This window comes from Rana temporaria, chromosome 11 (assembly GCF_905171775.1).
Source record: "Rana temporaria chromosome 11, aRanTem1.1, whole genome shotgun sequence".
NCBI lineage: Eukaryota > Metazoa > Chordata > Amphibia > Anura > Ranidae > Rana > Rana temporaria.
Genome location: NC_053499.1, coordinates 65,867,741 through 65,939,829, shown reverse-complemented (window position 1 = coordinate 65,939,829; position 72,089 = coordinate 65,867,741).

Genomic DNA, 72,089 nt, shown 5'->3' with positions numbered 1-72,089 from the left:
TGCATGACCACTTATAACACATAGAGTATTGTAAATAAGGTAGGAGTGCTCCACTTTCTTACCCTGTCTTCACTGTTAGAGCTCGATCTCAGGGTCCACACATTGCTACAGTACCGTCTTGTAACAGTGAGAAAAGGGTTAATATTACCTATTTGCCGATTTTCTTATTGTGTATATTTTTTTTTCCACCTGGTGCCGAAATGTCCTGGGGTCAGTCCGAGCAAGGAGGGGGGGGGGCGGGCAGCCAACAGGCACGCCACGGATGGAAGCCTCTCTGCTATTCCTCCATGCTTTAGATCACCTGCCGCCGAGGGGGTGCGGGGGGGGCCGGAGGATGCAGGCTCACGGAGAGCGGCGGGGGCTGATGTAGACTGCGGGGTGAACGGGCTAACCGCTCGGCGGACTCCCTCTCTGCAACTCATCCGCCGTCACTGGAGCTCCGCCGGGTCTAGGTCCCTCCATCCCCCGCAGCCGGGTCAGATCCGTAGCGCAGGCTGCTCCTCCCTCCGACGTGCGTGCTTCACGTGCACCACGTCATCTCTGTGCCGCCGAGGAGGAGCATAGGAGCTAGTCAGTGTTCTAATTGTGGGGGGAGCGGGGTGACTGGGGGAGGTGACCGATCTGTGTCCCTATGTACAAGGGACACAGCATCGGTCTCCTCTCCCTGACAGGACGTGGAGCTCTGTGTTTACATACAGAGCCCCACGTCCCTGCTCAGTTACTGGGCAATCGCGGGTGCCCGGCAGCCATCGTGGCCGCCGGGCAGTATCTAATGACAGGACGTCATATGATGTCCTGTCAGAACAACAGAGGATTCCACCCGCCGTCATTTGACGGCGTGCAGTTGTAAGGAGGTTAAAGTCTCATGGAAAAGCTAGTTTTGGGGATTTTGTTGGTCAAAGGAGAAGCAGTATAGAGAAGGGGGCCACCTCAGTGATGCATTTAAAAAAAGAAATTGCCCTCAGCACCCAAGGCTATCAGCTACAAGATTGGCAGTGTCGGCATCACATGGTGGAAGATTATCTGGGGTGAAAGCAGACATGGAGAGCTTTCCAGTAGATGGCACACTGGGTTTCTGGGTCATGATAATAGGCCACTGGCCAGAACCTGCCCAGTATGTAATTGAGCAGCTGGGCTGCCCTGCATCCAGAATGCTTTCAGAATGGGCATTCAGTGCTGCCGGAGGTTTTGTGACAGATAAAAGGGTGTGTCTGTCCACAGACTCCTTTGACTGACTGACAATTGTCAAAATGAATCAGTCCTGCATTGGCAGCAGCTATAAAGCCCCTGATGCCAATGTCACTGATTAAGTGTTATTGGGATCTCAAATCTCTGCAAGACTGTCTAGGCTGCCTAGCTTTGTGGGTGTTGATTTTAACACCCAAGGACCAATTTTTCCTCACCTGTTTGACAGGTGCATCAAATAAATGTTTTTTTGTTTTTTACAGCAAGGCCAATTCTTGCTTTCATCAATAGTACCTTTATAAGGTCACGGTGTGAAGGCACCACCAACACCCAAAGACATTTTTTTCCGCAACTGTTTGACCAGGGCATCAAATTTCAATTTATTACAGCAAGGCTAATTCTTGCTTTCATCAAGAGTACCTCTATAGGGTTACAGTATGAAGGCACCACTAACACCCAAAAAAACTTTTTTCCACAAATGTTTGACCTGTGCATTAAATATATATATTTTTTTACAGCAAGGTCAATTCTTGCTTTCATCAAGAGTACCTCTAGAAGGTTACAGGGTGAAGGCACCTCCAACACCAAAAGACCAATTTTTCCACAATTGTTAGACAGGGACATATTTTTTTTTTTTTACAGCAATGCCAATTCTTGAAGGCACCACCAACACCCGAATGCAGGAGTACATATGATGTCTAGAGGAGAAAAATGTATAGTCTCTCTCGTTGGTTTGTTGACACCTCCAGGCAACATAGCCCTTCTCTTTGTGGAATATGTCCCTCAATGAGGGAGAGCATCTTTTGGTGGGAGAGCTGGAGTCCAGATGTGGGTCCACTGTTGGATTGACATCCCCACACATTAATAGTTGGCCATACCTACACGAAGCGATGGTCTTGAAGACTTTCCTCCTCAGGAACTTGAGTTGATGTGAGTTCAGGGCGTGTATGTTGACCAAAGTGTATGACTTGGAGTTAAGGACCCTCATCCAGAGTTGTTATACTCACTGTCGCTCCATTGTTGGTGATGCGGGCGTGGAAGGAAATCTCCATTTTCTGAGAATTTTGTGGTTACGCAGTGCTTTGGTGATTGTTGCCAAGTTCCTTCACCATTGTAAAGTATAATGTGAGAGGTCAGGGAGCAGTTGAATCACAGAAAAAACTCCCCAGGAGGCTGTCTGCTTGGCACAACTCAGATATAATCATCTCTTTTGCTTGGAAGAAATGCACCTACAGTAGAACATTCCATGGTACATTGTCAGGGAGGAAAGAGGACTTAGGCAATCTATGTATCCTGTCAATAGCTAGATTCAGGTTCATCAGGGATAAGACCAGGGAGGAGAATAGGTTGTGGTCAAACTGCTGCAGTTGGGAGTCAAGCACAGACTCAGGAACCCCTCTGAGCTTAATGTTATTTCTCCTAAACCTGTTTTCAAGGTCTGCTATCTTGTCAACTGCCATCATCTTGCCATCATGCTCCGGCAGGTACCCACGTGGTGGGTGCCTACCCACGTGCACCCACCACGTGGGTACCTACCGGAGCATGATGGGACGGTGATGCCTATATAAATGGGATGCAAGGCGCGCTTCCATCATTGCAGTGACAACAGGCGACGAGGCAACATCGGAAGAGGGGAGAAGAATAGAAGAGAAGACCCTGACATCACAGAAGACCGCGCCGGCTGCCTGTTAGAAATTGAGCTAACACACAAAGATAGCAGGCAGCCAGCGCTGAAGAAGAAGGCACCGGACATCTGCAGAAGAACCGGGGTTCGCCGAGTCAACAGCGGAAGAGGGGAGAAGATGGAAGAAGACCCCCGGAGAGTGGAAGACCCCCGGAGAGTGGAAGAAGAAGCCCCCCTGCTAATAGAGCTAATAAAGAAGACAGGGGGGGCATCCGGAGCAGAATAATAAATTATTTTAAAAAGCCTTGTGTTGTGTGTTTACTAACTTTTACTTTTTGCCTCCAGGTGAATGGATAGGGGTACGATGTACCCCATATCCATTCACTTAGGGTGGGGGGCCGGTATCTGGGGGCCCCCTTATTAAAGGGGACTCCCAGATTCCGATAAGCCCCCTCCCGCAGACCCCGACAACCAACGGCAAGGGTTGTCGGGAAGAGGTCCTGTCCTCATCAACATGGGGACAGGGTGCTCTGGGGTGGGGGGGCCCGCAGTGCGCCCCCCTGCCCCAGAGCACCCAACCCCCCCATGTTGAGGGCATGCGCCTGGCACGGCTCAGGAGGGGGGGGGGCGCTTGCTCGTCCCCACTCCCTTCCTGACCGGCCGGGTAGCGCGCTTTGGATACGGGTCTGGTATGGATTGTAGGGGGACCCCCTACGTCGATTTTTCGGCGTGGGGGGGTCTCCTTACAACCCATACCAGACCTAAGGGCCTGGTATGCTCCTGGGGGGGGAACCCATGCCGGTTTTGAATTTAAAAATTGCCGTGGAGTTCTCCCTCGGGAATGCATACCAAATGCCGTCGCTGGAATGGGCCTTTACAATGTGTGACTAACTTTCCACATTATAAAACCAGCCCTAGTTTTGCGCAGGCAAATTCGGAACTTAGGCAGAAATCACAGTGATGAAATGCTTTGAAAATCTGCTTAAGTCCTCATTTGCATACGCAAAGCTGCATTTCAATGAGAAATGCCCCCAGTGGCGGATGCGGTACTGCATCCTAAAATCTGACCGTGTAAGTGTCTTACACATGTCAGATTTTCTGCCTAACTTTGGAAAAAGCCTTTTGAGAATCGTTTCCAAAGTTAGGCACAGAGATACGCAGGCTGAACAGCAGTTAAGTCTGCGTATCTCTTTTGAGAATCAGGCCCCTGAAGTCTAGACTGTTTACCATTTCCGTAGCATGTCTATGACCAGCTTAAACAAACCAGTGTGCTTTATTTATAGCACCGATAGTCCCTTAACACTTCTTTTCTACAAGATTTTATGACTGTTGACACATTGAAAAACCATAAAGCTGGTTGTACTTTTTTCATAAGGTTTCTCCTTAGCAATAAGCGGTTAAATAAGGTTGACTTTAGTCATCTAGATTTAATCCAGTTTTAAAGAATAATAGCTGCAGTATGAGTCAATTTAGGCTAGATCATTAGAAAAATCCCATTATCACGACTACAAGTTGGACAATTTGTCACCACAGAACAGATGACAAGCTCAGAAATTCTACATTTGTTATTATCAGTTGATAGATGATATTCCATTAAAACAGCAATACATCATCTCTAAGCAGCAAGCAGATATCAAACTGATCAGCACTTGACTTATAATTTAATTTCCAAAGGCTGTCAACTAAAACTTCTCAGGTCAAATCAGAATTGGAATTGCACCATATTCAACTGGCCTAAATGTAACCCTTTATTTACAGATGAATGGGACCCTTGTTCTTGTTTCTTAAGCAGAGTCTAAGTGTTTACTTATTTATTATTTCAGTATGGACAACATAAGCGATCCACTGCCAAAAAATAATCTTCAACTGCTGATTACATCATCTGTCAATTGTCATGTCTGCATTAAAAATTAATTGACAAGTGAAAAAGTGTACCTCACACTTTACTTGCTATGTCCTTTTGTTTCAAATACCAGTGATAAACATAAATACTACATAGAAGTAAATAACTTACAGACACAATAGAGTTAGTAATAAATATATATATATATATATTTTTTCCATTCAAAAGAAATCTTTTAGCAACAAGTAAATAATTAAAGTAAATATAAATTCAAGAACTAAAATCTTATATATAAGCACATGTGCAGATTTAAAGAAATAGATCCTGGTCATCCTGCCATGAAGGTCCTTGTTTAGGCACTTCCTGTTAGGGGGTGACAAGGTCAAGTTATATAAATCAGTTTTTATCCCTTTGCATGTGCCCCCTGGTAGAGATAACAAGTGGTTGTCCCAACTAGGGATGAGCCGAACACCCCCCCGTTCGGTTCGCACCAGTACTTTCGAACGGACCGACCGTTCGCGCAAACATTTAGAACATTTAGAACCCCATTGACGTCTATTGGACTCGAACGTTCGAATTCAAAAGTGCTCATTTTAAAGCCTAGTTATTGTCGTAAAACGTCTTTGAGAACCCGGGTCTTGCCCCAGGCATCTTGCCCCAGGCAACATGTATCAATGGAAAAAAAGTTTTAAAAAGTAGTTTTTTTCTGGAGCAGTGATTTTAACCACTTCAATAACGGCCCATTGTAAAATGACGTCCACAAAGGACCTCTACCGTTCAGAGTGGACGTCATATGACGTCCTGGGCTTTGTGGGGGGATATCTGAATGATTCCTGCAGCTAGAGGCATCATTCAGATATCCTTCTCTTCTGCCGGCGATTCTGCACAACGTAAGAACGATCATAGCGGCGGTTCCACCGCTAGATCGTTCTTACCATCCGGTGCTTCTCCGGGCTCTCCCGTGCCATCGGGGGCCCGGAGAACGAACCGTCCGGCGCTGGCAGGAAGCATAGAGATGATTGGTGACCAGATGGTCACCAGTCATCTCTATAACCGTCGGAGGACCCGGGCGCGATGTGATGACGTCACGCCCGGGTCCCCGTAAGTAAACAAAGCAGCGATTGCGGCTGCTAAGCAACTGTAATCATGAGATCGTGAATTTTTTTTACCAATTTCATGCTTTCAGGCCTGGAGGAGAGATGCGGGGTCTTATTGACCCCGCATCTCTCCATAAAGAGTACCTGTCACACACATTCCTATTACAAGGGATGTTTACATTCCTTGTAATAGGAATAAAAGTGATAATAAAAAAAATTAAAACAAAAAAAAAAGTGTAAAAAAATAAATAAATATGTAAAAAAAAAAAAAGAAATACATTTTTTTTTAACGCCCCTGTCCCCAGTAGCTTGCGCGCAGAAGCTAACGCACACGCAAGTCCCGCCGACATATGTAAACGCCGTTTAAAACACATATGTGAGGTATCGCCGCGTGCGTTAGAGTGCCAGCAACAATTCTAGCACTAGATCTCCTCTGTAAATCTAAACTGGTAACCTGTAAAAAAAATTCAAAGCATTGCCTATGGAGATTTTTAAGTACCAAAGCTTGGCGCCATTCCATGAGTGTGTGCAATTTTAAAGCGTGACATGTTAGGTATCTATTTAACATCATCTTTCATATTTTACAAAAAAATTGGGCTAACTTTACTGTTTTGTTATTTTTTTAATTCATGAAACAACTTTTTTCCCCAAAAAAAGGCGTTTGAAAAATTATTGCGCAAATAACGTGCAAGATAAAACTTTTCAATGACCGTTGTTTTATTCCCTAGGGTGTCTGCTAAAAAAACATATATAATGTTTGGGGGTTCTGCGTAATTTTCCAGGAAAAAAATTATGATTTGTACATGTAGGAGAGAAGTGCCAGAATAGGCCCGGTATGGAGGTGTGTATAAAAGCCCTGTATGGAAGCGGTTAATGATGCTTAAAGTGAAAAAAAAATGAAAAATTCCTTTAAATATCATACCTGCTGGGTGTCTATAGTATGCCTGTGAAGTGGCACGTGTTTAGAACTGTCCCTGCACAAAATGAGATTACTATAAGAAAAAAGTAATTTAAAACTGCTTGCGGTTTTAATGTAACGTCTGGATGAAAATCATTGAGAAAAATAGCACAGACACAGACAGTACACACACCACGTAGCTTTATAGTAGGTGCACACTGCAGAGGACACAGGCAGTACACACCACGTAGCTTTAGGTGCACACTGCAGAGGACACAGGCAGTACACACCACGTAGCTTTAGATGAACACTGCAGAGGACACAGGCAGTACACACACCACGTAGCTTTAGGTGCACACTGCAGAGGACACAGGCAGTACACACCACGTAGCTTTAGGTGCACACTGCAGAGGACACGGGCAGTACACACCACATAGCTTTAGGTGCACACTGCAGAGGACACAGGCAGTACACACCACGTAGCTTTAGATGCACACTGGAGAGGACACAGGCAGTACACACACCATGTAGCTTTAGGTGCACACTGCAGAGGACACAGGCAGTACACACCATGTAGCTTTAGGTGCACACTGTAGAGGACACAGGCAGTACACCACTTGAGAATACTGCAGCTAGCACAATCACCTGCCTGCCAGTAAATTAGGAAGTGCCGATCTAGCGAAACTTTACAGTGTATAAATATATATACAACACCTGGGATGCATATATATCCTTTACACACTGTAACTTTAACTGACTAGCCTGCCTGCCTGCCTGCTCTATCTACCTACTAAAAATGCCACTCTCTCTCTCTGTCTTCTCTCTTTTAACCACCGCAACACACTACACAAGGCCGACCCGCAGGCGGCCTTTTATAGTGTGGGGCGTGTACTAAACCCCCCGAGCCATAATTGCCCAAAGCCATCCTGGCTTTGGCCAATTATGGCTCTCTGTTTTTTACAAGCTGTGATTGGCCAAGCATGCGGGTCATAGTGCATGCTTGGCCAATCATCAGCCAGCAATGCACTGCGATGCCGCAGTGAATTATGGGCCGTGAAACGCCACTCGAATTTGGAGCGAACGGCCCAAAGCGTTCGTAATTCGACGAACGATCGAACATACGATGTTCGAGTCGAACATGAGTTTGACTCGAATACGAAGCGCATCCCTAGTCCCAACACACATTGCACAGGCATGGTCTACTATTGTCAGTATAACTTACAACTGAATGAAGACAGAAATAGCCAGATTCAGAGAGACGGGCGCATCTTTAGTTAGGCGTAGCACATCTCATATGCGCTACGCCGACGTAACATTGAGAGGCAAGTACTGTATTCACAAAGCACTTGCTCCCATATGTACACCGGCGTAATGTAAATGGGCCAGCGAAAGCCCACGTAATTCAAAGTAGCAAGGCAGTGGGCGTATTGTATTCAAATGAATCGTAACCCTATGTGAATGCATGGCCGAACAAACGGCGCATGCGCGCGCATGCTCAGAATCACGTCACAAATACTCCCTACGATACGACGTCACAATGCGTACGACGTGAAACCTCACTTACGCCCAGCCCCATTCATGTGCGACTTACGTAAACAACGTAAATCCGACGGCACTTCCAACGTCCATACCCTAAACGACTTAGACCAGCTTTTTGGTGGGTTAACTTTACGCCGGAAAAACGCCTTATGTAAACGTTGTAGATTACAGCGACGGGTGCAAATACGTTCGTGAATCGGCGTATCTAGCTAATTTACATATTCAATGCGTAAATCAACGGAAGCGCCCCTTGCGGCCAGCGTAAATATGCACCCAAGATACGACGGTGTAGGAGACTTACGTCGGTCATATCGTGGCCAAATTCAGGCGTATCTGGTTTCCAGAATACGCTTAAAGATGCGACGGCGCACATTCGGACTTACGACGGCATATCTACTGATACATCGCCGTAAGTCTCTCTGAATCTGCCTAAAAATATCTATAAGTGGCTGAGATCAGCAGCACCAAATAATAAAAAGATGAAAAAAAGTGGAAACAATATTTTAGAAAATAAAAACAAAACATGGAAAGTGGTTAAGTGGTTGACACTTCCGCCTAGCAACACTAGGGTCATCGATTCAAATCTCAACCATGGCATTGCATGCATGGAGTTTGTATGTTCTCCCTGTGCTTGCATGGTATTCCTCTGGGTACTCCAGTTTCTTCTCATACTCCAAAGACATGCTGATAGGTTAAGTGGCTCCTTTCTAAATTTGCTGCTAGTATGTGTATGTATGGTTGTAAGTTAGGGACCTTAGATTGTAAGCTCCTAAAAGGCAGAGACTGATGTGAATGTACAATATGTATGTACAGTGCTGTGTAAATTGAGGACGCAATATACAGTAAGTGCCTGTAATAAATATAAAGGGCCAGATTCATAAAGGACATACAACGGCGTATCTCCAGATACGCCGTCATATGTCCGAATGAGCGCGGTAGTATCTATGCGCCTGATTCATAGAATCAGTTACGCATAGATTTGGCCTAGATACGAGCGGCGTAAGTCTCCTACACCATCGTATCATAGGGTGCATATTTACACTGGCTGCTAGGGGCGCTTCCGTAGATTTACGCATAGAATATGCAAAATGAGCTAGATACGCCGATTCAGAAACGTACGTCCGCCCGACGCATTGATTTACGTCATTTACATAAGGCTTTTTTCAGCGTAAAGTTACCCCTGTTATATGAGGCGTAGCCAATGTTAAGTATGGACGTTGGGACAGCGAATAGGGCTGTGCGTAAGTTACGTTCACGTCGAAAGCATTGACTGTTTGCGACGTGATTTTGAGCATGCGCACTGGGATACGTTCACGGACGGCGCCGTTCGTTAGGAGCATCAATTACGTGGGGTCAAGGCTCATTATAATACAACACGCCCACTGCCTGGACAATTTGAATTAGGCGGGCTTACGCCGGCCCATATACACTACGCCGCCAAAACTTAGGACGCAAGTTTGTTGTGAATACGGTACCTGCCTCACTAAGTTACGGCGGCGTAGTGTATCTGAGATACGCTACGCCCGCCTAAAGATAGGAAATTCTATCTGAATCTGGCCCAAGGTGTTTGGCAAACTAAATGTCACCCATTTTAGGTTTATTTTTTATTTATTTTTTCCCAAATATTTTTGAATAATGTTTTTTAGAGACAAGAAAGAAAATCATATATGGATTGAGTATAACAACAGTGCGCGTAAGTGCAAAATTGCTCAAACATCATTACAATTTGCGTCAGTAATAGCTATAGTATCCATCATCAATTTAATAGGTTGAAGACAATGCCTGGAGGTTACATAGAGAGAATGTGTGTTTTAGGATTACATTTCTATATGGAATAGTTGTAACATATGTAGACAGTACTCAATAATAAAACATTTAGCTTATATAATAAATAGAAAGAAAGTGTGTATATTCTTAGATTTGTTTTTACGTATTAACTATTTATTTAACCTTTAAGAATCAGTGACAAGCACTGGTTGCATATAAGTATGCATATATAAATAAGAAATTAAGAAGAGTATAACTAAAGAACAATTAATGGAATATAAGGAAATTCAGGTTTCCGCTGCACAGGGTTTAAGGGACTTTATAGTAAGTATGACAGGTTTTAAACTGTTGAGTCTTCCCATCTTTATTTTTATTTTTATTGTTTTCCCTAAAGTTTTATTGAATGAACATAAATACAAACATAGAAGAAAAAACACTGTAACGGTGACTTTGTCTCCTGGACAAACTAATATAACATTGGTATTTCAATAAATTCTCTCTTTTTTTTTAGAACAATATTATTAACATATTGATAAAGTTTTTCATGTAGAACAGTTACATACAGTTAATGCATATGTAGTAGAAGGTATCACAAAATAGTTATGCAGTATGGGGGGGAGGGGGAGAAAAAAATAGAGGATGGGGGGGGTTAATAAAGTGGGAGTACTGAAAAATGCACCAATGAGTCCTTTTTATAAGAATCTCTATGAGAATTTGAGCTATACTACAGGGTGGGCCATTTATATGGATACACCTTAATAAAATGGGAATGGTTGGTGATATTAACTTCCTGTTTGTGACACATTAGTATATGTGAGGAGGAAAATTTTCAAGATGGGTGGTGACCATGGCGGCCTTAAAAATTGCGGTAAAATAGCGGTGTTTTACCGCGATTTTAAGGCTCCGCTATAGGCGTATCCAGTGTGAATGGGGTCTAATGAAGAAACATCAGTGGCTGTCCTAGCTTCATTCAGCAAGAGCCCACAGCGTAGCACTCGCCGCATGTCACTGGAGAGCACATTGAATACATTTTATAAGTGGTCAGAAACTTGTAAATAACTCATGAAAGAATAAAGTTACGTTAAAACCAAGCACACCATTGTTTTTCTTGTGAAATTCCCAATAGGTGTGATGTGTCACATGACCCTCTTCCTATTGAAAAAACAAAGGTTGGATTCAAAATGGCCACCTTCAAAATGGCCGCCATGGTCACCACCCATCTTGAAAAGTTTCCCCCCTCACATATACTAATGTGCTTTAAACAGGAAGTTAATATCACCAACCATTCCCATTTTATTAAGGTGTATCCATATAAATGGCCCACCCTGTATAATAAGTGCTGTATAGGCTGGAGTGTTTTTAAATTCTAACCAGTTGTACCATATCAATGTGAAATGTGTTATTTTTTCCTGAGCTGTGCTAATAATTTCTTCTATTTTTTTCAATTTTGTTTATTCTGCGGAACCATTCCTTTTTTGTTGGAGTAACAGTCGACCGCCAGTGGCAGGGAATGCATTGTCTTACGATTTTAGATATTGCTTTTTAGGGATCAAGTTGTGGTGCAATAAATACTGTGCTGGTTCAAGCTTAAGGTTTTCTGAGGTGATTGAGATAATAGTTTCATGTACCATTTCCCAGAACGTCTGGATCAATGGGCAGGACCACCATATATGTATCATTAAGCCTTCCTCTTGTTTGCATCTCCAGCATTTATTGGATATTTGAGGAGAAAATTTATGAAGCAATTCTGTACCATCTGGTAATGATTTTGAAACCACACTCTTGGGTGGCTACATTTAGAGAACCTTTGTGAGCATGCATTTAGATTTCTCCCAATCTGTAGGTGTGAGGTTAATACCAAGTGCCTTTTCCCATGCTTTACATGCCGTATTGGAGAAATCAGTTTGACCCTCAAATAGTGAGTTGTATAGGGTGGAAATTATGTGTCTTTGAGGAGTCCATTTTAAACATAATTGTTCTAGAGTTGTATGGGGTCTAGACTAAAAGTGGATAGTTTCTCTTCTAGACAGGAAATGTTTGATTTGTATATATTGCCAGCATGAGATTATATTTGGGCTGATTTCCTTATTTAGGTCATCTCTAGAAAGGAGTGATCCTGTTTTAAAGAAATGTTTGGTCAGAATATCTTTGTGAGGCCAGGAAGTATTAAGGAAGTATTGTTCTGTACCTGGTGGGCAGTCTGGGTTGTTCTTAAGTGGGGTAAGCGGACCAAACCAAGGTGAAGGATTATCAGGTTTGAAAGAATATCGAAAGATCACGAGCATGGGACCAATAAGTGGGTGATTTTTAGAGACTGTGGGGTGGTGTTTTGGGTGTATCCATGGAAGGGATCGAACTGGTTGAGAGAGTTGTGCATGTTCCAAGGAAACCCAGTCTTAAACCGTTTGGTGAATGTTCCAGTCCACTATTCTCGCCAAAAGGGCTGCCTGATGATATTTACGAAGATCAGGGAGAGCAATTCCACCTTTATTTTTTGGTAGGTTCAATCTAGAAAATGTAATTCTGGGGGCTTGCCTCTCCAAACAAAGGGTGAGCATGCTTGGTGAAAAGAGGTGAAGAAAGAGAGATGTAAACCAATGGGGAATGTTTGCATGACATAGAGAAAGTGGGGCAGAATAGTCATCTCAATCAGTGAGGCTCTACCAAACCATGATACGTTTAATGAATTCCATCTCTTTAGGTCATCCTTTGACTCTTTTAAAATTGGAGTGTAGTTGAGCTTAAATAGATCATTCAAGTTAGTCGGGATTTCTGTTCCTAAATAAGTTATAGATTTTTCGACCCATGAGAAGGGGAAGTTTTTCTTACAGAGATCAATTGAACATGTGGGTAGTGTAATGTTGAGGGCCTTGGAATTCGAATGGTTAATTTTTAAGTTTGATATTGGTTGAAATTGCTCTAGATCTTGAATAAGATTGGGGATGAAAATATGAGGGTCTAATAGAAAGAGAAGCATGTCATCCGCAAAAGCTGCGACTTTATATGTTTGGTTGTGAATCTGTATTCCCTTGATAACTGGGTTAGATCTGATTCTGTTTAGTAATGGTTCAAGCGTAAGCACAAATAGGATTGGGGATAGGGGGCACCCCTGCCTTGTACCATTGAAGATTGAAGGCGTTCAACAGGTGACCATTGACGCAAACTTTTGCTGTTGGATTTGAGTAAAGCACTTTAATATATGCTCTCATTACAGGTAAAATACCAATATGTTTAAAGACAACATCAATATAATCCCAGGCCACTCTGTCGAACGCCTTTTCGGCATCAAGGGAGAAAAAGAAGCCTTGTTGTATTTTGGATGTAAGCCAGAGATTTTTATTTATTGCTTTGATCGTATTGTCGTGCCCTTCTCTACCTGGGATAAATCCTACTTGATCTAGTGATATAAGAGATGTCAATAGACGGAGAAGTCTATTTGCTAGAATTTTTACATTGACATTGATCAAACAAATTGGCCTATAGTTTGGAACTAAATTGGGATCTTTACCTTCTTTGGGAATGACAGATATGTGAGCTTCAAGTGTTTTTTTTGGAGTATTTTGTTCGTTTTGGAGGGATTGAAAGCATTTCAAAAATCTAGGCTTTAATATGTTAGTGAATGTTTTATAGTATTGTAGGGGTAGGCCATCTGGTCCTGGCGCTTTGCCTATTTTTATGTCCTTGATTGCCTTATCAAACTCAGGGCCCGAAATTGGGGCTTCGAGTTCTTGTGCTGTATGTGTTGCTATATTAGTTGGGCTATATTTCTGAAAGGAATTCTTGAATGTGTTTTGATTTTTTTTCAGTGTTTTGAGGGCAATTAGGATGTGATGGGATTTTGTAAAGAGATTGATAGTAAGTTTCAAACTGCTTTGATATTTCCTCATTAGATGAGTAAATTATCGCCTTTTTTATCTCAGATTTGGTGTATTGTGGAGGCGACTTTTTTATCCTGGACCACATTCGCTAACAGTTTTCTGCTTTTGTTTCCTTGTTCATAGTAAATTTTATGTCGTAAAATGTATTGTCTTCGTTTTTATGCTTAGTTCTTCAGCTAGTGTTGCTCTAGCGTTTGTTAGCTCTTCTAGTGTCACTGCAGCGATAGTATGTTTGTTGGTTGCTTCCAATCTATGTATTTGTTCAACCAAAGATTTTATCTTCAATTGATGTTCCTTCTTCTGTTTGGCCAGTGTGGCAATAAATTCCCCCTAATGACACATGTGTGCACTTCCCACTGTGAGAGTAGTGAGGTTGCATCATTTTCATTTTGTAAAAAATAATTCTTTAGTGTGTCATTAAAATGTTGTACGTGTATGGGGTCTTTCAAAATGGATGTATTGAGTCGCCATGTTTTTGTTTTAGTAATTTTTTCCTGGAAATTTAATGCCATGGAAATTGGATGGTGGTCTGATAAGATCATATTTTCAGTTGTTGATCTCTCCAGAAGTTTGGGGTCAGATTGGGATAAGAAAAAAATGTCTATTCTAGAATAGTATCAAAAATTTCCCATCTTTTTATGCCAGTAAATGTTCAAATTTACCAACCACATTGACCCAGCTAATTACTAATTAATTAATAGATTTGTTCAAAATTGCTGCTCTAGCTGCAAAACGCATGTGCATAACTATTTGACGTTGGGAGATAGGGATTTAAATGGAATTGATACTGAGAATCGCTTGTTCTATATTTGGCTTAACAATGGGACCATGCTTTAACTGGCACTTCAATGGAGGAGAGCTTATGAAGATTGAATATAGATGATAGTCTAGTATAAGAAAATGATTCATTAGTAGGTAGGGAGTATTTTTGGGTCAAGCTTTCAAAGGAAATCAAGCATCCATCACATATGACATCTTCAATGGTATGCAGACCCTTGGCTGTCCATTTAGAAAAGGAGATGTCTGATGTTATAAACTTTATTGAGTTGAGGGGGATAGGAATCCTTGAACTTTTTATGGAGGGTTCATAATGTTTATAAACGTATCTCCAAGCTTGTAGCCCTGCTGCAATGGTGGGTTTTTCTGTTTGTAATAGGTCTATAACCCAATAACAGGGAACTAAGATTTTCTGTTTGAGCCAGTCATGTTCCAAGCATGCTCCAGTGTTTTAAGTGAGCGTGCTGGAACAAAAATTGTATTTGGTCTAACGGGGTTGCCATGTAATAGTCTCTTAAGTAAGGAAGGCCCATTCCCCCCGGTGCTCTATGTTTCATATTTATCTGAACCGAACAACGTTTTGTTTGGGAGCCTTGTCGCACGACCGTGCAATTGTCAGTTAAAGCGACGCAGTGCCGAATCGCAAAAAGGGGCCAGGTCCTTTACCTGCATAATGGTCCAGGTCTTAAAAGGTTAAATTTGGCGCGGAGTTCCCCTTAAAATCCATACCAGACCTGAAGGGTCTGGTATGGATATTTGGGCAGAAGCCCACATCATTTTTTTTTTATTAGGCTCAAGGTCCCCCTTAATATCCATACCAGACCTTAAGGGCATGGTAATTGAATTTGGGCTGACCCCCGCGCATTTTTTTTATCAATGACTTTCAATGACTTTTCTCCGTATTGCCCGGAGCTGACAATTCATTACAGCCGCGAGTACTTTTAAATGACTTTTTTTCCTTCAGAAATGACATTTTGTGCAGGGACAGTTCTAAGCACGGGAAACAGGCACTACTTTACTGGCATTCTATACACACCCCCCAGGTACGAAATTTAAAGGAATATTTCACTTTTATTGTTTCACTTTAAGCCTTATTAAAATCACTGCACTTTTTTTTGCATTGATAAATGTCCACTTGGGAAATAACTTGCATATAAGCCTTTAAAATTAGCACTTTATATTTTTCATGTTCATGTTTAACGGTGTTCGGATGTTCAAACAAATTTATTGCCTGTTCGCATGTTCTGATGCGAACCGAACTGGGGGGTGTTCGGCTCATCCCTAGTGTAGAGTACAGAGCTGAGATTGCTGAATGTTTTTGAGAGACCCATTTTTTTAGGATGCTAGATAGATATCCCCAGTGTATGCGATCAAAGGCCTTCTCCGCATCTAAGGCAAGAAGCAGAGAAGGCTCATTTGATTTTTTCAATAAATGAATGAGGTTTATCATCCGTCTGGTTGCATCAGGGGCTTGGAGCCCTGAGATAAACCCTACTTGGTCCTGCTTTACTAAAGATGGCATGCAACTGGCTAATCTATAAGCAAGAAGTTTGGCATACACTTTCACATCTACATTTATCAATGAAATCGGCCTAAAATTTTGTGGCATATTCGATTTCTTTCCCAGTTTACGAAATGTGATAACAGTAGCGGATAGCTTTTCTGGAGGAAAGGACACTTTGGCAGCAGCAGCATTAAAGACCTGTGTTTAAAATGATGTCAGGATGGATCCATAGACCTGATAGTACTCTGATGAGAAGCCATCAGGTCCTGGTGACTTGTTATGTGGGAGTGCCCTGATGATTTTCTCTATTTCTGGAACAGTAATTGGAGAATTGAGAATCTCCAAATCTTTCTGTATGACTATAGGTAGAGATATTGATTAAAAAAAATAGTAATGAGTTCTGGAGTTGGTTGGGCTGTATCAGGATCTGAGTGCTAATTATATACTGTACTATAATAGGCACTGAAGGTATCTGCTATTTCTTTCGGATTGACTATTTTCCGACCAGTAACAATGTCAATGATATATGTGAAAGTTTTTGTTTAAACATTGTTTTCCTTGACCTGGTTAGCTAGTAATTTACTTGCCTTGTTTCCATACCTGTATGAGTTGGCTTTCAGCATTCTAATATGACAATCATGTTGCTGTAGTAACAGCGATCTTAAATCATGTCTAGCTCAAGATAGTTGTTCTGTAATTTTGGAAGAAGTAGATTTCTTGTTTGCGGTTTCTAATTTTTGAATGGTGGAAAGCAAGTTATTATGCTCTGCGTTTCTTATGCCGCGTGCACACGATCATTTTTTAGCATGAAAAAAATGAAGTTTTTCAAAAACGTCATTTAAAATGATCGTGTGTGGGCTTCACATAATTTTTCAGGTTCTGAAAAACTACAAAAATCGTGTGTGGGCTAAAACGATGTAAAAAACCTGTGCATGCTCAGAAGCAAGTTATGAGACAGAAGCGCTCGTTCTGGTAAAACTACCGTTCATAATGGAGTAAGCACATTCATCAAGCTGTAACAGACAAAAAAAGCGCAAATCGTCTTTTACTAACACGGAATCAGCTAAAGCAGCCCAAAGGCGAATGGAACTTCCCCTTTATAGTGCTGTCGTACGTGTTGTACGTCACCGCGCTTTGCTAGATCATTTTTAAAAAATGATGGTGTGTAGGCAACATCGTTTTAATGATGAAGTTGGGAAAATTTGTTTTTTAGACATTCTGAAAAACAACATTTTTTTTTACTCTGTTTTATAAGAAGGCCTCTGGTAAAGGCATTATGGGTGTGCCATACTGTGAAGGGGTCTTGCACCGACTGGGCATTGATAGCAAAAAATTCTGTAAGTACTTTTGTTATTTCTACCTTATGTTCCTGTTGGGATAGCAAATAAAATAAAAAATTGCCATCTGTTTTCAGCTTGTTTTGGTTCGGACCTCTCCCACAGTAATGGACACAGGAATGTGGCCAGACCCAGTGATCGTATAAATCTCGGATTTAGTCACATTTTGTAATAAGAATTTGTCCACTAGAAAAAGGTCTATCCTTGAATAAGAACGATGAGCTTGGGGAAAAATGGTAAAATCCCTTTCTGAGGCATGCTGGCAATGCCAGGCATCAAACAGATTAGACGTGTTGATGAAGTGATTCAAGATAGCTCTTTAGCTATGGGTTGGGTAGGTGGTGGATATGTCCAAGTCCTTGTCTGGAATTGCGTTTAAATCGCTGCGCAGTATCATATGTCCTTGTCTTACTGAGGCAACTTTTTTCCATACTTTTCTGAGAGAAGAAAGTTATTTTACATTGGGAAGGTACACATTTATCAATGGGTACAATGTATTGCTGATCTCGCAGATTAGGATTAGGGATGAGCAGTGATTTTAATAATGCTTAAAGTAAAACAATAAAGTAGTGCATAACTGTAAAGTAGTGCATATTTTCCATGTTTATATCAGTACCACAGCAAAATGACATTTCTAAAGGAAAACATTTAATCTAAAACTGCTTGTGGCTGTAATCTATTATTGGATGCTGGCAATATAGTTGAAAATCATTGAAAGAACTGTGTGGGTTCCCCCAATTCATTACCAGGCCCCTTGGGTCTGGTATGACTATTAAGGGGAACCCTGTGCCAAAAATACAAAAAAAATATGTTGCTATATACTCTGAACAGCAGTATATATACTATACAGCCTGCCCTATATACTCTGCAGGAAAATTGGGTCTAAGGTGTTGGTGGTGCCAGAACACTGTAGTCCCTCACAGTTTCTCTTGTTGGGCGCAGGAACGCCCCCTGCTGTGAAATATTATAACAAAAATTGTAATTACATGCCCCTGTTAAATAGGGGCAGAAACATTGGGCCTTGGGTGGTGATGGTGGTGCCACAACACTGTAACCCTTCACAGTTACTCTTGTTGGGTGCAGAAACGGGCCCTACTGTGAAATATTACATAAAAAATTGTAATTACATGCCCCTCTTAAACAGGGACAAAAAAATTGGGCCTTTGGTTTTGGTGGTGTCAAACCACTGTAACCCCTCACAGTTACTCTTGTTGGGTGCAAGAACGGGCCCTGCTGTGAAATATTATATAAGTAATTGTAAATACATGCTCCTGTTAAACAGCCAGCATCATCAAGATTGAGGAGGAATAGGACAGTCAGCATAAGCAGTCTTCAAGGGATCCCAGATCCATAGCAAATTCAATCAGTAACATCAGTGTCAGGTGCTTGAAAGCTGCTGATCCAAGACTGATCGGCTGACCACCTTCTCCACCACTCTTCTTCTGACTGGACAAGGCCTGAGAAACACATTGTCCAGCACCAGGAAATGGTAACCTCCCAGGGTCTGGAAATATGTTACACAAACCTTTCTTCAAGGCCTCCTGAAGATGTTTCATCCTCTGCTCCTAGGGTCCTTTCGCAGGCTTTGCAGAATCAGGGAGGCTATGCAGCGTAAGTTTGGAGAGGCATTAAATTCAGAGTTTTCTGCGTCACTAAGGATAACATTATCCGTAACTACCTCCTCCCAGCCATGTACAACTCCTTGGGTTTCTGGGGACTGAAAACCATCCCTTGAAGACTGCTTCTGAGTCTTATGCTCTACATCCATGCTGACACAATCCTCATCCTCCTCCTCCTCTTCTTCCTGTGTGTTTGGCGGGCCACAGGAATGCTATCTGGATAAAGGGGGCCTTGAGAGGAAAGGAAGTCCTCCTCTTCCTCCAGCTGTTCTGCCTCAAGTGCCCTGTCCATGATTCCACAATGCATGTGCTCCAGCAGGAAGACTAGAGGGACAGTGTCACTGATGCATGCATTGTCATTACTTACCATCCTTGTGGTCTCCTCAAATGGTTACAGGACAGTGCATGCATCCTTGATCAGAAGCCACTGGTGTGGCAAAAGGAAGCCAAGCTCCCCTGACCCTGTCCTGGTTCCATACTTGCACAGGTACTCATTAATGGCCCTCTGCTGTGTGTGCACTCGCTGCAGCATTGCCAACGTTGAGTTCCACCGGGTGGGCATGTCACAAATAAGGCAATTGGTGGGCAGGTTGCATTCCCTCTAAATGTGAGCCACCGACTTTTCTGGCCTGCCTCAGGAGATCTTGTAAGCCTGCATACCTACTCAAGAACTGCCGCACCACCAAATTTAGGACATGTACCAAATATGGAACATGGGTCAAGCGTCCCTGTCAGAGGGCGGAGAGAAGGTTGGTGCCATTTTCGCATGCAACCATTCCTGTCTAAAGCTGGCATGGCATCAACTACCTCTGAGCCTGCCCCTGCAGAGCTGACAGAATCTCTGACCCAGTGTGGCTCCTGTCCCCTAGGCAGACCAACTCAAGCACCGCATGGCATCTTTTAGCCTGACTGCTTGCGTAGCCCCTTGAACACTTACGAAGCACTGATGGTTCAGAGGACAAATCTGCAGAAGGGGCCATAAAGAAGAGGAGAACTGTGGCAGAATCACCACTAGCATTTTGGAGGCATGGTGATGGAACAAGCTCCAACAGTCCTGTCCTGCATCCTTCCCAGCTGCCAGCAGAATTACCCAGTGTGCCGTGAAGGAAAGGTAACGTCCCTGCCCATGCCTGTTGGACCATGAGTCAGCGGTTATATGAATCTTACTGCTGACCACCCTGTCCAACAAAGCCAAAACATTGCTGTCATGATTTTCCATGAAAAGAAATGGCATTTTGGAACCTGCCACTGAGGTACAGCACATTTCACAAATTCACTAAAAGGGGCAGAGTCTGAAAAGGCAGCAGTTGCAGTACAAGCAATTTAGCCAAGCTAGCAATTAGATCATGTGGATGGCTGGGAACAAATTCAGTATTTGGGGTAGGGAAATTTGCCTGCTAAAATCAATTGGTGGTGTATTGCTAGCAGACTGGCTGCAAGTACTTGGGACACCTATTGCTATACCTTCATTTCTCTCAGTGCAGGTTTTTGAGAGGACTGGAGGTATAGTAGGGTTGGAGATCCCAGATGAGGAGCAAGGAGAAGTCCGCCTTTTTCTATGATGTGGGTCTTTTAAGTGCTGTTGCCAGCGGACTGCATGGCAGGTCTTCATATGTCTGGTCAAGCATGTGGTGCCCAAGTGGCTGTTGTTCTGGCCACACTTGATCTGCTTCAGACATAGGTTGCAAACAGCAATGGTGACAATCTGCTGCACACAAGTCTAAAAAGGCTACACTGAATGCAGGGTACATATATATATATATATATATATATATATATATATATATATATAATATATATATATATATATATATACACTATATATATATATATATATATATATATATATATATTTATATATATTAATACACTACCTGCACCTTGCCTTTGGCCAATTATGGCTTTCTCAGCAGAGCGTGCTGTGATTGGCCAAAGCATGCAGGTCAGGTACATGCTTTGGCCAATCATCATACAGCAATGCACTGCGATCTTGCAGTGCATTATGGGGCATTCTGCGGCACTCACATTTCCCGCAAACGCCCCATAGTTCAAACCGTGGACTAATCCCTAATTAGGATTATATATCTTCCTAGATCATCGAGCACTACGTCTACTTGTTTAAAGGAAACTGTGTCTTTTACGGCAATGACTATACCATGTTTCTTTTTAGGAGCATTGGAGAAGTATATACATGGAAAGTCACGATGGTGTGTCTCCTGAAGTCAAAGAACATCACAGTGTAGTTGAGAAGTTCTCCTCCATGTCATTTGTCTCTTGGCTGGGCTATTGAGTTCATTTACATTAAATTATGACATTTTAAAAGCCATAGCAGGGGTGTCAGATACACGTGTAATGGTCAGTAAGTCAGCATAGACAGTCAATAATCAATAACCACTAGATAAGGAGTTTGTACCTGTGTTGTAGGAATGAGTGGCAGTCGTCCAAGTATGGTTACCTTTATCTTTTTCCTCAGAGGTCAAAGATTAAAATATAGTATGGTACATATACCGTGTGCAACAGATTCCTGAAACAGAACACAACTGAATTCAAAGTTCAATATGAACTGGTACTATTAATAAATAAGCACTGTGTAGGTTCAAAAATAAAAAATAAAGGAAAAAACTGACGATTATTAACAGAATCTGAGCGGTGTAATTACTGCTAAAGAATTAAAGGGGTTGTAAACCTTCCTGTTTTTTCACCTTATTGCATCCTATGCATTTAGATGAAAAAACATCCAATGATTACAGGCACCCGAGCCCCCCGGTTTACTTACCTGAGCCCTCAAAAGTCCCACGTTGAGAACATGCTGGATTTTGGCCCTGTCTTCTCGGCTCTTCATTGGATAGATTGATAGCAGTGTAGCTATTAGCTTGCGCTGCTGTCAATTAAATCCAATGACGCCGGCGTCGAGGGGAGGGGCCAACTCCAGCATTCTTGTCTATGGACACAAATTCTGGACTCGGGAGTGCGCCTGCAAGGTAACACGCTTGGGAAAGCGCTTGCTTTCGGGGCCACTCTGTGCAAAATGAGCTTCACAGCGGAGGTAAGTATAACATATTTGTTTTTTAATTCAAACCTTTAGTATCACTTTAACGTCAAAAAGCATATAACACTCGTGGTCCGTAGGCTCACCGGAGCAAGAGATTAGACTGATCCTGCAGAGATGTAATAGCGTAGGTGTTGTCATCCTTTGTTAATAGTAGCTAAGCCGGATATACCCAGCGATAGGAGATGTGATGGTTTCAGGGGTTTTGGTGATAGTTGCAAGTTTTCTCCTTTGTTGCATAGTATAAGCTGAGAGATCTGCAAAGAATGCCAGATCTTGTAGGCTTTGTGGCAGCTTCTCTTTGATCTAGTAACTGTCATTAGTTTTTCTTTGGTGTGGTAAAAGTGGATTCTTACAATAATATCTCTAGGTAGATGATGTGGCAGGTGTTTAGGTTTATAGACTTATAGTGGAAGGTTTCTGATGCCCTATGTTTCGTATAGTGATCCCGATGTAGAGTAGGAGTCAATGCTTGCCAATAACAGCTTTTGTTTGCAGCAGAGGAGTATGGAAAGGCAGCTGTGTGATGGAGGGGATCAGTTGCATGTCCGCCATCTTCATCATCCGTATATGCACCCTTATGAATATGTTCTTTAAAGAGAAGCTCGAAGTTCCAAAAAAATGATACTCGCCTAGGTGGATTCAACACCTGTCCTGTTAAAGCACTTCCACATTTCCTCCATGCTTTTGCTCTGTGTCTTGAAGTGTAGAGTGCAGTAAAGTTTTCTTGAAATTCAATGTTCTTGTCCTACCATTTTCCTATAATTTATGGTAAGTGTAATTGCCCTGCGATCACTATTTCCCTGGTTATCCCTTACTTCCACATCTTTAATCAGCTCGGAGTTGTTTGTAATTAGTAGGTCAAGCACAGCCTTATTTCTAATTGGGGCCTCCACTAATAGACACAAGATATCATCCTGCAAGACATTCAAGAAATGAGCAACATAAAATGACTGAGCAGTTACATCCCCCCATGATAATTCCTCTTTTTGCCTTGCAGCCATTTCTAACTGTGAGAGAAGATTGGTCTCCTATTCATCCTTCAGGTTAAGGGGCCTGTAGCATACACCCACTATTAATTTCCCATTTGTTTTTTTGCATTGAAGCTCCAGACACAAGGATTTCACCTCCTCCTGTGTCCCATTACTAATGTTATCACTTGTGTTCACTAGCAAATCACTCTTGATATACATGCATACTCCTCCCCCTCTTCTACCTACCCTATCCCTTCAAAATAGGGAATAACCTTCGACATTTACAAGCCAGTTGTGTGAGCTGTCAAACCAGCTTTCTGATACTTCCACAAAGTCAGCTAAGGAAGTTACTCTGCTCCAGTAATGCCACTCCTTGATTGATATTCTCAGCATCACATAATTAGGCATATTTATTGCAGTGTATCAGCTCAGGACTGGGTCGTCTAACACTTTTCCTTATAACTAATTTAACTGTCACTCATCTACTCTTCTCTGATGTCTGCACCTCTATCTCACCTTCCCCTCTATGCTTTCCCTTGCCAGCACCTGATGGGCATGATCCAAACTCCCTTTCAGTTTGATAATGCTTAGCAGTGTTTGCCAGCTGCAGGATCTCATTTTCTGAGGAAACAACTTACTGCATTTTGCACAGTATTCACCCTTGAACAGTTGTCCAAGGAATGCATACATGGCGCAGGATGTGCACTGAGTCGCATCACCATTCCCATTAGACATGTTACCCACTAACATTAGGGTAGTAATTACATAAATTATTACTAATCTAACCTTTTTTTATTCTAAACACTATTTTTTTCCTGCCTGGAATTTCCTGTTCCCTGACCATACAGCTCCTGGAGTCCTCTCTTTTGGTCCTGCTCACTGATCATATAGACTACCGCGTTCTCTGTTTATGCTCCTGCTCACTGATCACACAACCTCTGGTATACTTTTCATTCTGTTCACCAATAATTTTTCCCCTAGGGTCCTCTCTTCTGGTTTACTGATCAAACAGCCCTCAATGCCCTCTCTTCCAGCTCTTGGTCATTAGTCACACAGCCCTCAAAGTCCTATCTGTCCCATCCTGCTCTGTGATCATACCACCTCTGGTGTCCTCTCCTTCCTCATGCTGATCAGACTCTTCTTTTCCCCATCCCACTCATTAATGCCTTCAGTGTTCTCTCTTCCTGCCCCTGCACACAGATCGGTCAACCCTCAGAATCATCCCCTCCTGCTCCTGCTCACTGATCACATGGCCCCTGACATTCGGTTCTCCTACTCCCTGCATCCTTCCTGATTGCCGTTGCTCACTGATCACACTGCCCTTGGCATCCTCTCCTCCTGATCCCGCTTACTGATCACACAGCCTTTAGTGTCCTAAGAACTCACAGCACCTCAGTCACAATACCTCAATACTCACTATGCCCCAGACACAATACTTCAGTACTCACAGCATCCCAGTCACTCACAATGCCCCAGCAACTCACAGTGTCTTAGTAGTACTATTTCTAAAGCATCTCACCACTGGAGTCCCAAACCACTGTCACACAGCTCCTTGTGCTCTTGCTCAGCTGTTTTCTATCCCACGACTCAGTACTGTGCTTCCAGCGTCTCCCACTCTCCCCACTCAGCATGAGCGTTCAGAATCTCCCACTCTTCCTACTCAGCAGAGCTCAGCCTGCATGTCCAATGTCTCCTACTCTCTCCACTCAGTGGGGCACTAAGGAACAGTTATCATTATATCTCACTCATCTCACCAAATAAATACAACAGTTACAGCTTATATGGTGCATATAGCAGCTATGTAAAAATAACATTTTTAATATAACCAGCAGACTCTATTAACTATGGACTGCTTAAGTCACTGCATCAAATTAAGCAGCAACATTGTCAGGCTGCTATGTGCACTCTATCAGTTGGCCATTGGGCTGCCTATAAGGTCTATCAGATAGAAGCTTAACTTCAAAACGTTGATACCCACAAGTTGTCTGGTGTGTGGGAAATGCCCAGCCTAGATTCCAGGCCCATCTTTAATATTTATTGGATCCTGGGCAAACATTTTCTTGGGCGCCCCAAGACCTGTCAAGTTTCACAGGTGGTGTCACCTATCAAACTTGCCCATTGAAGTCACAGTCGCCCCAGCCACAAGCAGTATCTCCTCCTGAATGCCTGCAAACTCAGTTACCATCCAATTTCCTTCATCGATGCTGACCTCAAAATCTATACCAAACTATTAGCAGACAGATTGCAGTCCATCATTCCCTTCATAATTGATTGGGACCAAGTGCGTTTTGTACCAACGTGAGAATTGTGTGATAACAACATCAAAACCCTGTCTCTTATATCCCACTGGCAAACTTACAAGGTCCCCTTTTGCCTTCTTTCATTGGATGCAAAAAAGGCATTTTATCAGCTGTGTGAAGTTGGCACCCCATGTTTGTAGAACCTGAATAAAAAAATACCATTCTTTTGTGCTGCGTTTGTGCTGATTTGTGCCGCAAAAATGAGCGTTTGTGCCAGTTCGGTTTCTAAGATATTAAACATTCAATCTAATGCAAGCCCCGCCCACTTTTCACCCCTTGTTGCTGAATTTTAAAAACAAACACGCCATTTGTTTCGGCACAAAAGTTTATTTTTTGTGGCACAAACCAGCTTGGACTGGGCTAGACTGACCCTCCCATCAGACACCCTCTTCTCTTTCTGCTGCCTCCTCTTTTTTTGATTTCTTTTTATTTCCTTCTCTTTCCTTTTATGACTTTCACTAATCTTAAGCTGAAAAAGTGGCACCCATTACACCAGTTTTCAGGATTTCTGATGATATCCAACTTCTGAAAAATGTGTTCCTCACAGTGCTTGTTAAGTCTGCCCTGGTATCAACTTCAGTTTCCTTCTAAGTTAGCCTCCACTAGTAGGACCGACAAAATGTTTGAGCCCACAACTGGTGGAAGTCTGTAAGGTTCTTTAATATTATTTTTGGTGCTGGTCGCTATTCTTTGCTGAGTATAACCAAAGTTATCTCTTGTACTGTTGTTTTTGCAGTATTTTGCTGTATTTTCATTGTCAATGTGCCACAGTTTTCAATAAAACTTTATTCTTAACAAAACAAAAACAAACTGCAACTAATTCAAAAAACTTTATAAGCTGAGACATGATATCAAGCATGCTGGAAAAAAAATATTTAAAGACCTCATCTGGAATATGCAGTTCAGTTTTGGGCCACAGTTCTCAAAAAGGATATTGGGGAACTGGAGTAAGTGTGGAGAAGGGCAACCAAACTGATAAGAGGCATGGAGGAACTCAGCTATGAGTAATAATTAGAGGAACTAAATTGATTCACTCTTGAGAAGAGGAGATTAGGGGGGATATGATCAACATGTACAAATATATAAGGAGTCCATATAGTGAACTTGGTGTTGAGTTATTCACTTTACAGTCAACACAAAGGACAAGGGGGCACTCTTTACATCTAGAGGAAAAGAGATTTCCCCTCCAAATACAGAAAGGTTTCTTCACAGTGAGAGCTGTGAAAATGTGGAATAGACTCCCTGCAGAGGTGGTTCTGGCCAGCTCAGTAGATTGCTTTAAGAAAGGCCCAGACTCTTTCCTAAATGTACATAATATAACTGGGTACTAACATTTATAGGTAAAGTTGATCTGGGGAATATTGCCTCTCGGGGGATCAGGAAGGAATTTTTTTCCCCTGCTGTAGCAAATTGGATCATGCTCTGCTGGAGTTTTTCGCCTTCCTGTGGATCAACTGTGGGTATATAATTGGGTATATGGGATTGTATGATATTATTATTGTTGTTGTTTATTTTTTTACGGTTGAACTGGATGGACTTTCAACCTGACTAACTATGTAACTATGATTTTCTTTAATTTATTCCTGGTGGGGCTTTTGCTTTAATTCTTGATATACCTTTTCTTTTAAAAAGATGTTGCCTTGCTGTATAGATGTACAAACATCCCTATAATACCATGTGTCACTGTTACAAACTAGACCATTAAATATTTCACAAGTGGGCAAAAATAAAATAGTTTCAAACTTCAAGCTTTCCAAAACTCTGTGTTTACCACTCCAAAGCACAATCATCCAACAGCATCTGCAGAATGCCATTAACACTCCATTCTTTTATCAATAGTGCCACTTTCAGGAGGATAAAGATATAGCAGCTCGCCATAAGTCACTTTAAGAAAAAAAAATGCCCACAGCATTAAGTTCTCTTCTCCACATTTATCTCTGTCCTCTTTTCAAATTTGATTTTAAATATTTACAGCGTCATATATCTTCTGCACCCGAAAATTCAAATGAACTGTTATTGTCTGTAAAAGCTGCAGCATGAGTGATGGGTGAGCTTAAAAGGAGCATCAATGTTTTATTTGTGAAACATAAGCTTGGGAAAGGTCTGCCGATTCATTTTATTGATCTCTGCATTCACTAAGGGGCACTTGGTGCACTTAACCAAATCAAATGCAGCTGAAGACTCCACTGTGAACTATTAAATATTTAGAAACATTTAATAAATGTTGAAAAAAGAACAAGAAGAAGTAAAAAGATGAGGTAATAGCAATTATCATAAAAAAGAAGAATGTTTACAAAAAAAAAAAAAAGTTTAAACAATAGACAGTTTTCTGTATTTGCATATAGTCCCGTGACAGTTAAGCTCTTCAGGACAATGCATTTGAAGTTTGTCCTCTATTAGGATCAAACATGTGTTCTCAGCTATTTCAGATCCTTGTATTACATTTATCACTGACTTGTAGTCAACACATGTATATTTTTAGCTTTTCTAGTCACAAAAGTAAAGGTATAGCGTAAAAGATTATATTATAGTCATGTTTGAATGTATTCTTATGTTTAAATAAACAACAATTATAAAGTATAAAATGGTTCAAATAGAAAAAAAAAAGTAGCATCTCCTCTGCTTTCTTTCCAGAAATGCCTTACCTAAAAAGATGTTACGGTATATCTTACACACTAGCAATAAATCAGCACTAGATTTTAAAATAGCTAATGTAAGGGCTGGTTGTACATGGCATCAAGGATACAGATATTGACTAATTGAGTACTGTTGTGTAACTTATATCTCCTTATCTTCATTTGCTTGACACATATACAGTGTTGACAACTTCATACTTATAGAGAACACCAAAATATAATGTGAGATTCCCCTTAAAGACCAACTACAGTTTTACCTCTTACCCTGTTTTCTGTACCCCTTATCCCCTTACCACCTTAAAGCTCCCCTACATCCTTATTACAGAAAAACATTTGCTTACTGCATTATTTCAGGGTGTCATCCATCTGGTCACATGACATTACAGGCTCCATTCACAAAGCCGTATTAAGTAGACATGTGCACACTGAAATATTTTGTTTCGTAATTTCGTTTTCGTCCGAAAAATTAATTTGTTTAGTTACTCCCGAAATTCATTTTTATTTATTTAGTTTTTCGTTAAAAAAATGCATTAGTCCGAAAATCCAAATTAAGGTAAAATCTGTCATTGAAGGCTTATGGTGTCTGTCGAATGTTCTAAGAAAAAAAAAAGGATTCAACATAATCTTTAAAAAAAAAAAAATTTGACTCTTCATGTCTCTCTATGTCGAATCTTCATGTCTCTCTATGTCGAATCTTCATGTCTCTCTATGTCGAATCTTCTTCATGTCTCTATAATGTCGAATCTTTTCTCTCTATGTCAAATCTTTTCTCTTTATGTAGAATAATATTGGACTAATAGAGTTAAGGTTAGGCACATTCGACCGCAACGAAAACGAAAATAAAGCATTTGTTTATGTTGGATCTTTCGTTTTTCGTTTTCTGTGCTTTCGTTATCGTTTGTTAAAACAAAAACGAAAATACCTGAAATTCGGACGAAAATGCATTTGAACAAAAACAAATGCACATGTCTAGTATTAAGCACCTTAAGAAATGTGGTAAAATACTTCTTTTTTTTTCAAAAAGTTTTTTGGCATTCTAAATAAAAAAAACGCTCCTAACATACTGCATGAGGTATTTGGCTGTGTTTTGGTGTATTTTCCACATGGAGAAGTATGATTATTTATCGCAGGTGTTCAGTAATTTACCACAGGTGTCATTTTATCCAGTGGGCGGCGCTTCTTTTCCGGAGCAGATTTCTCAGAGCCCTGGCAGAAGTGAGTGATGGCAGAGGACAGCTCAACAGAAGAGAAGCCAAACATTTTGGATTTGGGACTTTGGTAAGTCTTTCAACAGCCTTGTTTGTCTTAGCAGATTCACTTTGATGTTTGGCTTATGGCATATGCTTTTATCTGTTTTTCCTGCTTCATTTCTGGTGCCTACCATATTTGCCGGCGTATAAGGTAACTGGGCGTAAAAGACGACCCCCTAATTCTCCAGCTAAAAGGTTGGTTTCGGGATATACTTGCCGTATAAGATGACCCCCTTCCGACACACCCCACTGTGCTCATTGCATACCCCACTGTGCTCATTGCATACCTCACTGTGCTCATTGCATACCTCACTGTGCTCATTGCATACCTCACTGTGCTCATTGCATACCTCACTGTGCCCATTGCCTACCTCACTGTACACCATTGCCTACTTCACTATGCCCATTGCCTACCTCACTGAGCCCATTGCATACCTCACTGTGCTCATTGCATACCTCACTGTGCCCATTGCCTACCTCACTGTGCCCATTGCCTACCTCACTGTGCCCATTGCCTACCTCACTGTGCCGATCTCCAGACCTTATCCCAGTCAGACTGCCGGTGTGCGTTGTTCAAAAGCTGTGCCGCCTCCTTGTCCTGTTCCGTGATAGACATCCAAGGCCAAGGATGAGAGGACCTCCGTGATAGGTGGAACACTGAACAGAGGCTCTACTGGGAAACTGAGTGTTCCGCCTATCACGGAACGGGATGAGGAGGCAGAACGTCTTTTGAACAATGGACACCCGCAGTCTAAGATGACCCCTGACTTTTGGTGCATACCCTGCTTGCGGCTTATGTTTTTATCTGGTTTATCTGCCTTATTTCTAGTATCTACCTTGCTTGGGGCACATGTTTTTTCTGTATTAGGTGCCTCGTTTTTGCATTTAGACCCCTTTTTAGTTGTACACTTTTGCAGTGTGCCTCATTGCTTGCTTTATTATACACATATTTCTTGTTTGTTTGCCCAAAAACGACCAGTGTAAATGTTCAGCCTTTCTTACTCATTTGTTTGGACTTCTGAAGCATGCCCCAACATGTTTACTGTGCATTTGTTTGCTATGGTTTAGAATAGGAAAAAGAGAGAACCACAAACTACATGAAATCTTAATAAGAAATTTTCTTTATTTACAGCTCCAAACATCCAACTTCAAGCACACTTATCAACAGCACACACACACACACACACACACACACACACACACACACACACACACACACACACACACTGTGGCTGGGTATGGAGAGGAGTGAAGGTAAGATGGCCCCACCCATGTCCATACCATAGAAGGGCAGGAGCAACGTCAAAACCTCACTTCCGCCCATAGCTCTTAAAAGGGATATTTTGTTTGTCCTTTTTTCAAATGGCAATTTTTTTTATTGCATTTTAGTGTAAATATGAGATCTGAGGTCTTTTTGACCCCAGATCTCATATTTAAGAGGACCTGTCATGCTTTTTCCTATTACAATAGGAATAAGAGTGACACATTTTTTAAAACAATGTCAAAATAAATAAAATAAACAAGATTTTTTTTTTAAAGCGCCCGTCTCGATGAGCTCGTGCAGAAGTGAACACATACGTGAGCAATGCCCGCATATGAAAACGGTGTGAGGTATCGTTAGAGTGAGAGCAATAATTCTAGCCCTAGACCTTCTATGCAACTCAAAACATGCAACCTGTAGTACTTTTTAAACATTGGCTTTGGAGATTTTTAAGGGTAAAAGTTTGTTGACATTCCACGAGCGGGCGCAATTTTGAAGCGTGACATGTTGGGTATCCTTTTACTCTGTCTAACATTATCTTTCACAATATATAAAAAAAATGGGCTAACTTTATTGTTGTCTTGCTTTGTAAACAACATATCTGAAAAAGAGTCTTGGTCCTTAAAGCGGGGGTTCACCCTAAAAAAAAAAAAAAAAATGTGTCTACCATGCCATCCAGCATACTAGCGTGAGCTACAGTATGCCTTTATTTTATTTTTTTGTGCTGTACTCACAGTTTAATCTGTTAGTTAAGTTTCAGACTCCCCGCGGGGAGTAGGCATTCCTATGAAAAGGGGAACATGATTGACGGCCGGCTACGGCGCGTCACGCTTCCCGAAAATAGCCGAAATAGGACTTGGCTCTTCACGGCACCTGCGCAGTCAGCTCCTAGTCTGTGCGCAGGCGCCGTATAGCGCCGTGAAGAGCCGAGTCCTACTCCGGCTATTTTTGGGAAGCGTGACGTGCCATAGCCGGTCGTCAATCATGTTCCCCTCTTCATAGAAACGCCTACTCCCCGCGGGGAGTCTGAAACGAAACTAATCGATTAAACTGTGAGTACAGCACAAAAAAAAAAATAAAGGCATACTGTAGCTCACGCTAGTATGCTGAATGGCATGGTACAAAGTTGTATTTTAGGGTGAACCCCCGCTTTAAGTGGTTAAAAACACTTACAAGAGAGCAATATTTTTCCAGCATTCATGATATAGTACACGTTTTCATCCGCATAGTCCCCGAATGATGCCAGGCATCGCAGGCTGGTGGAGGTGAACGAGTATCCTGCTTCTATCTGATCACACTGTATGCACACAGCGCTTCAGGAAGGATGGAACTTGGATCCATGATGCTCTGTGACGTTGTCACTTCCGGGAACAGGGTTGGCGAGTGGTGCTTCGCATACGGAGCATGCATGCTTCTTCCTTAGGCTTTGCTGGTGGCCATGATGGTGTCGGTCAGTTATACCTTAAGGGAAGGGGAGGGCTGGATTGTGAACCTGCCCAGTAAATATGGCAACCAGTGAAAACAAAGCTATGTGGCATGGCAATACTTGCTATACAAAAAAGGACAGCAATACTATTGGAACTAGCCGTGACTAGGCGAGGCGGTCATAATGTTAAAAAAGATAGCATGTATAGGCATACTTTTTATCATAATCTCATGGCATTATTGTTAGAGTTAAAATAAGAATACAAATGCAAATGCATTGTGGCACAGCTATACTATATTCCATGTTGCTACTTGGCATACTTACAACAAATGACTGATGGGATCAAGATATTATATAAAAAATATAATAATAGATGGTTTAAAATATTATGTATAGATAAGTCTATATAAAGATGACTACTGAGGGAGACTACTACAGAACTATATCATCAATTAGGGGTATATTTATGATATTGGAGATTAATTGATTAACCAATGTGAAATCAATCATTGCATTATTAATAATAAATGACATAGCTAATAATGGTTATGTTTCAAATGGGTGAATGCTGGATGGGACAGGGGTCAGATGCACTGGACTTGAAGGAAGCAAAAAGGGACTAATTGAAGAAAATTAGGATGATTGGTAGGGGGGGGGGGGGGGGAGGAAGAAGTGAACCAAATGTGGATCTTAATTACAGGCATACCCCTATTTATGGACACTCACTTTACGTACACTTGCGAGTACGGACATACCCGCGAATGTACGTAAAGTGCCTCACAAGTACAAATATTCCTGCTCCATGCACCCGCACTAGACGGAACTGAAGCTCTGAACACATAGCACACGTTCCAGTGTGCTCTTCCTGTATCCTGGCCGCGTCCCCACCTCCAGTGACATCACATCCACATCCACATCCACACATCACATTCTGGCTTCCCTGTCAGCCACAGAATGCCATCCAGCCTCTCCACAGCACTGTCCTCTGTGCACAGCGCGATGTCCAGGGGTTGGATTGGAGCAGCCCCCCTTGCATTCGATGAGCTTATTTACATGTGAGTGTTCCCCTGACACCCCCACTACAACCCCTGACGCCCACACTACAGCCTCTGGTACCCACACTATAGCCTCTGGCACCCACACTACAGCCTCTGGTACCAACACTATAGCCCCTGGCACCCACACTACAGCCTAGAAGTGAAAACATGTATTGCTTCACTTTAAGTACATTTTCGTTTTACATACATGCTCCGGTCCCATTGTGTACTTAAAAGTGGGGTATGCCTGTACTAAAGTATTTTGGGGGTAGTTGTTCCCAATCAATTCTTAAGGGGCTATATGAACAACATTTTTATATATACATGCATATTGTAAGGGGTTAGCTCGGTAGCGGGGGGGTGTGACCTCCTGAGTGGGTTCACTACACACTGAATTATACAGAGAGGCAGCCGTGGGTGGTTGAAAAAACAAGGGTTATGGTTTATTCTTCCATATTGCTGGAAACAAGTGCAAGCATCCAAACCGCATAAACAAAATAAAACATAAAATAAACCCTGGCCACTTGGGCCGTCTACCTTCACAACACAGGAACCTACCTATGGAGTCTGGCACAGCCTACTGCTGGGCAGACACTGCTGGTCTTCCAGCAGAAAACAATAGTCTTTTTGATTTTCTTATCACACAGCAAAAATATCAACAACCACTTCACCTTCAGAAGTCTTCCTCAGCTCACTGCTCTCCTTAACTCAACAAGCCTCAGGATGCAGCATTGAACAGTAATCCTCTGGACAATTTATAGAGGCCTTAATTTCCTCATTCTGAACAGCTGAAACTATCCAACGTCCTTAAACCTTTCTGGCTACCTCTGCAGCCGACACCTGATAGTAATTGGTGAATTTTCTAAACAAGGCAGAAATGTATCTCCCGTCTGTGACAACACCCCCAGATTTACCTGACTTCCTGTCACAATATACATACATTAAAAAAAATACAATTATAAAATAAACAAAATATATTACAAAACAGATTACCACATACTGTATAAATAATTTTTTTACACACTGATATTTTAGACCAATATTTTAGACCTATATTTTACAGTGATCTATAACAACCCAAAAAGAAAATATATATTAAAAATATTTTATAAAAAATTCCCTATATATAACCTATAAATTAAAGTAATTCAATAAAAACTTTTACTTTAAAAGTTCCAAAAATCCAGTAAAAAAAACAGTGAAAAATTCAGTCAAAATTAAGCAAAAAATGTATTCAATAAAAGATCATTATAATGATTATTATATCTAAATGTTGATTTCAATGCCCTCATTGAGGCCTCCTGGCGATAAAGTATCTAGTGTATATATCCAATAACTCTCTCTCTCTCACATAACCGTTTCGTTCAGCAGTTGGGAATGTGTTGGGAATAGATTCTATTACCCAAACCTCTAATCCTGAAGATAATTGTTTATTAATTTTTTTTAAAATGTCTTGGTACACCATGCTTGTCTATGCCCTTTTCTACAAGATTATGATGCTGTCCAAAACGCTTATGGAATGTGCGTATGGTGCGACCTACATAGAGTAGGCCACAAGGGCATGGCAGGCAATAGACTACATATTCGGATCCACAATTCAAAATATGATGATAATGTACTGTTTCCATTTGTGTAGGAAATCCTTATGCCTATGTGTGACATGGGCACATGTAAGGCATAGGGGTTTTCTACACTTTAGATGGGGATTCTCACTCAAAATAGACCAATGCTTGGCGAAGATCTTTTCCATTTTCTTAAATCTATTATGAAATTGTGTGACGAATCAAACTGGTTGAGTCGTATCCTCTGTGTTGTTTTCTTTCACACTCCTAATATTTTCATGAAGATAATGTTGAAAAGCATCCTCGACAATATCATCTGGATAACCCTTTTCTCTAAATTAGATTTTCAGTATTTGCCCGTGGGTATTATCGTCCTGTACTCGATTACAATTGTGTTTAAGATGACAACATTTATTTTGGGGATATTGTTTACCCATCGTGGGTGAGGACAACTGTTGAAGTGTAGATAAGAGTTTCCAGAGGTTGGTTTTATTTAGTACTTATACAATAGAGGCCAGATTCTTAGAGGAGATACGGCAGGTCGTATCTATGCGCCTGATTCTTAGAATCAGTTACGCATATATATCTATTAGATCCGACAGGCGTAAGTCTCTTACGCCGTCGGATCTTACACTAGGGGCGTGTATGCTGATTTATGCGTCAAAATATGTAAATCAGCTAGATACGCAAATTTACAAACGTATGCCCGACTGACGCAGTACAGTTACGCCGTTTACGTTAGGCTTTTCCCGGCGTATAGTTACCCCTGCTATATGGTGGCGTAAGTGCGGCGTCCCAATGTTAAGTATGGCCGTCATTCCTGCGTCGAAATTTAAAAAAGTTACGTCGTTTGCGTAAGTCGTCCGTGAATGGGGCTGGACGTCATTTACGTTCACGTTGAAACCAATAACGTCCGTGCGGCGTACTTTGGATCAATGCACACTGGGAAATTCCACGGACGACGCATGCGCCGTTCGGGAAAAACGTCAATCACGTCAGGTCAAGCCTGTTTTACATAAAACACGCCCACCTCTTCATAATTTGATTTAGGCGGGCTTACGCCGGCCTATTTACGCTACGCCGCCGCAACTTTTTTTGGGGAATATGGCACTTGCCTGTAAAAGTTGCGGAGGCGTAACGTAAATAGGATACGTTACGCCCGCACAAAGTTACACGATTCTACGTGGATCTAGCCCACGGTGTCTCCACCTTACATTTCCATTTCATAACAACAAACCATCCAATACATGTGTTCCCACCCCTAGTAAAAAAAAATACAAATGGCCTTCCCCCCTCTCTCTCCCCTTCCCCTCCCACAACTACTCTGGGCTTAATTGACCCTGAATCAAACTGCTCCCTGATTTCCCCTCGGGCTCTGTCCTCCCACCTTCCTCCCTTTTCCCTTAGCACTCCCACGACATTGTATATTCCCGTGATTTTTTAAACTCTACCCACTTCCCCCATACGCTATTATGCACTTCTAAAGAAACTTTCATTCTATGTATTGTTTCTTCTATTGATCTCAACCAGTCTACTTTTATTATCCATTCCTTCAGGGCTTCAGGGGTTCTCCACCGCATTGGGATCAGACTTTTAGCAGCATTCAAGAGATGGGGGACCAAAGTATTCCTATATTGAGCTATCTCAGGGCGCCACAGCCCCTCCAACACATTTGGGGGGTCTCTGTGTTAATTTTGTGTGCTCTCGGTTTTATGTAGTTCTATGCACAAATGGTGTTATTATAATGAAATAATTCTAGATCTAAAAAGGCAAGTTTATTGCTCTCAGAGACCGAGGTGAACGATAGACCCATGGTGCTGTACAAATGTACTGTAGCGCCGGGCTCCCAATGACAAGGGCTCTACTATAAATTTAGGGGCCGTCCAAGCCATAGTTGGGCTCAGACTTCACTAATTCTATTGAAATTTGCCTCTGTTCTTACTGTGGTTGTCACCGGTAGAAGTTTTCCCTTGTTGCCTGTAGGTGGCGTTACCACTTCAGGCCCGTGTTGGAACTTGGGCGAACCATAGTGTTTTGAGTGACCCTTCTCGGCAGCAGCCCAGCGGGAGTGGTCCCCGCTGTCCATACTGGGAAAGGATACTTAAGGGGTAGACGCCGTTTTTCAGGGGACTTCGCCTCATGGCCCTTCTGGCGCGAGGTGAGTGTGCATGATTTACAAATTTACAATAACACCGGCTCTGAAAGTAGCCATGCGCTACACGTGCAAAACACAAAATGTAAACCAGCAGTTCTTTCTGGGGTAGTGCTACAGTACTATATCATGAATGCTGGAAAAGTATCACTCTCTTGTGAGTGTTTTTAATCTTATGTGTATGTAGTACAGGGGTGTCCAAACTTTTTTCAAAGAGGGCCAGATTTGATGAAGTGAACATGCGTGAGGGCCGACCATTTTGCCTGATATTCTTTGAACCATTAAAAATCGCTCTAAGTGTGTTCATTCGAGCACTGCCCAACAAGAATTCTCTTGCCTTTGTGGCTGTCCATCACAGATCCCCAGTCCATCCCCAGTGCATCACAGATCCCCAGTGCATCACAGATACCCGGTGCATCACAGATACCCAGTGCATCCCCAGATCATCACAGATCCCTAGTGCATCACAGATCCCCAGTGCATCCCCAGATCCCCAGTGCATCCCCAGATCATCACAGATCCCTAGTGCATCACAGATCCCCAGTGCATCCCCAGATCCCCAGTGCATCCCCAGATCATCACAGATCCCTAGTGCATCCCCAGATCATGACAGTTCCCCAGATAATCACAGATCCCCAGTGCATCACAGATTCCCAGTGCATTCCCAGATCCCCAGACCATCACAGATCCCAGACCATCACAGATCCCAGACCATCACAGATCCCCAGACCATCACAGATCCCCAGTGCAATACAGATCCCCAGTGCATCCCCAGATCATCACAGATCCCCAGTGCATCCTCAGATCATCACAGATCCCCAGTGCATCACAGATCCCCAGTCCATCCCCAGATCATCACAGATCCCCAGTGCATTACAGATCCCCAGTGCATCTCCTCTTCATAGACCCCACTCCACCTAAGACCCCTCCCTATTACAGACTCCCTCCCCATTACAGACCCTCCCCATTACAGACTCCCTCCATCACAGTCCTCCCTCGATATTAGACTCTGACTGTCCCTTCTAATCAAGGCAGCATTCCCCCTCCCCACACTTCCCTACCTTACCTTCACTTTCCTTTTATGAAGAGGTAAGTAAAACCCTGGACAGAGGAGTGGCTGTGGACATGATATATTTGGATTTTGCAAAAGCATTCGATACAGTTCCGCACACACGGCTCATGTGTAAGGTAAGGTCTACAGGATTGGATATATCAGTTTGTAAATGGATAGAAAACTGGCTGAAAGACAGAATTCAGAGAGTCGTGGTTAATGATTCTTACTCTGAATGGTCCAAGGTTATCAGTGGTGTACCCCAAGGTTCAGTGTTGGGACCCTTACTTTTCAATATATTTATAAATGATATTGGGTCTGAGATCAAAAGTAACATTTCTGTCTTTGCAGATGACACCAAGCTATGCAGTGGAATAACGTCCTTGCAGGATGTCTCCAATTTACAAGCCGACCTCAATGCTCTGTCTAATTGGGCGACTAAGTGGCAGATGAGGTTTAATGTAGATAAATGTAAAGTTATGCACTTGGGGGCTAAGAATATGCATGCATCATACATACTAGGGGGAGTACAACTGGGGGGATCTGTAGTGGAGAAGGATCTGGGGGTTTTAGTTGATCATAAGCTCAATAATGGCATGCAATGCCAAGCTGCGGTTTCCAAAGCGAGCAAAGTTCTTTCTTAGTATCATTAGTAAGACCTCATCTGGAATATGCAGTTCAGTTTTGGGCACCAGTTCTCAAAAAGGATATCGGAGAACTGGAGAAAGTGCAGAGAAGGGCAACCAAACTGATAAGAGGCATGGAGGAACTCAGCTATGAGGAAAGATTAGAGGAACTGCATTTATTCACTCTTGAGAAGAGGAGAATAAGGGGGGATATGATCAACATGCACAAATATATAATGGGTCCATATAGTGAACTTGGTGTTGAGTTATTCACTTTACGGTCAACACTGAGGACAAGGGGGCACTCTTTACGTCTAGAGGAAAAGAGATTTCACCTCCAAATACGGAAAGGTTTTTTCACAGTAAGAGCTGTGAAAATGTGGAACAGACTCCCTCCAGAGGTGGTTCTGGCCAGCTCAGTAGATTGCTTTAAGAAAGGCCTGGATTCTTTCCTAAATGTACAGAATATAACTGAGTACTAAGATTTGTAGGTAAAGTTGATCCAGGGTAAATCCGATTGCCTCTCGGGGGATCAGGAAGGAATTTTTTCCCCTGCTGTAGCAAATTGGATCATGCTCTGCTGGTTTTTTTTGCCTTCCTCTGGATCAACTGCGGGTATGGAGTTGGGTGTATAGGATTTTACTGTGTTTTTTTATTTTTTGTGGTTGAACTGGATGGACTTGTGTCTTTTTTCAACCTGACTAGCTATGTAATCACATAAGCTGGGAAGCACGCATGGCAGGTCCAGACAAAGGGCAGGACTTTTCAAGTTAAAGGCGGTGATTGGTTGCTGGGACCTGCCCCACTGCCCCAATCACCTGCTTTGTAACTTAAAAGATCCCACCCTTTGTCCGGACCTGCAGGGCTTCCAGGCTTCTGTGAATAAGGTGTGTGGGGAGGGGGAGTAATGGGGAGTGATGCAATGATGTATGAGACGTGCCGTGCCTCCCATGTAAGGGGTGGGCAGAATTCGGCCCGCGATGCACCATTTAGTGAAAAAAGTTATATATCTTTTGTGGCCCCGGTGCTGGGAGATCGTTGGGGGCCACAAAAGATATATATGTCCAGACAACCAGGCGGGCCATTCAAAACCGAAACGTGGGCCACGATTGGCCCGTGGGCCGGACTTTGGACATGCCTGATGTAGTGCATACATTTAGCAGGTTTAGGTTCAACTTTAAAGTGTTACTAAACCCACAACAGTCAAATCTGTCTGTATATGCAGCATAGCATGCTTGTTATACTCACTGTGGAACTTAAGGGGTTAATCCTCTGCACTGTGTAAAAAGGCTGCTTTATCCTGCATGCACAGATCCTCCCCCTTCTGCACTGTCTATTTTAATGTAAAAAAATAAGATTTATAAGCTGTGTGTGTGTGTGTGTGTGGGGGGGGGGGGTCAGATAAGCTATTTTCATATTACTGGGTTTAGTGACACTTTAATTCACTCACACTGTTAGGTGCAACAAGGGCCCAGCTACTGCACAATACTGTGGCAATGTGCACCAGAGTGCCATGATATACTAGCAGTGCTCCTGTAGCTTATCAGGCTTGAACATACAGTATTTGAGATAAGTGTGGTGTGAAAGATATTTTCATGTACTTGCAGCCTTATTAATGCAACATATAATTTTTTGTGGACAGCCAAACAACCACATCCTTTCCCACAGTGCTTCATGGGGGCATCATTTACTGTATACGTTTTGTGCTCTGTTCTGTCATTTTCTGAATGAAAAGCCGGTGCTGCTGTAAATTTAGAGGGTGGTCAGAGAGTTAGCTACCTCTGACCGTGTTTATTTAGCCAAATTTAGTGCCTCTGTTCCAGCTTTGGCTGTACTGTGTGTGTACACTGTCATTGTCTGGGGAGTTGGTTCCACCCCAGACCGACAGGTGGCAGCAGTAGAGTCAGAGTAGTGTAGATATTTCTCCTCGGCAGCCAATCAGGAGGGTTGATCGCCTTGCTGTGCATGCTGGGGAGGAGTATTTATTGGGCGGACTCCATTGGTTCGGGGTCGTCTTCGCCGCCATGCGCCTGGGCAGTCGTCCCACCACCCCCATGTGTGGCCCTCCTAGCCGGGTGTGTGTGTTTCAGTGTTCCTGGCCTCGGGACCACATTGGTCCGGAGCAAATCTACTATGTAGGCTCAGTGGGTAGACTGAGTCTGCGGTTGCAGAGTTGTCCTCTGCTGTCCGTCCCGAGGGAGGAAGCCGACCGATGAAGAACCTATCTGAGGGATAAATGAATAAACAAATAGTAACACAGATGTAAGAGTGCTACAAATGGTGAACTAGCCTATTACCCACTAGATCACATTATAACCAGAATAAATTAAGCAATGACCTGGAAATAACCAAAACTAGTTCAGAAGAATTGAAACGGCCCTGGTGTACATTCTGTGCATATAACCCCAACAAAGACCAGATATACACATTTCCAGTATACCCCTGGAAGTGGTAGAAAGTACCTGGGACCTAGTGATTAACATTGCCTGACATCTTGCAGGGCCCTTCTTTAGGTGGTGAACTGTCTCTTTAAGAATCTGTTTGGATAATAATAAATAGGTTGCAAAGTAGGGCAGTCTCTATTCAGACTAACAGTGTATGACTGGCATTTAGGTTAGCATATGTTGTTCAGCTCACCACTTCCTGGCAGGTGGCTAATCTGGACTCAATGGCTTGGCAGTCAGCAGTTTCCAGTGATCAGGTCTAAGATCCTCGCACAAGTTGCAATCTCTTAGCTAAGATCCTGAAAATACAGCAATGCTCTCTCACTCTCAAACTAAATCCTCGTACACAAGATCAGATTTTTTGCAGACAAAGCCTCGGACTTTTGTCCAAAGGGCATTGGCCAGTAATATGTCTTGCATACAAACAGCACACAATTGTCAGCCAACAAACACAAACATAGTTACGTACTTTAGCGCTACCCTTTGGGCACCCTCTGCTAATGTTGTGTTTGGTGAGCATTGCTTCTGAGCATTCCTGTTTGTACTTTGGACTTTCGTCCGAGGGACTTGTGTACACACAATCGCAAAACCGACAACAGACCGTTGTCCACAGAAAATTTGAAAGTCTGCCATCCAACATTTGTCTGAAAATCCAACAACAGTTGTCCGATGGAGCCTTCCTCCAACAGGCTGTCAACTAGGGATGAGCCGAACACCCCCCGGTTCGGTTTGCAGCAGAACATGCGAACTGGCAAAAAATTTGTTCGAACGCGCGAATACCGTTAATGTCTATGGGACACGAATGTAAAAAATCAAAAGTGCTTATTTTAAAAGTTAATATGCAAGTTATTGTCATAAAAAGTGTTTGGGGACCTGGGTCCTGCCCTAGGGGACATGTATCAATGCAAAAAAAAGTTTTAAAAACAGAAATTTTCTCGGGAGCAGTGATTTTAATAATGCTTAAAGTGAAACAATAAAAGTAAAATATTCCTTTAAATTTCGTACCTGTGGGGTATCTATAGTATGCCTGTAAAGTGGTGCATTTTTAGAACTGTGAAGTGGTATGGGTACAATGTACCCAGTTACCAATTCACACAGGGGGCGGATCTTCAGATTCCGAAAAGCCCCCTGCCTAACGCCCCCCTAGGCAAGGGTTGTGGGGATGAGGCCCTTGTCCCCATCAACATGGGGACATCCTCCCCATGTTGAGGGCATGTGGCCTGGTATGGTATGGCCTGCCAGGTTGCATGCTCGGATAAGAGTCCGGTATGGATTTTTGGAGGTTACCCCATGCCATTTTTTTTTTATTTTGGCGCTGGATTCCCCTTAAAATCCATACCAGACCTGAAGGGTCTGGTATGGATTTTGAGGGAGACCCTACGCCATTTTTTTTTTTAATAAATTGGGCACAGGGTTCTCCTTAATATTAATACCAGACCCAAAGGGCCTCGTAATAAACTGGGGGGGAACCATTGCCGTTTTTTTCAATGACTTTTATCTGTATTGCCGGGGCCCGACAAATCATTATAGCCACAAGTAGTTTTAAATTACTTTTTTTCCTTTAGAAATGTCATTTGTCATTTTGTGCATTAACTGTTCTAAACATGGGACAAATTTGCACTTTACAGGCATACTATAGACACCTCCCAGGTAAGAAATCTAAAGGGATATTTCACTTTTATTGTTTTACTTTAAGCATTATTAAAATCACTGCTCCCAAAAAAAACTGCAGTTTTTAAAACTAGGAACCAGGTCCCCAAACACTTTTTATGACAATACCATGCATATAAGCCTTTAACCACTTAACGACCCGCCCATAGACAAAATACGTCTACAGGGCGGTTTGTTAACTCTGGGAGGACATCTATTGATGTCCTCCCAGAATCACGCTCCTGCGCGCCCCCGGGGCCAACAAAAAAGGAGTGTCTGTGACCACCGGGTCCGGAGGACACGGCGCATCACGGATCGCGGTAAATTGCCGCTGATAGCGGCCGTTTACCAAGTGATCACTCCGTCCAATGACGGGGCGATCACTTGTAAACAAACCGGCGTCATTTGATGACGCCGGTTCCTCCCTCCCCTCTCTGTACAGACGGTAAATGCCCCCTGCAATAATGTATAATACCACCTGCAATACTCTGCATTGGGCTAACTTTAATGTTTGTTTTTTTAAAAGCACAAAACAGTTTTATTTCCAAAAAAAACGCGTTCGAAAAATTGCTGTGCAAATACTGTGCACGATAAAAAGTTGCAACGACCACCATTGTATTCTCTAGGGTCTTTGCTAAAAAAGCATATATAATGTTTTGGGGTTCTATGTAATTTTCTAGCAAATAAATGATGAACTAGATTCACAGAGCACTTACGCTTGCGTATCTACAGATACGCAGCGTAAGTGAACAAATGGGCCGTCGTATCTATGCGCCCTATTCTCTTAACTAGATACGCCTGAATTTGGCCTCCATCTGACCGACGTAAGTCTCTTACGTCGTCGGATCTTGGGTGCATATTTACACTGGCCGCTAAGGGCGCTTCCGTTGAATTACACGCAGAATATGTAAATTACCTAGATACGCCTATTCACGAACATACTTGCGCCCATCGCTGTAATCTACGCCATTTACGTAAGGCGTACATCCAGCGTAACGTTACCCCTACTATAGGAGGCGCAGCCCATGTTAACGTATGGACGTCGGAACAGCCGTCAAATTTTACGTTGTTTATGTAAGTCGTAAGTGAATGGGGCTGTGCGTAGGTTATGTTCACATCGTTCGCATTGAGCCGTCGTATCTTAGGGAGTATTTGCGATGTGATTGTGAGAATGCGTGCGCATGCACCGCTCGATCGGACCTTCATTTACATGGGGTCACGGCTAGTTTAAATGAAGCACGCCCACTACCTGTCTACTTTAAATTAGGCGGGCTAATAATATGGGGCGAGTGCGAGTGAATACTGCTCTGGGCTGTCTGCGCGCCGTCGGCGTAGCGTATATTCGATACGCTACGCCGGCAAAACTATGCGCCGAGCTACCTGAATCTAGCTCGATGATTTTTACATGTAGGAGAGAAATGTCAGAATTGGCCTGGGTGCTCCAGAACGCTTGATGGTGCTCCCTGCATGTGGCCACGCTGTGTAAAAGTCTCACACATGTGGTATCGCCATACTCGGGAGGAATAGCAGAATGTGTTTTGGGGTGTATTTTGTGGTATGCATATGCTGTGTGTGAGAAATAACCTGCTAATATGAACATTTTGTGGAAAAAAAATCTTGATTTTGCAAAGAATTGTGGGAAAAAATTACAACTTCAAAAAACTCACCATGCCTCTTTCTAAATACCTTGGAATGTCTTCTTTCCAAAAAGGGGTCATTTGGGGGGTATTTGTACTTTTCTGGCATGTTAGGGTCTCAAGAAATGAGATCGACCGTCAGTACTTCAGGTGTGATCAATTTTCAGATATTGGCACCATAGCTTGTGGACTCTATAACTTTCACAAAGACCAAATAATATCCACCAATTTGTACTTATTTTTACCAAAGATATGTAGCAGTATAAATTTTGGCCAAAATGTATGAAGAAAAATTACAAATTTGCTCAATTTTATAACAGAAACAAAGAAAAAATATTTTTTTTACATAATTTTCAGTCTTTTTTCTTTTATAGCGCAAAAAATAAAAAACCCAACGGTGATTAAATACTACTAAAAGAAAGCTCTATTTGTGGGAAAAAAAGGACAAAAATATAATTTGGGTACAGTGTTGTATGACTGAGTAATTGTTATTCAAAATGTGAGAGCACCGAAAGCTGAAAATTGGTCTGGTTATTAAGGGGGTTTAAGTGCCCAGTTGTAAAGTGGTTAAAATGAGGACTTTTGATTTCTCACATAGACTTTTAAAGGGTGTTCTGCGGCTTTTGAATTTGCCGCGAACACCCCAAATTGTTCGCTATTTGGCGAACATCTGATGTTCGAGTTGAACTTACGTTTGACTCTAAAATCAGGCTCATCCTTTCTATCAACACACAATTCCCATCTGAAAATCTGAACGTGTGTACGAGGCTTAAGTCTTAAAGCAGCTCGTGCAGGCTCAAATGCAGGTCCGTCTCCTCTCCCATGTGTGGGGGAACAGGCACAGCAATGGGTCTCCTATTATAATGGCTTCGACCTCTCAGATGTGAGGCACAGACCCTGATGGCAGATCGCTCTCTTCCCTGGACTAACTATATCTCTATAGATTTGTCAGGAAAATGGTAAAGAAATTTTACACTGCCTGCTCTGCACAGATCTTTGAGGGGGGTTGAGTGGGAGGTTGAAAACACACACACAGCTGCATAGTCCACCACTGCACAGCCACTCTGTATTTTCATTGAACTGGTGGGACTGAGCAGGTGAAGCATGTATAAAGCTGCCTCAATCCCGCTGCAGTTAGCAACCCAGAGGTGGGAGGTGAGCGGGGAAAAGAGTCTGCACAGACCTATACACATCAGCCGACAAGATATATATACACATATACATATATATATATATATATAATAAATACAAAATATACAGTACACTAGGCACAGCAAACAGCATTGCAGGTGAAAAAACAAAGATTCAGTTTATTTACACTATATACAATGGAAATATAACAGCAAAACAAAAAGAAATATGAAACAAAATCCTTGCCAACTTTGCCACTTGCTACACACAGGTTCCTTATCTATCAACTAGGTGCAGTCTTGTGCTGCCCCCACCTATCTCACTGTTTTAGAGGTTTGCCACACAGGCTTTGTCTCACCGCACAGGACAGGTATCAAGCTTCTTAGCCTATACAGAACTGGTTCCGGGATGGAGCAACTCCATAAGGGCCCTTTCACACAGATGTGTCCGTGTACGGGCTGAGCTTTGCTCAGCGGGGATCGCTCCGTTGATCCCCACTGAGCAGGCAGATGACAGGTCTGTCTCTGAACACTGTGCAGGGACTGACCTGTATGAGCGCCGCTCTCCCCTATGGGGGATCAGATGAAGATGGACTGTAGATGGACTGTAGAAAATAGGGTTTCCATCCGTCACACTTTAGCAGATCGGAGCGGGTTGGATGGTCCGTCCGTGTGAAAGGGGCCTAAGCAGTCTGGGAAAATTTGTAGAGGCCCTAATGAGCCAACTTGCTTCAGCTGGGCTCATTACCTCACCAATGAAGGACTCTCAGCCCTTCCCTCTAGTGGAATAAATCCATATAGAGCCTGAATCTAGGACACACATACCTGTCATCCTGGATGCAACCAGGCAATTTTACCTGCCTGCTGTCACAATACACACACTATATATAAAGTTTTGTATTGTTTTAGATTACGTAAGCTATTGTTATGGCATTATTACATTCTGAGCTACCATTTTTTTTACACAACTCCTGCTTAAAAACAGGCGTTTTTAAACTTTGGTTACTATCTGTCAAGTTAAATTGTTCAGGAGAGGTTTTAAAACATTTGAAATAAATGTGTGAACTGTTTTACCTCATGATGTAGTAAAGAAAGTGTTACTAATGCTGCAATCCCGACACAATATCAATGTATTAAGCAGCACACCTACAGTACAAACAATCATAACAATGCCTAACAACACATTGGAAGTGCTGTATCACACCTAGACATATCAAGTATAATCCAGTGATCAAAATCAATCTACAATTAAAACATCTGTGTAATCCAAAGGTGTTATATAATACATCAGTAAAATCAAACACCTCCACCATGAATTATCAAAATACATGTGTTTGTGACTTCTACCCCTCAAACTGACACTTACCAAAATACAGCCTCATAAAGAAAAGTTATTAAGCTCTCAAATGGAAAATGAACCTAGACAGCTATAAAAATTCTAACCTTTCCACATGGGACAGTAAGCAGCTAATTTATTTCACCATTTCCAAAACAGTCATTTGAAATAAAAACAACACCAACATGTATTTGGAATAATAAAATAATTGTATTTATTTTATTGGCCGCGGCTTATTTATTGGTTTACCATCAAATAACTGTTCACAACAATTCCATAGTGATCTTTTTATTATCAGAATTCACCTTAATAACTTTTTATTATAAATACCAATATAAAACTTAACAACTCAGCCATTATAGCTCAAGTTGTATACAGCATAACTTTAATCATAAATTGTCCCCAACAAGGCAGGAGCCATAATAAGCCTCCTGCCTACCTACCCCCAAACCGCGGCTCTTTCAATGACTGTTTGGAAATCTACATTCAAAATGTCCAGGCCTACATCCGAGAGATGTACCCCATCTCTCCGATATAGCCCGGGAAACCCGCCTTCTAACTCTGAATGCCTAAACGATATTCCATATCCTAAGGACATGAATTTTTCTATTCTTCTATTAATACGCTTCCTAACTTTTTCAAAAACTGATAATCCATCAATTCGTAACTTCATTAAACGAGGCACGATTTCGAAGAAAACAATGACAGTGTTAGGAGAAGCAGCCTTCAATTCTTTAATTGAAGATCGTATTTTAAACAACAAATTTAATGTTTTTAATTTACCGATATCGTTGCCTCCCAAGTGTATGAGTAGAATATCTGGAAATGACCATTTATAAACCAATTCTCCCAACACCGACATTAACTCCTCCCAGACCATCCCTCTCCTACCAAACCAATGAATTTCAAACAAATTCGGATTCAAATTCAAATTTTCTCCATAAATCCTGTTCGCAGCTCTCTTATTTGCCCAAAACACAAACGAATGCCCGATTATCCATACCATCTTTTGGGTACCTGAAATTTAAAACTGAACATTAGGTCTCACATAAGACATATACGCATTCGATTTCCATCTTCCAATTTCCTTTATCTTATTTTTATCTAAGCCCAGCCTGGCTGCCTCAGATGCAGCCCCAATTCTAAACGAATGGCAAGACAATCGCAGATTTTCAAGCTTGAGAGCCTGTAGGCATTTTTCCAGTACCCTACTGAATTGGAATCTTGTCAATGGGTTATTATTCTCATGAACAAACAATAAATCATGGCCAACTGGACGAGCGATCAGATAATTATGCAACAAACGAACTGGACACATTTCTGGATCGCCACTCTGATAGAGACTAATCCATGAACCTTTGCCCAATTGATCGGTTTTTGAACGACGCAGTAAAATGCGAACACGATTTTCTTCTTCATTCACCGATTCGAATTGGAGGCCATTGAACGCTTTTTTGTTATTTGGGATTAACTCCGAAATTCTTAAAGCTGCGAAAAAACAAACCGAAAACGCCGCTTTAAACAATTTGGCTTCATATTCCGAGAAGCAAACTCGCTCGGAGACTAAACAAAGTTTTTTAGAATTTTCGGACGAAATTGGCTGTCTGGTATCCAATGAAAGGTTTGCTCTTTTGTAACCTTTCAGTGCCCGACTTACTGAGAAAAAAATAAAAAGTGAAACCAAACCCTTTAGCTTTAGAAAAAATGACACCCCACACAGTATCTTATTAATGTGTGACCAAGAGAATTCTTTCTCCATTAAGTTATTGAGAAAAGACAGAGCCATGTCCTCATTCACGGAGGACCAAGAGATTTTTTGTGCGTTAAAATAAGCTATCCAAGAAAACCATGCTGAGGAGTAGCTCATCCAAGTTTTTGGAGCCAACGACTGCTTTATATTCTCGTAGATTAAACCAGGCTCCAAAGGCTGTGCGGACATACCATACCTATCTTGTCCGCCTCTGGTAACAGCTTTAAAAATTGCGACATCTGAAATCGAGAAAGAGCATCTGCTACAATGTTATCCTTACCTGCAATATATTTTGCTTTTAGCCAAATATTTAGCAACAAGCATTGTGACACCAAATACCGTAACAATTTATTAACTGGAGGCGATTTTGAAGCCAGGCAATTTACAGCGAACATCACCCCTCTATTATCAGTGCTGACAAGCAGGCGATGGTTACGAAAATGCTCTCCCCATATTTCTATTGCCACAATAATAGGGAATAGTTCTATAAAGACACTATTTTTCAAAAAACCTGTGGTTTTCCATCCTACTGGCCATTTTTCTGCACACCAATGATGGCCCCAAATCGCAGCAAAGCCTACTGAACCTGCAGAATCCGTTGCCAAACGGAACTTCTCTACTGACACAAAGTCATGCACAACATGGTGCGACCGTTAAAGTGTGACAAGAACTGTATCCAAACTATCATGTCCTCCCTCATATCTGTAATCAGGCGAACATGAGAATAAGGACTTTTCAAACCTGCTATAGCAAAGTACAGCCGCCTTGAGAATATTCTCCCTACTGGCAATACTCTGGTTGCAAATGCCAGCAACCCTAGTAATTTCTGCATTTGTTTCAATATAACCTTTTTTTTACGCAGCAAAAATATTAGCAATTCAGAAATTGCATTTAATTTTTCTCTTGGCAGCCTGAATTCCATCCTGACTGTGTCAATTGTAATGCCTAAAAATTCTAGGCAATTGACTGGAAAAACTGTCTTTTCTTTCACCAAGGGGATGCCAAAGTCTTCACATATCTCAAAAAACAATTTCAGGTTGTCCAAACATTCCTCCGATTCTTGAGCTCCTAAAAATAAGAAATCATCTAGATAATGTAAAATGTATGGAGATCCTGAAATCCTTTTCAAAACCCATTCAACAAAGCTGGAAAATGCCTCAAAATATCTACAAGAAAGGGAACACCCCATTGGTAGGCATTTATCGAAATAGTATTTTTGATCAAAATAAATTCCCAGTGAGTTAAAACAGCTCGGGTGAATAGGCAACAATCTAAAAGCTGATTTGACATCTGTTTTGGCTAATAGAGCCTTTGGGCCCAATTTTCTCACTACGGTAGTATTATTGCCTCTTCAAACGACGCATACTCCACTGAACAGATTTCATCTGGAATTTGATCATTGAGGGACTTGCCTTCCGGGAAAGATAAATGGTGGATTACCCTGTATTTGTTAGGTTCTTTTTTTGGTATAATACCCAATCATGAACAAACGGTGGAGTAGCGCTAAAGAGTGAAAAGGCCTTCATATGCCATCTATATCAATATGAAGGCTGTATATGAATCCAATGTATATCCAAAGGTGTAAAACAAATTACTAAATTGAAATAAAACTAATAGTCCAACAATGTGTCGAGTCTGAGTGTTGGCACACTGCTGCAAACGTGAGAAAAACTCTGGGCCCAATGATCACTGTAGCTTGCTGACCCTTACCAGAAAGGAAGATCCTAACGGATCTCATCAAGCAGAAATCACTGAGTCGCATATGCTGGAAAGGAGCCTGTCTCTCGAAGCGATCCTCCACGGAGTCACCGATCCACCAGTAAAGCAACCAGAGAAATAAACTAATATGGTGTAAATCCGTGCGATAATCAATACATATAGAGCATCCCCCAGTGACTGGCAACAGACAGTGTGAACAAACGGAAACCACCACCAGTACACACACTGACCCTTACCAGAACCTGTGATCCATCAGGATCAGTCAAAGCGGAGGGGATGAGAGCGATGTGGAGTTGTGAGACGTCCCAACCAATAGCATTAAAATCACCAGGAAAGGTCCAGCATGAGCAGGAAATGGTGACAAAGAGCGGATCCTTCCAATGAGGAGATTCGAAAGTTCAAAAATGGCGGGGCTTCAAACGGTCCCGCCACTCTTTGAGCTTTGATTTCACTGTCAATTTTCTTTTGCACAATATTTTTTAACTCCCTAACCAAATTCATATTTTTTACAATTGTACAACCTTGTCCATTAAAGGCTGGCAACTGAAAACCCTCAATGAAACCATTAAGTAGCATGGCTGCTGTCTGTTGATCTGGGTATTTGTGAAGCCAAGGTCGCATGCTTTGGATATTCACTGGCGATGGTGCCTTTAAGAAAGGGCTCCTTACCTTGATTCTGATTTGCAGCCATTTTCTTAAAGCATTTTGCCACTGAATGTGGGCCCGAGCAGAAAGCACATTCATGCCTGTACCTACAATTAGCAGCCCACTTGCACTGCGTATCGTTAAACGCAAAGCAAATACCTTTTTTGTAAGATGTGACCGTACTATTTGCTAAAGGCAATTGGAGTGCTACCGGAAGCCTCTGTGGCAGCAATAGATTCAACCAAAGGCTGATATCCTTGCTACCCCAAGGATGATTTTTATGTACTGCCAATTTTTGTCTGAATTGTTCATCATAGACGAACCACCCATATCCGCTAAAATTTTTGTAAGCTTCTAATATAATATCTATGTGATGAAACAATCCCATGCTACGCTCCGGGTGCTTCTCACATACTATGCTTGCATATATGCAAAAGGCCTGGAGCCAATTATTAAAATTCTTAGCAACCGGCCTTCTCCTATCTTCCATGTCAGCCTTCTCCTTCTCTATTTTGAGGAACTCTTTGCTTGAAGGAAGCAATGAAAGCAAATCGACAAATTCCTCCATCCAAATTTTTTCTTTCATAGCCATCATCAAGTGAAAACCTAGCGGAGAAGACTGACATGGCATGCTTTCTTTTAAACATATTTCAGGTACATTTCTGCTCTCATTTAGCACTCTATTGTCAGTCATTAGTGTATTTTCAATAGTGCTAATCAAGCCTGAACCATGTTTTTCTTGTACATTCCATACACTAGCCACATGTCTCTTTTTGTATTCTCTTGAATAACAGATAAAGAAGAGGCTAGCTGTAAAATTGATTTATGCAAGGCAGTTAACATATCTTTCTAACTCACCTTGCATATTTGCTGCCTGTGATGGGCTGACACCATTACCTGCTGTGTTCCAACCCGACTCTGACTGTGACACTCCACTGGGCACCTCACTATTGCAGCTACAGTAGGTGTTTGTGATATTGTGTTTTTAGCACGACAGCATCGCGCTGATTCTCGGCGACATGGTGCCGAGATCTCGCCGACATCTCGCACTCACTGGAATAGTGACAGCACATTCCAGCAAGCGCGTAATAGAAGCGACGGGAGATCCGACTTGGATTCCCGCCAATTCTACACGTGTGCGGCGTTTGTTATGAATCCTGAGGGGGAAGTCCCTGCCGGATTTTAAATAAAAATTTGGCATGGGTTCCCCCTCAGGAGCATACCGGGCCCTTAGGTCTGTTATGGGTTGTAAGGAGAGCACCCCCTACGCCGAAAAAACGGCATAGGGGGGACCCCCTACAATCCATACCAGACCCTTATCCAAAGCACGCTACCCGGCCGGTCAGGAAGGGAGTGGGGACGAGCGAGCGCCCCCCCCCCCTCCTGAGCCGTACCGGACTGCATGCCCTCAACATGGGGGGGTTGGGTGCTCTGGGGCAGGGGGGCGCACTGCGGCCCCCCCACCCCAGAGCACCCTGTCCCCATGTTGATGAGGACAGGGCCCCTTCCCGACAACCCTGGCCGTTGGTTGTCGGGGTATGCGGGCGGGAGGCTTATCGGAATCTGGGAGCCTCCTTTAATAAGGGGGCCCCCAGATACCGGCCCCCCACCCTAAGTGAATGAGTATGGGGTACATCGTACCCCTACCCATTCACCTGCAAGAAAAGTGGTAAAAACACAAATAAACCACACAGGGTATTAAAATATTTTATTAGTCTGCTCCGGAGGCCTCCCCTGTCTTCTTTAGCTCATTTTACCAGGGGAGGCTTCTTCTTCCGATTTCCGGGGGTCTTCTCCTGCTCTCCGGGGACTTCACCGCTCTTCTGTGACGTCTTCTCTGCTCCGGGGGGTCTTCTCAATGACGTGTGCCCGGCTTGCGTCGGATTTATATAGGCCTCACAGTCCCATCATGCTCCGGTAGGTACCACGTGGGTAGGTATCACATGGGTAGGTACCAGAGCATGATGGGACTGTGAGGCCTATATAAATCCGACGCAAGCCGGGCACACGTCATTGCAGCGAGAAGAGCCGACCTGCGTGTCAACATCTGGAGAAGACGGAAGACGAGAAGAGAAGAAGATGACGTTACAGAAGAGCGGACTGGCTGCCGCCAGTATAGCGGCGGCCAGCCCTGAAGGAGAAGGAACCGGACAGCGGGAGGAAGAACCAGGGTGCGCCGAGTCAAGAGCAGAGAGCAGCGAATATAGAAGAAGACCCCCCCAGAGCTGAGAAGTTCCCCGGAGCGGAGAAGACGTCACAGAAGAGCTGAGAAGACCCCCCGGAGCGGAGAAGACGTCACAGAAGAGCTGAGAAGACCCCCCGGAGCGGAGAAGACGTCACAGAAGAGCGGTGAAGACCCCGGAGAGCAGGAGAAGACCCCCGGAAATCGGAAGAAGAAGCCTCCCCTGGTAAAATGAGCTAAAGAAGACAGGGGAGGCCTCTGGAGCAGACTAATAAAATATTTTAATACCCTGTGTGGTTTATTTGTGTTTTTACCACTTTTATTGCAGGTGAATGGGTAGGGGTACGATGTACCCCATACTCATTCACTTAGGGTGGGGGGCCGGTATCTGGGGGCCCCCTTACTAAAGGGGGCTCCCAGATTCCGATAAGCCTCGCGCCCGCATACCCCGACAACCAACGGCCAGGGTTGTCGGGAAGGGGCCCTGTCCTCATCAACATGGGGACAGGGTGCTCTGGGGTGGGGGGGCCGCAGTGCGCCCCCCTGCCCCAGAGCACCCAACCCCCCCATGTTGAGGGCATGCAGCCCGGTACGGCTCAGGAGGGGGGGGGCCGCTCGCTCGTCCCCACTCCCTTCCTGACCGGCCGGGTAGCGTGCTTTGGATAAGGGTCTGGTATGGATTGTAGGGGGACCCCCCTACGCCGTTTTTTCAGCGTAGGGGGTGCTCTCCTTATAACCCATAACAGACCTAAGGGCTCGGTATGCTCCTGAGGGGGAACCCATGCCGAATTTTTATTTAAAATCCGGCGGGGACTTCCCCCTCAGGATTCATATCAAACGCCGCACACGTGTAGAATTGGCGGGAATCCAAGTCGGATCTCCCGTCGCTTCTATGACGGCTTTGTCTCCATCGCGGCTGGCCCGTGATGGGGCTCGTAGGTGCTCAATCTCGCCGAGAAAGGGAGCGAGATTGACACAATATCGCGTGCACCTACTGTACTGCTTGCCCCTTTATTGAGTGCTGTGAGCTGCCTAGGTGACTGCCTTACACCTGACGCAGCTGATCTCTTGCCTGTCTTTGCCATGCTCTGTCCTGCACCGGTTTGGTTCTCCTTCTGCCGCGCTCCTGACCCCGCAGCCTTTGAAGGTGTATTCCCCTTCTTCGCCACCAGAGGGCTGAATGGCAGCCAAGCTTTTCCTTTCCTCTTTCCTCTTCCTTCAGTGATGACACCGTCAGCCTCCACCTCTTGACCCAGCCGCTCCAGAACTTGAAAGGAGAAGAAATCATCTTCACTGCTGAACACAGCGCTGCTATGACGGGCGACGCTGCTCCCGCTGCACTCTCCTCCTTCACTGCTCGCTTCAGGGGCCATTTCTTCCTCCTCCCGTTCCATTCCACACCTCCTTCTGTCTCTGCTTTCTCGATTAGCTGATGAAGCAGTGTCTTCATGTCACCTCTGGAGTCCTCCTCATAAAAGTTTTGCTCCATATTCAGACAGAGCTCTGCCACTGACGACCTCCTGAGGTAACTGGCAGGTCTCCTCAGGCAGAACCCCCTATATATATATATATAGGTTCTCCTCAGGCTTCCAGATGTTTCTGCAGCTGGTTTCAAGGACCCCCTTCTCTCACCTGTTTCTAGGTACCCTGATCTACTTGCAATGTGTCCCTGACCTTTCTAAAGGGGAGCCTTGAAACTTCTTTCTGCTGCCCCTGTCCCATTAGAAAAGGGGGGCCGGGGGGATTTGAAACCCCCCTATCCCTTTTCCCTCACATTCTATACAAAAGAAGTGTTTTTTTTTAGATACATTTTAAATCTTAACATAAATGCAATTTTCTTTTTTTCTTTTTAAAAAAAATGTAAACAAAAAATCTTTTTTACCCTGTGTCCTATTGGGGAGTTGGAAAGTGAACAGGAATGGAGGGGGAATTTCCCTACAGTGAGGGCAAAGCCCTTCTTAGACAGATGTGAATAGAACAGGTTTCCCAGTGGAAGATTTCCCGTCATGTCTTAGCCCAGTGACAATTGTAATATTTTGTATTCCTTATCAATTTATGACTCAGAGACAAAGGTCACCAGGACAAATAAAGTAAATCTTCCCAGCAGAAACCCAGACAGCAACAAAAAAAACTGTTAGAAGTTCTGACCCTTTAACATTCCAAAACTAGATATCATTTTTTTGCGGGGTTTAGGTATACGATAAATAGGACCATATTGCACCTTCCCTGTGACGCCACATGCGGCAAAGACTGCCACACCTCTGAGAACCTTTTCATAGGCATTTGACAGGTGATGAGAAGGAGATACGTTGCCTCCTGCTTTAGCCCCCTAAATGTTGCACTGCCACACCACAACCATGTGCATTATACACGTGCATTGCTACACAATTGCAGTATGGCCCCATTTACTTGAGCAAGTTGTGTTCAGGGGGCAGTAGTACCTGCTGAATGTGAGAGGGGGTTTAATTCCCCCACCCACAAAGCAAAGTATCATGGCTAAGGCATGTTTACACCCCCATCTGCTGCCTTTGAACCTGAACATGAGCTGTTGGGGGTGGTAAAAATGTGGCATAACTGCATGTTTTGCAGCCATAAGTGTAAATGAGCCTTAACAGAGAAAAAGAAGGGAAGTGGAGCAGAACTTTTTGAAACAACACATTTCGTGAAACTAAGTTCACTTCTTCAGGAGAAATAATGCAAATACTCAAAAAAACAAAAACAAACAAGTAAAGTACAACAAAAAGGACATATACATCCTATTCATCACAGTGGCCCTATTGTGTAATAAACATACATACTGTATATTATATGTAATACTTACCAGGCCAATCACAATGGAGAGGGGTGGAAGTAGCCATCATCTACTGAATATCCAATGAGAGGAATACCTTAATATCTGTCCTGGAAGCTGTGGAAGATCAGACAACACACACCAAAGATACCCAGGTGGATGGCAGTGATGGAGAAGCCCCCCCCCCCCCCACAAGAAAGAGAAAGGAGACAGCAGTCTTGCCACACAGAGTTAATCCAGCTCTGAGCAATCCTCTTTTATTGTTCGGTGAAATAAAACACTAAAGCACTAGCCTGGAGACAGGCATTATTTTTTAATTACCACCCCACTCCTTTTCTGAAGTCATGTGGTTACTTTTCTGGATTTTGACTGGATGTTAGTGATCATAGCAGAATTTAGTGTAAGAAATACATAGGAAAAAATGCATGTTGACAAGGGGAGTGTAGAGGAGGGCAGGGAGTCTACTGACATCACGACTCCACCCACAGAGCTCCAGACAACAGATCCACCCACAGAATCTGCAGTTTTTCAGTTCTTATAACAGACAGAGGGGAGACATGTGACAGGTGAGGATACATGCAGGAATCATGTATATCCCTATAGATCAGAACTATGGCAATAGTTTATAAAGGATAAAAGTGGGTTTACATCCACTTTAATGATTAATTACCAACACTGTTTTATCTCGATGTAGAACTGCTATTTTTGGGTGCCAATGAAAGTTACAAGATAAGATAGATATGGTCCTTTTAAAAATAACTTTGGCTAGCTTCACACTATCCTGCAGAGTTTTACTGTATAGGCTAGTGCCAGCATTGGCTCCAGCAGGGAGCAGTGTGAAGTTTTTTCTTTTTAACTTTATTACAACTTTATCACATAGTGAAACTTTGTTCATGTTACTGCACAGCAGTTTGGCATAGTGCACTGCTGTGTGGTGACATGTGGTAGCATCAAGGGCGCTGGGGACAAAATATAATTATGTTTTCTAGTTTTTTGAAGTGTAAGAAGACAATGACTTTCCTAAAACCTAGCTGTGCAAAGTAATAACACTGACTGAGGAACATGGAAAAAACAGGGAGGATCTAGCTAGGACTAAACTAACTAGCTCTAAACAGGAGGAAAAGACAGAGGAATGAACCAAAATTACATAGTATACAATATCAACCTGATATAGTAATAACAACGTCAATATAACACAGCAATATTACAAAAAACTGGGGCAGAACACTATGGAGCTTTAATGCACCATGTTGCACAAAAAGAACTGGGACATTTTTTTTTAAATAACATGGAAGCATATTGCATATCAGTGAATAACCCCAATGGATAATAATAAGGCTGCTCTCGTCATGCATTGCTTCACAAAAACTCTAACTAAATAATGCTGTCATTCAAAACACTGAGTCATGTGTGTTGCAGTAACACATGGTTAAACAAATGCTTTACCACAACACAGTAGTTTTTTTAAGACCGTATACAAAAGCTGCATTGCTGATCTCTTCTTTAGAAAAAATGCTAGTTGTCCAACTTCACTGACCCAGGACAAATATAGAAATAGGGAGATGTAACTTTTTTCTAACTTTCATTTGCTGTTTGTGTTATCTCTTGGAAAGTATGGAGACCACACACAGCCAGACAACTAGCATTATCACTAGGTTAGCATTGCTAGCACCCATATGTCTCCCATAACAAGCCTATATTACTGTTTTGGTTTAGAGTCCTGGTCACCAAGCTGTGGCCCAGGACCACATGCAGCCCTGAGGTTTTTGTTATGTGGCCCTTGGACCCCAGCTGCCTGTAGCAGAAGTGGACACAATGATTGATTGGTAAAGGGGTAATGACAGTAAATTCTACTACCCCATATTTTGGGGTGTAATTTGTGGTATGCATATGCTGTGTGTGAGAATTAACCTGATATGACAATTTTGTGGAAAAAATGTATACAAAAATAAAATAAAAACTTGATTTTGCAAAGAATTGTGAAAAAAGTGTTACAACTTCAAAAACCTCACCGTGCCAATTTCTGAATACCTTGGAATGTCTACTTTCCAAAATGGGGTCATTTGGGGGTATTTGTACTTTTCTGGCATGTTAGGGTCTCAAGAAATGACATAGGCCAAATAATATGGACCAATTTTTTATTGATTTGCTAAATTTTAACAGAAATAAAGAATTAATTATTTGTTTTACATAATTTTTAGTATTTTTTTATTTATAGCGCAAAAAATAAAAAAACAGCGGTGATTAAATACCACCAAAAGAAGGCCCTATTTGTGTGAAAAAAAGGACAGAAATTTCATATGGGTACAGTGTTGTGTGACTGAGTAATTGTCATTCAAAGTGTGAGAGCACCGAAGGCTTAAAATTGGTATGGTTAGGAAGGTGATTTAAGTGCCCAGTGGTCAAGTGGTTAAATGGAAAATCTCTTTGCAGAAGCATCTGGGTTTTTTCTGTTAACGATACATTTAACATCTCAGATTTGTCATAATTAACTTTAAAGTTACTTAATTCCCCAAATTGTTTAAATTATTTTATTAAATTTGGATTTGTTATAATAGGGTTAGTCACATATATTAATAGGTCATCTGCATATACCGCTGTTTTATATTCTTTACCTTTAATATTTATCCCTTGAATATCTTTATTTTCCCTTATCACTGTAATGAGATGTTCCATTACTATTATACAGTATATATTCCCTGTTGAGTACCATTTGATATTTCTATATACTCTGATAGCATTCCATTTGTTCTTACTTTCGCCCTTGGGTTAGACTACAGTGCGACAATACTGCCAAGCATTTTAGGACCCGTTCCTATCTGGATTAGTGTTTCTTCTAAGAACTGTCATCCCACCCTGTCAAACACTTTCTCAGCATTAATAGATACAAGACATGTTGGGATGGCAGCTCTCTGAGCATATTCTACCAATGTACAGGTTTTTATGATGTTAGTTTCTCATCCTTTAAGTCTAGCTAGAATAGGTTTTAATCTGTTAGAGATAATTTTTGAGTACAATCTTATATCTATGTTTGTCAGAGAAATTGGTCAGTAGTTATTACACAGTGTGATCTTTCCCTGGTTTTGGAATTAATGTAATATGGGCTTCCATACTTTGTGGTGCAAAAATTTGTGTTTTGGATATGGAGTTATATGTTTTTTATTAGGATCGGTGTAATTATATCCTGAAATGTCTTATACAATCTGGGAGTATATCTGTCTGGTCCTGGGCTTTTGCCCAGGACCAGTTCGGAGATAGCTTGTTGAATTTCTTCTAATGAGATGTATTGTTCCAGTTCTTTCATCCTTTCCCTAGAGAATACAGGCAAAGCTGTCTCCTTTATATATTTACAAATCTCATCCCCCTTCTTTTCCTTTTCTTTATTTTCTTGTTGTGTATTTATATTATATAATTTAGAATAATACGTGTGAAAGGTTTTAGATATTTCTATTGGATCATAAGTCAAATCCCCATTTGTTTTTAAGATTTTTGCTATGGAGGTCATGGGTTGTTGATTTTTTAATGTTCTAGCTAATTTTTTCCCTGTTTTATTTTCATATTGATACCACTGTATTCTGTTTTTATCCCTCATCTGAAGGGACACATCATCACGCATAGACTGTAACCTTCAAGAGGTAGGGGGAAAAAAAAATAACTTTCACTCACTCACCACTCACTACTCAATTCACCTAACCCTCCCTACACACACGATACCACTCTCTCACTACTAAATCTATATTGACTTTAATCAAGTCTATCTTACTGTCTATCTTACTGTAAGTAAGGTCCCTAATGAGGGGGGAAGCGGGGATGCTATTTCCCTGGGCCGTCAGTATTCTACACGCTGCTTTCTCAGATCTTTAAAAAAAATATTGGACAGTTTTTTTTATTTTGCTCTATCTTTTTTTCTTTTATTCTTCATCTAATTACATTCTTATCTATTCATAATCTTCCCTTTCATTTAAAAAGCATCCGCTACAACCATATAGACACCTAATAATATCTCTATAGTTCTTTACCCAACTTCCAATACTACAGACGATATTATAAAAAAAACATGGATTCGGGAGGGGGAGGGATGGGGACTAGAAGAAGGGGGGCCAGGAACGAGAAGAGAAAAAAAGGGAAGAAGCACCAAAACCCGTATTACCCTCCGTGCTCTTGTATTCTGACTAATTATGTATCAGTGCGTGGTGATGTAGGGAACCATAGGTTCTGATTTTTGTGCCCATTTATTGGAGAAAAAAGGGGGGTTTGCCTCTTTCCTCGTTTTTATTATACTTGTGAATGTGTATCATAAATTAAATGTGCTGATTGCATAGAAGTGTTATTTTTTGTGTACCATAGTGTATGTTATATTATTACCTCCCTATCTATTCAACTCCCCCACCCCCAATGTCCAGATCCCTCTATGGCCTTCTAAATGTTCCCATATACATCTTGGGCCAGTCTGGTAATTTTACTTTCGGGAGCCAGAGGGTCCCCAGAAATTCAGGTAGGTCCTCCAGGTCCCTGAAAGTTTCTGTTAGTCCTTCATGTTGAACTTGTAACTGAAATGGAAATGTCTTTATAAGTTGTTCCAGAAGTGGCTTTAGTGCTCTTCTCATGTCCAATGTGTGTTTAAACAAATCCTAGAAAAATATTAATTGTGTCTCTTCATATTGTATATTTGTGTTTTGTCGTGCAGCCATCATGATTTTATCCTTTGTTTGAGCATAATGCATCCTGCATATAACGTCTCTTGGTCTGCTAGGGTCTGGTCTTCTTGATCCCATTACTCTATGTGATTGATCAATTGTTATTTCAGTTGGGGATGGGTTCTGTATTAATTCCTTAAATACATTTTGCAATGTTATTATCACGTCTTTTGAGCTCACATTTTCAAATAGACCCCTAATTCTTATATTTTTTCTTCTATTTCTATTTTCCTGCTCATCTATGGCATTTATGGCTCGTTTTCATTGTTTATCTTTCTGTTGTATTTTGTCCTCTATTTGTATCAGTTTTTGTTCCATGTGTGTCATTCTTGTGTCTGTTGTACCTATTTTCTCTTGAGTGTTTTGTATAGATGTTTTAAGCGCCTGTATTTCCATGTATATGAGGTTTCCAGTCTGTGTACATAATGATCTATATCTACCCTAGTAGGGAGAGAACAAATATATGTTTTCATATCCCATTTTTCTTTTCCCGCTTCCTCCTGTTCTGTTGTCAGTTTGATTGTATCTATTGGTGAGCTGTTTCTAAGGTGACTGATCTCCCCTCCCTCTGATGCTCCTAAAGTTGTGGATGATTACATAATATTCAGTAACTCCTGCAATGTTTGCAATGTTTGTGGAGATTGTAGTTGTTGAAAAAACTCTTTAATATGTCCCTGATCCCTAAACCCAATAAGGACCACTCCCTTCCCCAAAATTATAGACCAATTTTGGTCATCAATACCGATATGAAGATTTTTGGCTGTATTCTAGGCTGATAGGCTCTCTAAAATGATTACTTCCTTAATTTCCCCTGACCAAACAGGGTTTATCCCAACCAGGCAGATCACAGACAATATCAGGCTTGCATCCAACATTATACAAGACACTGACCTACACGCTTGCATGGTGCTACTCCTTAGCCTCAATATCCACAAAGCTATTAATAGCGTCCTATGGTCATATTTAGAACTAACTCTAGAAAAATTTGGCTTTTCAAGGGCCTTTTTCCACGGCTTCCAAGCTCTGTATCACCACCCACGTATGAGGATTAAACTCCCAGGCTGTAATTATGATTATTTTTCACTATGGAGGGGAACACGCCAAGGGCACCCCTTATCCCCACTTTTTTTGCCCTTGCTATAGAGCCTCTGGCCCGATCGATTCGTCTAGATCCAAACATTAAGGGATACACCAAAGGTGATCAGGAATTTAAACTCAACTTGTATGCAGATGATGTCCTCTTCTTCCTGACCGACCCTATAGTCTCATTACCCAATCTTATTTCCACTTTACACACCTTTTAGTACATCTCGGGCCTAAGGGTAAACCTCTCTAAATGTTCCGCCCTCCCGATAAATCTCCCTCTACATACCACCTCCTCTATCCAATCCAGTTTCGGCTTCTCAATGGATTCACAGACACTATCATACTGTACTTAGGGATCAAATTAGCTCCCTTGCTTCATAAAATATACCTTGCTAATTACCCCCCGGCCTTTACCTGTATCAGGCAATTACTACATACTTGGAGCCCATATCACATCACATTTTTAGGCAGGATCCAGGCAGTGAAAATGTCAATTCTCCCCAAACTTTAATTTTTTTTCAGAGCCCTCCCTAATTATGTATCGCGTCAAAGGATTGACCTAATCCAACGGGATGTAAACAAATTTGTCTGGCACAACAAGAAACCACGTCTAAGTAAACAGTGTTTTAAAGGCCTATGGCCATGGGTTTACTGGGTCTACCTAATCTCTGGCTCTACTATATAGCCGCTAGACTTCTGCAAGTATCACAGTGGCACATCCCACTGTGTGGAATCCCCTGGCTCCGCTTTGAGCGGATATCTATTGCCCCCCTATTATCTCCTGGGTCTGCTGTGGACTAAGGCAATTTGTCCCAAGGATATCTCCACCTTTAATTTGGTAGTGGGTCAATCTCTTCATCTCTGGTCCTTATATAAACGTAAATTCTCTTTAATACCTCCCAACCTCAAGCTATCCTATTATATCGGGAACCCTTCATTTCCCGAAGCTTTCCCTAACCCCAAAACATTTTCCCTGTGGATCTCGAAGGACCTTGTTACCCCCCGAATTCACTTCAGAAAGACAGGGTGATTTGCTCCTTCCAATCCCTACAATCCTCGCATTTCTTCCCTAGGACTGAATTCTATAAGTATTTACAAATCAGACACCTTTTTGATACCCTCTGTTCTGGGGAGGCGGCTAACCCGGTCAATACATTTGAAGATCTCTGTGGCTCCATTTCCAGAGATAGGGGGATGATCTCCCGATTGTATAACTCCCTGGGAGGTCTCGACCTACTCGACAAATCTACTGCTATGCTCGGCTGGGAGGTGGAGACTGGAGAGGTTGCTTCCCCAGAAGAATTGTCCAACAGGATTTCTAATATGCATAAATGCACAAAATCTGAGGCGGTGAAAGAAACAGTGGTGAAGCTACACGCCAGGTGGTATTACACCCCTGCTAAGTTACATACATTTTTCCCTGCTGTTTCCGAACTCTGCTTCAGAGGATGTTTAGAGAATCGGACCCATTTACACATCTTCTGGAGCTGCGCAGCTCTAAGGGGCCTCTGGCAAAAAACAACTGATAAGGTTGCAGAGATAACAGGTGTTAGAACTACCTTAACACATCAGATGTGCTTACTTTTCGGAGACATACCTGATTCCTCCCCCCCCCCGGAGCAAAATCTATCGCACACACTTTTCAGTGCGGTCCATTGCCCTGTTTTGGCGTACCCCGAACGTCCCTTGGAGTCAAGTCCTTAAGCAAATGTCAGCCATTCAGATCATGGAGAAGGTTTTCCACATTATCAGAGATACCATGAATATCTATGATCTGAAAACGAAACCCTGGTTCCCCTGATCATACCACTGACCATATGGTCGTAACTTTTTGTTTTAATCCCTTTCTTTGAAATTACATTGAAATGCATTATTACCTGTATCTCTCGGTTTGGCTCCCTGTGACCTTCTCTGTTTTACTCCTTAATTTGCATGTGATTCAAATTGTTCTTTCTTGTTTATGTTTTGGTTGTTTTTTCATTATTTCTTATTTTTGAACAGAAGTGCCTCAGTAATGTGGAAAGGACTACTATTTCCCTTATTTGCAAATGATCCTCTCTTATATGACTAACTTTTCACTGAGCTTATCAGATTATAACGATAGATCAGTCAACTGGACCTTTATGATTCTTGTCGATAATCTACTATCCATATCAGGATTGTTGTAACTCATTTGTTATAGATACTCCACGATGTGGCACAATCAGTTTTTTTTTTGTTTTCTATACTATACATTGTACTGGACACTTGTTGTTCATGCTTTTTTATTCCTCCAATAAAAACATTTGTATTAAAGAAAAAACTCTTTAATGTTTGTTGTTTGGGTTTCTTGAGCCCCTGTAGTGTTTTTATTTGAACCTTATTTTTTGTCTTTTTTCTTTTTTAGGGATTGCTGGGTTTTATTACCTTTCTTAGGTGCCATTTTTTTAAATGGGAGAGATAAGTTTTCTTAATTTTTTCCCTGCCTTTCTCAACAGATTCCAGTCAGAGAGGAGGTAAAGATAAAATAAAAGGAAAAACGTCTCTTTATTTGCCTGTCCTCAATATCCTTGATATCTTCGATTTCCAGAATCCTTATTGCCACCTTAATTTTTATAAATTACCGTTCGTTAAAGCCTTAGTCCTAGAGCATGGGATTGTCCGCCTATAGCACCTTTTATGGCGTTTTACAGCAATTCACCCTTACTTTCAGCTAGCAGTTAACTTGCTGTCTCAGCCATGCTAGCCTACTACCGTGCATAGGAATGTCTCTAGGTGGGTGCAGATTTTTATAGATTATAAAGGTGCAAATATTCTAGTGTACATATGCCATATATGTTTATTCAATAAATAGTTTTTAGGCTTTGGGTTTTAGGCTAGTGCTATACACCGCCAAGGCCCAGGACCACCGACTCACCAACCCTCAGGCACTTCGGGCACACTAGCTTCCTGTCTGTGAGCCTCCACTCCGTACCGACCTCTGGTCCTCCTCGGCACTGCCTCACAGCCCGGGCTCAGCTGAGGTCCGCCGATATATTCCGACCATTGCCGATCCCTTAACTGTTCTGCCGAGGTCACCGCAGGAGGTCCTGAAGCCGGCAGCTCTAGCAAGCCCACGGACGTGAGTCCGCAGACCCACTCCCTGCTTTCACAGCTCATCACGGATTATTTAGCGCACCAGGGCACACCCCTGCTGGAGCCTGACTGGTGCTTGCTGCCTCTGCCTTCAGTCGCTTTCTCTGTCTCAAAAGTGAGACATCAAGGTCTGTTTAGACCCCTGATATTTCACCAATGTGCTCCACAGGCTCCTTAAAAAATTGTAAAAACAAATAATATTGTAAAAAGAAAATGAGAAAAAAAGAACACTGCTGACACAATCCACTGCCCTACTGACATTGTCCACTCAGTAATCATTATCAATAAAGTGGCACTAGGTTCTGCAGCATTCAGCATTGGCTTGAGAAGGAGGGGGGCACCTGAAAAATACAACTCTAATTGTGCATGCACAATAACTGTTTACTTAATTTAAAACGTTTTAATACATCTTAAAAGATTGTTTTTAGAATTCTTGTTGAATCTTAAAAATGTAACATTGTTGAATTTTAAGAATCAAGAAATACATTTTTTGTCATATCTGATTTTTTTTATTTTGGTTGGTTTTGTTTTATTAACAATTTTATATTTACAGTTGTTCATATTATTTTTATTTTTATTTTTTTTTAAGATAGTCGCTGCTTATCAAATGTCAGGACTGCAAATTGTGTTTTACACAAAACCTTTTAGATTTCCTGATTGTTAGAAATTCATTTTCATTAACAAGGTTGAAAATAGCATCCCAAAAGATGGCAAACTGTAATGAGTTTCAGAAAATGTTACAATGGCATTTGTAAAAGGTTACTGATCTATTGCTTGTGCTGTTCTAGCAAATATATTTTTTAACAGCAGATGGCAGCATTGTATTGAAATATACCTTCAGTGTTAAAAAAAAAAACTGTCGGATGCACTATTCATCCTTCGTACAAGTACATTTGTACAGTACATTGAATGATGCATGCTTTTGAAATCGTTATTGAATGTTTGTATCTACTGAGTGGGGAATTTGACAATGTTCTTGCAAGATTTGCCACTTAAAAAGAGGCAAATGTTATATAAAGCAGCATTTTCAGTTACAGATTTAGAAAATCCAAATGATGGTAAATCCAGGAGCTATGAAATATTTTGATAAATGACAAAAACAGTGTGAGCAGTGCAGTGTGTGTATATATATATATATATATATATATATATATATATATATATATATATATATATATATTAATATATATGTGTGTGTGTGTGATTACAGTATAATGTCGGTTCTCCCTTCCTCAACTACATGGAGTACTACAAATTAGAACAGTGGATGGTGTGTGGACAATATCAGTAGAGCAGCAGATGGTGTCAGTTGGGCTGTGAACGGTGTCAGAAGAGCAGTTGACGTGTCAGTAGGGCAGAGGTTGGTGTTAGGGCAGTGGATGTGTTAGTCAGTAGAGCAGTGGACAATGTCAGTAGAACAGGGGATGGAGTCAGTAGGGCAGTGGATGGTGTCAGTGTTTTTTTTTATTGTATTTCATAACTTTGTTAGTAGACTTGTTCGGGGGCTTTGGTAAAATATTAGCGGTCTAAACAGATCTCTGATGTCTCACTTTTGGAGACAGAGCAATGAGATTGAAGGCACAGCCCTCAATCCCTGTCTCTGCAACCTCAGTTGCACAGAATGAATGAACAGGAATATCAAAGCTACCGGTTCATTCACAAACTGAAGCATAGTAAACACATGTCTACTTATCGGTGTGATCATCTTTCTGTTACTCATATAATTAGTGGTCATTCACCCTTTGTCGTAGTTGTCTGATGGTTTTTCATACATAGTACATAGTATGCTCTGCAGGTGCATGTTATGAGATGTACCATACCAGTGGTATCACAAACTACATGTGTCCTAGGCTTAAAAATTTCACCATTAGGTAGTATGACAGTTTCACATGCCCATATCCAGAGGGATTGTGGACATCCCACGCAAGCAATAAGCACCTTTCCTACGTGGGGGTATATTCCTATTGAGCTGCGAGTAATGGCTCAAAGTTAATTTGTTTCTAAAAGGATGTCACCCATTGTAATTTTTGAAGCTTTGTGTTACAAAATCATCATCAATCAGGAACTAACAGTATTTCTGTATAATATGTTGAACTTGAGCATATTGGTTGCAGTAATTGGTAATTAACCTTGCTGTGTGAAACTCCTCTCATTTCCTAGGAGTAAACAGGAGCTGAGATCTGTTTTGCTCTAGCGCTTTATGATATGCTCTTTTAGGTGTGGCCTTTCTATATCGTCTTTGAAGCAGTCTGTTTTGATTTTTTTTGGCTTGCAATCTGACATCTGATTAGAGGGTGCAGTTGCAGCATAGCCTAATCTACTGGTCCTTTGCGCTTTTCACTTGAAAGGCAGGGTTGGAGCTGGTTGCGTACCATATTAAATTGCAGGCAATGGGTTTCCTAAATAGCATGGTGGCCAGTGTACCATTAGGCTACATAAAAATGTCCACATCTAAAAATGGGATTTGCTGCTCAAGAAAATGCATGGTACATTTTAAGGTTTAGGTTTACATTGCTCACAGGTGAGCCAGCTTCAACGCATGATCTCCTCTGTGCAGGGTGCTCGCCCAGTCACAGCTGTGATGATCAAAGGAAAATAAATCCGGATGGCTGCATACCAATGCTGAGAGCTGGTTCTCGATTTTCCGACAAAAAAAGTTCTTGTCGGAAATTACGAAATGCTCGGAATCAATTTGATGCATGCTCGGAATCATTCAACTTAATTTTTCTCGGCTTGTCGTAGTGTTGTTTGTCACTGTGTTCTTGACGTTTGCAATTTCCGACAACACTTGTGTGACCGTGTGTATGCAAGACAAGTTTGAGCGAACATCCATCAGAAAAAAATCCACGGTTTTGATGTCGGAATGTCCGATCGTGTGTACGCGCCATTAGACGACCCCCCACTCAAGATTTGTATAAATTGATTTAGCTGGGCAAGTGTACCAGTCCAAATCACAAACATGACATCTATACAGTGCCTTTAAAATGTATTCAATTTTCCAAATTTTGTCATGTTACAACCAAAAACGTAAATGTATTTTGGGATTTTATGTGATAGACCAACACAAAGTGGCAAGGGAAATGATAATTGGTTTTCAAAATAAAAAAAAATGTAAACTATGTGAAAAGTGTGGCGTACATTTGTATTTAGCCCCCCTGAGTCAATATTTTGTCTTTTTGCATATGTCTCCACCAGCTTTGCACATTTATAGAGTGACATGTTTGTCAATTTTTCTTTGCCAAATAGCTCAAACTCTGTCAGATTGGATAGAGAGCGTCTGTTAACAGCAATTTTTAAGTCTTGCCACAGATTCTCAATTGTATTTAGGTCTGGAGTTTGTCTGGGCCATTCTAACACATGGATATGCTTTGATCTAAACCATTCCACTGTAGCTCTGACTGTATGTTTAGGGTCATTGTCCTCCTGCAAGGTGAATCTCCGCCCCAGTCTCAAGGCTTTTGCAGATTTTCTTCTAAGGCCCCGTACACACCATAGAATACATCCGCAGATAAATCCCAGCAAATGGGTTTCAGCGGATAGATCCTATGGTGTGTACACGCCAGCGGATCTGTTTCCGCGGATATATCTCCCCTGGGATGGATTCCAGCAGATCGAATATTTGCTGACATGCAGAACATATCCATCTGCTGGAGTCCATCCCAACGGATGGATCCGCTGGTCTGTACAGACTCACCGGATCCATCCGTCCAAAGGGATCCCCCGCATGCGACGTAATGATTCGACGCATGCGTGGAATTCCTTATATGACAGCGTCGCACACCTCGCCGCGTCATAATCGCGGCGACGGCGCGACACGTCATCGCCAGAGGATTTTGGCGCGGATTTCAATGCGATGGTGTGTACACTCCATCGCATGAAAATCCGCCAAAATCCTCAAGAGGATTTATCCGCGGAAACGGTCCGCTGGACCGTATTCGCGGATAAATTCTATCGTGTGTATGGGGCCTAAGATTGCCCTGTATTTGGCTCCATCCTTCTTCCCATCAACTCTGATCAGCTTCCCCGTCCCTGCAGAAGAAAAGCATCCCCACAACATGATGCTGTCACCACCATGATTCACAGTCCATGGTGACGTGCAGTGTTAGTTTTTCACCACACATTGCGTTTTGTCAAAAAGTTTAATTTTGGTCTCATCTGACCAGAGTACCTTCTTCTAAATGCTTGCAGTGTCCCCATGTGGCTTCTTGCAAACTGCAAATCAGGCTTAATTTGGCTTTCTTTCCACAATGGCTTTCTTCTTAATACTCTTCCATAATTGTGGAGTGCATGACTAATAGTTTTCCTATGGACAGATTCTCCCACCTTAGCTGTGGATCTCTGCAGCTCCTCCAGAGTTACCATGAGCCTCTTGTCTGCATCTCTGATTATTGCTCTCCTTTGCCCAGTCTATCAGTTTAGGTGGGCTGCCATGTTTTGGTATCTTTGCAGTTGTGCCATACTGTTTCAGATGATGGATTGAACAGTGCTCCATGAGATGTGCAAAGCTTGGAATATTTTTTTAAAACCCAACCCTGATGTAAACTTCCCAATCATCTTCATCCCTGACCTGTCTGGTGTGTTCATTGGTCTTCATGATGCTGTTTGATCACTAAGGTTCTCTAACAAACATCTGAGGGATTCACAGAACAGATGTATTTACACTAAGATTACATTACACACAGGGGGACTCTATTTATGTGCCACTTTGTTTTGGCCTATCACATACAATCCCAATGAAATACATTTCCATTTTTGGTTGTAACATGACAACATTTTGAAAATTTCAAGGGGTATGAATACTTTTCCAAGGCACTGTATACTGTAAAGGTACCAACTGGCCACATGCCCCATTTATGTAGATAAAGTTTCATCCAAAAAGATGAAACATTCCCAACCACTCACAAAGAGATTAGCCTAAGCCCAAAGCCGCCCCCTGCATCTGCAGTTAGTGGTTTCCTAGAAAAGTAAAGTGATTGTGAGTGAGGATTAACATTAATAGATGGAGAAAGGGCCTAGTAGCCTGATCTTGTTTGCAGAGAAAGGTTTCCACAACCCTGATGTCCTGCTTGTGGGAGTTACTAGAATATAATGTTTCTATACTAATTGACATGCGAAGGACACCAGGGGGGACACACATGTCATCAACCATTTTAAAAGCTCAAATGTGTCATTCATGTATGATGGCAAATGGATAACATGCAGCAGCAAGTAAAAGTCAACAAATTTGCTGACATTCTCAGTAAACAAACTTATCCTAGCCACAATTGTCCGACCCATAGGGGCAGTGAAACTTTTGTGGGTCTTCTGCGGGCAGTAAAAAAGTTGGTATTCTGTGAAATTGTTAAGTTACTCGAGCATACCCTTATCTATCAAAGCTTCACAGTATGTCCCACTTAAGATGTTATGAAATTCATTGTTGTATCCTTCAATCTGTTTTTGGAGTTGAGTCCTCATCAGGTAAGGGGGTCACAGAAGATGAGGTTGTAGGTTCTATTTAGGTCTCCTGTGTTTCTGTCATGGTTTCTCCAGGATTTTCAACAGGATCAGGATTCTCCCAGCTGCTTTTTTTTTTACTGTAAATAGAATTTTCTCTAGATCATACCAATTTCATTAAGTTATATTTCTTTAAAACATACATAATTGCAGATGCTAGTTTACCTCCTCATAATCAGAACTGGCTTAAGGAACTCCGGCATGCATGTCATCTTTTGGAACACAGACCACAGATCCACTACAATATTCTCTTAGCAGTCACTAGTTACATGATTGAGCATTCCTCAGACTATTCCATGTTATTATAATATATATATATATATATTTCATGTTTATAATAAAACAATATATATATATTTTTTTTAGATACCTAGTAATTAGACAATTGTTTAGTTTACACTACTACATTTTGGTTGAAAAATCAATAGCATGCTACATACAGTCTATGACACTTCGTTCTTCTACCAGGTTATTAGATCAGGTTTTAGTTATAGATACTCCTGTTTTCCTTTGGTGACTATCTCCCACTGCTCCCACCAGTGAATTTTGGTTGGTATATCATCATCCATAAATTCACTATACTTCTCTCCTTAGGCTGATATCTGGAGACACATTTCTTATCTCTCACTTCACGTGACACTCCTCTAGAGAGTTACTAGAACACTTTCCTATTTCTCTTCCTTCCCTCCTATTCTTTTATTTTCTTTATCTGCAGGCCAGGGTACTCGCAGTTGCCCTGCATGTAAATAAGCTATAATACATCTTGTGTCAAAAATGTCATATGCACTGTTTGATAAACATCCTTTTGTGATTTCTCATAATGTTATGGGCCTAAATATGCCTCAGAAATGAGTATCGTTACTCCGAGAACTACATAAAGCGGAATCAGCGGTGGTATTTCTCCAGGAGACTCACTTCAAGACAGGTACTGTACCAAAAATACACAAAAAACACTATCCACAGGTCTTTCACGCAATGAACTCCACATCCAAATCAAAGGGATTCTCTATCCTACTACACAAAAATGCAGAGATTGTCATTTCCCAGAAACAGGCAGACACAGAAGGGAGATACCTATTCCTTAAGGGACATTGGGCAGGGATTCCCATTACATTGGCTAATGTTTATTTTCCCAATACCGCACAAGTCACCTTCTATCGCCAGGTAATAGACAAACTAAAGAGCTTGACCTCGGGTGGCATTGTGCTCGGAGGGGATTTCAACACAGCATTGAACCCCCTACAGGACACTTTAGATGGCAAATCCAGTTTGCCATACAAAAACTACGCAAAATTTAAACACTCCTTGCCTCACTCACATTAATTGACACGTGACGTTCGATTCGATTAATCCCTCAGGCAGAGACTACACATACTTCTCAGCCCTGCACAACAAATTGACACGCATCAACTATGTCTTTATATCACAAAGGGACCTACCTTGCTAACACTCTGATAAGATAGGCATACTGTGAAAGCCTATTGGATCATGCGCCCATATCATTGACACTACATAAAAATGCAAGAAGGCATGGAACCACCAACTGGAGTTTGAACCCTTCCTTACTTAATGACCCGTCAAATATAGGCAAAATAACAGAAGCAATTAAATACTACTTTAAGGGAAACGAGTTGTAATACTTGTCGCCACTAACAATCTGGGCAGCTCACAAATGTGTGATTTGGGCAGAATTTATCCAAATGGGTGCAGCAAAAAACAGAGAAGCAGAAAAAGAGCTTGCAGCCTTGACACAGGCTATAGGTGTTATGAAAGCAAAGCACAAACAATCTGATAGAGGTGGCCACGGCTTTACTCAAATTACGCAAGAAACTGCCATCCCTCTTGAACCTTAAAGCGCAAAAGATTCTCTTTTCTAGAAAAGGTTTCTTCTACGAACATGGGGAATAACTAGCGAAAGCACTTAAAGAAACCTTATTATCTACAAACATAGTGGCCATTAAAAACAGACAGGACCAGATAACTCAAGATACAAAAATATTGCCCAAAGATTCCAGGAATACTA